Below are 60,948 nucleotides of genomic sequence, written 5' to 3' on the forward strand. Positions count from 1 at the left end.
CAGCGTCCGGTTCAATTTCAGTTGTAAATAAGTACATTTGGGGGAACTTACCTGTGCTTCTACTTTGATTCATGTAATAAAATATTTTCATTAAACATCTCAAACTGTCTGTCTGATGGTTTAATTATTATAAAACTCATTTATTTATGCAAGTAGGCTTAATAAAACCACTTTTAATTTTTACCAGACATGTGATTTAACTCTGTTATTCCACACGACATTTGTTTAGTTTTTGGCTTGCAGGAGGTTTCAAAGTTCACAAAATAGGCTCCAAAAAATCTAAATTTATAAAAGGAGAAACTGACTGACTGACAGACCAACGCACAGCCTAAACGGCTAAACGTAGGCACTTGAAATTTGGAAGGAACGTAGCTTATGTACCGTAGATGTGCACTAAGAAAGGAATTCCCGAAATACCCACGGGAACGGGAATTAGCGGGAAAAACGGGATCCACGCGTACGAAGTCGCGGGCGGCCGCTAGTAATTAAATAAATACTGAAAATATACAATTATGTTTATTACAAGACCCGTGTCACGATTGTCACGCAGCGCCCACTTCTTGTTTCTCATTAAAAAGTAATTGGCCGTGTGAGCCGACCCGTCCCTTAACTTTGCCAAATTTGATTTTAAACGCGTTATTTTCGACCGGAGATAACAAGGATATATTGTAATGGTCATTTGATTTGTTTCAAGATCACTCCGTGCTTGGGTCCACGAGGCTCAGGATTGTTTGATGCTGCTACGTTAATGACATCTGACAATTGCTAGCACGATCTCAGTAAAGTTACATTTTATACCCGTAGAAATACGATATTTTTAATACGATTGAAGATTACTTAGATTCAGAAGAAAAGGCACGAGGAAAATAATGAAGCATCAATTTAAATAAAACTTGTTAATCTAATGGGTACAAGAGCTATAATCACGAAGAAAAAGTTTCAGTAACTCTCTAACTACTACTCACCTAACGTTATAAAAACCTATAGGGAGGTATTGGTAGTTGGACAGCGCCTATAAAGTTAAATGAGCAAACCTAATGCCTGCCAGACTTAAATGCCTACTACTGCAGACCACGTACAACTTTTCCTTGACTTTCAGTCATCCTGTCAGTCGATCGATATTTATTTAATACAGGACTATTGCTTTTCGGATCTTTTTGTCTGGCTTTGTTAAAATAATGCCAGTAGATTGTAACTACTCATAAGCCTATTTGTTACCTATGCTTGACTAAGGAAAATAAAAATTTAGGAAAAAGCATACATAAGATTAAACAGTTCCTACAACCTAAATAGGTAATACTCATAAATAATAAAAATCGTAAATACTTAAGTACATAACAAAATCCCCACTAGTCCTTATTAATATTATAAATGCAGAGTTATTTTCATGTCAGTCTATTTCGCTTCCTCGCCTAAACTACTGAACCAATTTTAGTGAAATTACATAGTTTGAGTCCCGGGAAAGGAAAAAAAGGAAAATAAGTTTCATCCTGGTTTCTGAAACAGGGACGCGCGTGGTTTTTCCTTGACTGAAAAAATATCACGCGGGCGAAGTCGCGGACAAAAGCTCGTAGTTAATAAAAAATACGACTATCATGCAAAATTGTGTCACAAAAGATAACAATCTCCAAGCCTTAATCTTATGTAAGCGAACTACAATATTACAACTAAGTTCCCTCCTCAAGGCATGTTAGACTAAGAGCTAGTGAACGCCACACCTACGTCATACATACGTACGGTATAACGTTAGTAGAGTTACAGTCTATTGAATATACAGAAAAAGCCACCGTAAAAGTTAGACTTACGTTATACCATAAAGTCTGATTTTTATGAATAATATTTGGGCAATAATTAGAAGTATTTTCCCCAACAGCCAGACAGTTTTGACAGTTTCCAACTCCTTTCCAGATAGTTTTTTAGGGTAGCTCCCAAAGCCACGATGACCCAAACTTCATAATTCACCAACATCATATCCTATATTGGGAGCATACGCTGACAAACTTTCAGCTTTTTTATAATGACGTAGGTCTGGCGTTCACTAGCTCTTACTCTATGTGGCTGCTGCAAGCGGATTTGCAGCGGCTGGCATAAATTATACCAGCGCACTAAATCACCGCCAATCACTGCTGTCCAGAGATAAGATTACGCCAGATTAGGACGATGTGTTAATTCAATTGATATATTATTACACTAGTCTGGCGAACTTCGTACCGTCTATGTTCATCAGAAATAATGTAGGGTTCTAATGGTAAAATAAATTTTCAAGCCAATCCATTAGTTTTAGAGCCTTTTCGAAACAAAGAATAAAATATTTCCTTTTTCACTACGATTTACGTCATCGTTACGTGTAAATCGTTTGAAAAGGAGCTCGGCCTTGGCGCAACAAGTTTATTATGATGTTATAGTACTTATTTATAAAGAAACAATAAATTTTCTTTTTTCCTTTTATTCGTATTTCTTAAATATTAAAGATCCAATTTCGCTTATATGACCTGATTTGGTGGTTCCTGTATCAGACTACGCTTTCAGCAGCGGTTGCAAGTTTCAATTTCGCTAGGATACATTTTTATTTATTTATTTTTATCCTATTCTCTCGAGCATGGTTATAGGAAAGCGGAAAATAGTTGAAGGTATAATAAGCATGAGAATTCAATCTAAAAACGAAAAAGTTTATTTACTGGAGTAACATGATTAAAATTTACTAGCGACCCGCCCTGGTTTCACATCTATTGCTGAGTTTAAAAGATCTAGATATGTTTTGTATTACCTATGTAAAGGTTAAAGACATTGTGTAAAGTCTGAAATCGTTAAGTAGTACATAATAAAATAAACTCCTTTAGTCAGGGACTAACACCCGTATTCATAAACTCAAGGTCTCACAGTGCGAACCTATTCATAGACAATACCTGAGTGGCGGAGTGACGAACGTACCAATCATAGAGCTCTATTCAACGCTGTGCGTTCGACTTCGCAAAGCGTTGCTCTTTCATTTAAGCAAGATCGTTTGTGAATACAGGTTTAAGTAATTAGAGCAATATTTTTATCGATTCTAGCCAATTTCCATATCAGTGCGCTGACGTGAAGTATTAGCTTGGAACAGAAAATCGAGCTGTCTATGTGTCATTCTTTCGCCGGGGATACCGGGCACGTCGTTCGATATTTTGTTACAATGTCAAGCGAATTTGCGCTATATTTCACCGGGATGAAATGTACGAGCACAGTACCAGTGGTGGAGAATTGTAGAAGGTTCAAAGTATGAAACTCTAGCTATGTTAAAACCAGAATCACGTCAGGAAATTTGACGAGTATTTTGACGGCCACATGGCTTGGTGGTTGATGTACTGTTCTACATCGAAATACTTATTTGTTTACAGGTAAAAAATATGCTTTAGAGAAAGGTTTGACTCGTGGGAAAAACTAGCTCTACTACATTTGCACTAAGACTCATTAAAGTTTATCTTGTAACACAAATCATGGAATTGCAAAAATGCAGACTAAATCGACATATTGTAACTGCATTGTGAAAAAATTAAATAGGCATTGTTTGGTCAAGCTTTATGTAGGTACAATACTTATTTTTTATGAAAAAGATTTGGCAACTTTCCATTCCCAGGGGTAAATTTGATTTTTGAAAATTATAAATAACTTGAAAAAATCGAACTGCCTAAGGCGGGAATTGAACCCACGACCTTCCGCTTGCCGGGCGACTGCTCTTTATAATTTTATAATTAGTTTGAGATGCGACTCTTAACGCTAAAAATTAAGTAAGTAAAGATATTGCTTACGTTAGCCAAGGTTCTCGAATCACATAATCTAAACACAATCATATTTTGTTATTTACTATAAACAGGTTATCATTACCAGCGGCACTCGCCTCGGTGCCAAAGGCGGGATACGCTATGCACGTCATGCGTCAGGCTGACGTGCATAAAGTATTAACGCACGCACACGTCAGCCGCGTCAGTGTCAGATTACGTCTCATGTTACACGTTAGTAATCGCTGCTCTGCTGAGGGACTGTTTATGTTATTAATATTCAGTTCATCTGGTATTCCAATGTACCGTAAACTGTTGTGATATGGTTACGAGTCGAAATAATTTGTTATAGAAGTGATAGATAGTTACAACGTATTAACTACTTATCAACTTATAATCACGGATTAATTAAATTATGAATATTTGCGAATGAGAGTTATTTAATGTAATACAATTTAAATGGATTAATGGTTACTTATTTCCCAATATTACTCATGAATATTGTAAAACGAGTCTGACTATAGCAGTAGACTGAAAAAAGCTAAAAAGATTGTGCTTTGTAGAGTTTCTTGGGTCCTGTAGACCATTGGCTAAAATAAAGTGAAAATAGTGAACGAATTTTTATCTTTTTATTTCTTCTCAGCACTCGCTCACATTAGATATTTTGGTAAAGTTATTAAGTACTATGGTTGATTGATAAAGTTACATCAAAAATAACATACAGCAACATCAATTAGGTAAGGCAAAAAAAATACATAAATGAAGACTTTCAGTATAGAATAAGCCTTGAATGGAAAGAGTGGGTATCCTATTTTTGTACCTAAGATAGAAAGTTTCAATCACATTAAGTAGGTGACCTTTACGAACAACTTATACCATAAATACTTTAATATAATTTAGGCTATTTTGGCTTGAAGTGAGTGGGCTTTTCGTTGAATTACTTAAAGATTTTACGTGTGTATTTAAAAGATAAGTAACTGCCTACAATTTTCAGGTAAGACCCAATTATATTTCTTCTCAACCATTCAACAGTTATAAGTACCTAGTAGTAATATAAAATTAGTGTCCAACAAAAATGAAGAAGTGCCTTGAATGTTCCTAGCTCAAAAGATTAATAAAGTACCTAGTAATTAAATTTATGATGAGCTATAAATACGTTAACATTTATTTTATGACTGTATAGAATCAGACCCTCTATGGATTCGTTCTGCGATAGCAGGTTATAGGGTTTACATTTACAAAATTACTTACATGATATTTTATTTGCGGCCCTCGACCTCATGGTTGAACAAGACTTACTAAAATTATACTCAAAATAAAGCTAAGATTGGCTTGAGTCCGTCCTAATACAACGCATTATTTATTAACCGTAAATGTATAACCAACTAACTCTCAATTTATCGGGTTATCTCGTAAATAGGGGCGTCGAAAACACCTCATCTCGGGTGACACGGGCCTCGGCGTAAATAAATAAAAATCACTTAGCTCGCTCGCTTAGCGTCAGCTGCCGCCGTCAATTACACGTGGAGCAGTACCTGGGGCCTGGCAGGCTAAATAAAGCTTTGGATGTGGTATCCAAACATGGTACTTTTAGGCTGTTTACTTAGGCTTTTAACTTTGACAAACGTGAAAAATCTGTCCAACTCTATACAAAAAACACCGGTTAAGTTAGGTGGTGCAACTCACCCTTAGAATTTGGCGTTACTGGCGTTTGCTTAAAACCGACGAGATCTTTAGCGACTTTTAAAAGTACAAAGTACGCAATGTCCTTTCCATATAACGAAGAATTTATGAGAAACTATATTAAGGGTTAATAAGTAGATACTCGTACGCTACAACAGTCAAAAGATGACCAATGTTTCACATTTCATTATGTTAAAATTCAATGCCGAGGAAACAATGTGTATGAAAAATAATCGTTCCTGTAACCAACACATTTAAGCTGTTGTATAAAGTACCTAATTAAACTTAATTTCAATAATTTATACATATCAGAAAGCTACAAATTCTTGCGTCACAAATACCATGTCCAAAAATCCTAGCTCCTCATCACGTAACAGCATCAATATTCATGCAGCATCGCCTATCATGCACTCGGCGAGTCGACAGACTGTCTCACCTGCCGTTTATCGAAATGCTAAATAGGGACGTGACGTCAGCGCTCTCCACCCGCGGTGTGAACAAGCCTTATCTCGCATGAGCACTTGTAAGAACGTTTGGAATGCTAAATGGCGGGGTGATGTTTCTACTTTCTTTGTTATGTTAAATCCGACAGATGTTTTCGGCTTTGAAAACGTTTGTGAAGTCCCGTTTTATTTGCGAAACGTTCAAGTAAAACGTGTAAAAGAATATTTACCAATTGACATGCATTGAACTGGAAACTTACCTGAAAAAGAACAGAAACACAATATTAGATACAGGTATTTAAATTTACAAGACTTTCTTACACGTGTTGATTGTTAAAATGTAGTAAAATGGAAAGCGACTGTCAATAACAATCAATATCATGCTTTTGCTGTCCATCATTGTTCGATTATAAAATTAAAGCAACTTACGAGTAGGTAAGTAATCAATCAAACGGCTGAAATAACAAAGGATTTGTTACAATCACAAAATACTCCAAATTGACAGAACGATGGTACACGTGTAAAATTTCAAACAATAACTTTGATTGCTCTTGATTGATATCATAAACAGCTAAAATGTTTAGGTGTTTTGTAGTAGTTGTTAATAACAAAGGTTTGAAGCTAGATAATTACGTTCCCTGTCGGATACAGCGGCCCCTTGTCCCTTTGGAGGGCACATTTCCTATCACAACGCCTAGACACACGGCAGTGTTCCTGTTCTAGCTAACTTTGGAGATGAAAAGGGTCAGCCATACATACGTTAGCGCCTGTACCTAACTCAAAACATTATCGATTTTTGGTCTTTCCTGAAGTTAATTAGTTTTATAGAGTTCTGAAATTGTCATATTCTTGATACGATACTCGTCTCTCGTCACTTTTTGTTTATATTTTTAATCGCATAATTTCGAACCAGTCGTTCCTGAGATTAGCGCGTTCAAGCAATCAAATAAACTTTGCAGCTTTATTAAAGGTAAGTAATGTATAGAGATTCCAAAACTTAAAATCATGAAAATTAATGCCGTAAAATAGGTTTTAACACAGTGTCAATCAAAAGAAATGAAAACCCAATGAACGTTTTTATTTCCAATGTCCGCGGCAAGTCACGTTGACCGATCCGTCACACCGCGCGGCTGACACTCCTGCCTCGGACAACCTGACACGGCCGTCGGCCATCTCACGGCAAAAATAAAACATTTATGAAGTCTAAATGCTAATATTTGTTTTGGTAGATAGTGGAGTTTCGTAATGCATTTAAAACTGAATGAAATGGGACTCAAATGAGACGTTTATTACAGCTTGACCTTTCCGTTGTGTTGCTATAGAAATGGTCTCAAGGAGACTGGTGGCAGCGACAAGGACAATACAATGAAAACATCAAGTACCTAAGTACTCATTTGTATTAGATACTAATACATTTCAGCTCGACCTCTTGCACTCACTTCAAAGTAAAGTCCAACTTTTAAAGCGAACGGCTACAGTTACATGAATGTGTGTAGACAGATTATGATAATGATGATTGATGATGATGATACAAATCGATACATCAAATACTAGAGAGTGAATCCGTATAGCAACAAGCATGTTCATAACGAATCTAGACGTAATAAAGAATCCAAATATCCAATAATGTAGGTATGTGACGCGCGAGTTATTAACTTCCATATTTTGACGGCGCCCAAATTGAATATGCTTTCTCCACATACATTACGATTACTGTATTTATTATTCGTCGAAAAAATTACTCGGACTACTTTAACATGACTAAATTAGGTATGTATGTGTTAAATTAAGGATATACAGTGTGAGTCACGTTAAAGTGTACATATGAAAATAGATGAAACTAGACCTATTTTTATCGAGAAAAAAGGGGTCAAAAATTTTTTGAGATTTTTTTTTTATTTTTTATAGAATTTTTTTTCTTCAAATTACTTATTGTAAAGAAAACGTAATAACTTTTAAACTAAGCGGTATATCCTGATAAAATAAAAACAGTAATAATGCTAAATAACAGGCGATACTAAAAAAATACATAAAATACACAAAAAATGCCAAAAAATAATAAAAAATGATACTTTTTGAAAAAAATCTGCTTAAAAATTAGTGTTTCTTTGGTTATTTTATAAATTTCTCCAAAAAATGCCCCTATAACCGGTGGTTTTTATTGCTTTGTATTATTTTCTATCGTATTATCTTTGTAAAACCAAAAATCGCATGTCTCTATCCCTATCACAACATTTGCTATGATCGTTTGAACAAAGGCCTGTCACAACATTATTCTCCGCTACAGGTAGAGACAATTTTAATTTTAACTAAAATGCTTATTTTACTTCGAAATCTTTTGTTTTTATTTGAAATCTAACTTGTCTCTATCAAAATTACAAATCTAGAGCCATTTTCAGTTTCGTTGTTACCGAAGCGTTGAATGGCGCGCCCGGAGAGGCTTAGTTCAAACGATCATAGCAAATGTTGTGATAGGGATAGAGACATGCGATTCTTGGTTTTACAAAGATAATACGATAGAAAATAATACAAAGTAATAAAAACCACCTGTTATAGGGGCATTTTTTGGAGAAATTTATCAAATAACCAAAAAAACACGAATTTTTAAGCGGATTTTTTTCAAAAAGTATATTTTTTTTATTATTTGTTGGCCTTTTTTGTGTATTTTATGTATTTTTTAGTAATGCCTGTTATTTAGCATTATTACTGTTTTTATTTTATCAAGATATACCGCTTAGTTTAAAAGTTATTATGTTTTCTTTACAATAAGTGATTGTAAGAAAAAAAATTCTATAAAAAATTTAAAAAAAATTTCAAAAATTTTTTGACCTCTTTTTTGTCGATAAAAATAGGTCTAGTTTCATCTATTTTCATATGTACACTTTAACGTGACTCACACTGTATATAAACAGGTTCTGAATCAGGTGCTGGGATCAATGTAACTTAGTTAAGTAGTACCTACTAATACACAAAGTAAAGCTAGCTTGTTTGTATCTAAATTGGTTTAGTTGTAATTTAATCAAAACATTATGATTTAAAAGTTGCAAAAACATTGCCATGAAATACATTAAAAGTTCATATGTAGCTAATATCAATTGACAATTTGATGATAAACTGCAAAATACTGTGTTTTATAGGTAGATTGTGACTAAGTTCAATCAAAAACTAATAACAAGCTCCACTGCTCCAATACGAGTATATTTGACTATTTACAGTTATCATATTTGCATAGATGAATCCGAAGGCAATAATTATACCTTTTAATCTATTAGAATTATCCTCAAAGGCTTTCCAGCAAATGGCCGGTGCACATGCACACAGCACACACACAAACATAGCAATCTGCATTCGAGTCACGTGTTTGCATATTTTGCGCTAATGTTGCAATGCGATTTACTCACTATCCGCTTTGAGAATTTGCTACTAAATAGATACTACGACGTAGCAATGCCATAGTCGTAGTGCTACGGGGTAATTACTACGAGCTACGGTGCTACGAAAATCTACAGATTATACTGAATCATCTTGTTGAGAGAGAGTTTAGAGCACTTTGCTTGCGTTTGACTTGAAATCAATAGTGTCAGACATTTACCCTGATAGGGTTTCTATACCATGGAGCTTATCTGTGGTGTGATAGGTATTTCTTCCAGTCATAATTATGGTGAAAATGAATATGATTAATTTGCAGAATGTGGTACAATAGAATATTACATAATATGGTATAACAGGTTTTTCATAAGTTTGTTATATTTTAATAAATTTCCGATAAAAATAATACAAATATTTTTTGAATAATCCTTTTTTCGTACATACATATAGGTAGTACCTATTAGGTACCTACCCTTAGATTAATAAAGCCCTATAATACCGTAGACATTCGCGGTGGGAATTTAGTTGTCTATTTCAAAACCTAACCGCTTCTACAGTCAACAAGTCACTTTACTCGTACATTTGTTGTGTTTGTTCATATTATAACCGTGTACAGTGTACATATTAGATGGAACATGTAATCTTTTTGTTTGTCCTGTATAATGTCGGTCTCGAATCAGCCTGGAATTTAATAAAGTGCGCGATGTCTCATCCCGGCTTTTGGCATTTTGTATTGATTCGTCTGGGTTATTTAAACAAATACGAGTCTACACATGGGAATGACAATTTCAACACAAATCGATGGCTCCTACGTATACTGGCGTAAGTGAAAAAAGTAAATTTTACAGGAGAGCCATTTTAGTGGCCAGAACCATATTTTTGGGTCATATCTTCTGACCTACTAAAACGAATTTAATGAAATTTCACATTTAGCCTTAACATGTAATGCTTTTGCTACTGCTGTTATCAATTTTTATATTTTTCTTATATATTTTGAGATTTTACGCATTGCCCTTTTACGTCGGCATATTTCTATAATTTCATGTATATTGTTCAACGTAAAGAGACTTAAATGACAACGTAAATATAATATTTTAAGCGATTACTCTCTTTATTTATGCATGTAATTATGTTAATTGTTATCATGTGCTATATCAATAATAAATCAGTTAGAAAAAGTCGTTTAATGTACCGTTTTAAGTTTTAACGCAAATACGCCCATATACTGTGCTCGAGATTTAGTTAGGTCTTTTAAAATAATGTGTCATATTTTAAAAAAATATAAATAACTTGAAAAAATCGAATTGCCTAAGGCGGGAATTGAACCCACGATGCCTTAGGCAGTTCGATTTTTTCAAGTTATTTATAATTTTCAAATTAGTTTGAGATGCGACTCTTAACGCTAAAAATTAAATAACTATATAATGTGTCATAATTTATAAATAAAACAATTTGCTAAATATTTTCATGGCTTTATTTAAGATTTGGATTATAAAAAATATATGTTTATGTAAGCAACTACTCGTATAGATTGACGAATCGTATGATTGGGCTTTATACGTGGCGTAGTTTAGCACATACGCCTATTTGCCTAAAATTTTATTTTGTATCTAATGGAAAAAAATTTTTTTTTTCTTACTGATGTTATAGATTAGAGCAAAGTGAAATCATTGCTTAAATAATTGGAAAAAGGCGTAAGCGGCAGTTTCGCCCTTATACGTAGGAGCCATCGAAATGTGAGTGATGCGAGTTCTTAATACACCAGAAAATACGTGGTGTTCTTAGGATAGGTAGAGCTAATCCGCTCTCCCACAGATCGTATGCTAGCACAGGCAATGTACTCGTATTTTTTATTAATACGCAATACTAGCATGCAAATACTCCATGTAGGTATGTATTTGGAGTAAAGCCTGATAATATTGATAGGTATGGATCCCTACTAGGCAGACTTTTTTATCACCAACTATTCTCCAACTAGTAAAAAGAATATTGGTGACTAAAATAATGAAGAAAGATTCGCTTCATTAGTGAAAGTTATAATAATAAATGCTTTTGTTATAATTAATTTTGGAAGACCGATTGTAACCTTAAAAATATTTGAAAAGAATCTTGTCAAAAAAAGAAAAGTTAGTAGCAGACTGCCATAACTTGAATGAAGCTATAAACAATTAGGTCTTTATCCCAACTAACCGTTTCAATTAAAACATTTCAATTGAGAGTTTCAATAACCCTGCCCCTATTTGCGCGTTGAGACAAACAGTTCTGTAGGATTAAAATCGAGGTCCTTAAGACAGTAAGGGGGTCAAGATGTGCCAAAAGCCGCCAGCGTATTGAGGCCCCAAATTATGGATACAATCGCCCGATCCTCAAACGATTCCTGAGCTTCAGGGGAAGGGTGGAGGGTCAGGTTAGACTGGCGCCTCCGTGTAAATTGCAACAGAAGTATAATCTGGAGGAGATAGTCTGCGAAATGCAATTAGGAAGCGACGAGTGACGCTCCTGCACTGCCATGATACTACACTGACGGCGCGGGAGTGTGGACCGAGGGGAATTGAATAATAAATTATGCAGGGTTTAGGGCATAACAGTTTCTAAACTCGTCAAAGCGCCAAATCATACTAAGCTCGGGACAAATTATAAAACCATGCTTTAGTACTAAAATAAGGCCTTTATGGTTTTGATATTAAAGCGATGCTGATTACTTTAGAGATCGTATCAAACATAAAACATTTTCAACTCAGTAAAAACTTTTTGTAATAAAACAAAAATAATCGTAGTCAGACCAGAGAGTTAAAAATACAAGCGTGTAATACGATTAGTTTCATTTAGTTAAATTAGTTACGCGGTGAATGATCTCTCAAGTAAATATTTAAACTCAGAGTACTAAAAAAAGTCGATCAACCGCAATAAAAATGCCAACTTTATTCAACTGATCGAAATAAAACGAATGCATTGAATATGAATGATGACCTTTAAATGTTTCATTCGATCCGCTGCGATTCATTTACATTTCCAAACGAATGCAGTTTCGTTGTCCCGCACTGTACACTGACGAGCTTGTTCAAAAGCTTTTTAATTGTTCGACTTTCTAGCGCCTGTGAATAATATCCTTCGAACAATGGCTAGTGGGTTAAATATAGTTCTTAACGATTCGGTGCAGAGGTTATTTCAAATTAAACATTTAATCTGGGGGCACGGCAGTGCCCCCACCAAGTCGAGCAAAAAAGCGGCACGGCCGTACCATCCTTTTCTCGAAGCAATTCAGGCCATTTTCGACCGCCTGTAACTTCGTTGTGGATAAAACTAGAAGGCTGAATTTTCATTAGCTATGCAGACATTGTAAAGACACGGTACCTATATTTAAAATTTCATTCAATTTGAACCAGTAGTTTAAGAATTATAACGGGTCAAAGTTACTTAATTTTGTCACTCACTGACTGACTGACTGACTCACTGACTCACTCACTGACTCACCGATCATCAAAACTCTAAGGCACTTCTAGCAGACCTAGAAGCTTCAAATTTGGAATATAAGTAGTGTTTGGTGTATGAATCAAGGAAAAACTAAAATATTTGGGGGCACGGTAGTGCAACCGCCAAGTCGAGTAAAATTTTTCAATTTCGGTCCAGTTTTCTAGATACATAACTGCTGTCTACAAAATACAAAAAGAAATGAGATCCCATCAAAAACAATACTTGTCAAAAAAAACAAGTCTCGCCAACTCAGTTGTTCTACGGTAAAAAGTTGTGAGATCCATGTAATACCAAGTCCAGGCCAGGAAATCTTTAACGTTTTACATAAATTATTGACTTGGCCATCGCACTAAATAATTTTATTAACACGTGTTTTCATGCGATGGCCAAGTCAATATATTTATGTAAAACGTTAAAGATTTCCTGGCCTGGACTTGGTATTACATGGATATCACAACTTTTTACCGTAGAACAACTGAGTTGCGAGACTTGGTTTTTTTGACAAGTATTGTTTTTGATGGTTTATCAGTTATTTGATATTGGTCTTTTATCCACCTGGATGAAAATAACAGCAATAATAATTTCGTATCGTTTATCATACAGTGAACAAAATCAAGGAAATTTACTATACAAAGTTATCCAAACAGAAACTGTAAAAACGAACGGGATAAATAAAGGCTAGCCCCTTAACTTCTTGGAAGGACCAACAGTAAAATCGATGTAGCATAGAAAATTACTGGCCCGCACCATTTCTATTCAGAGCTTATGGTTGAAATGATGATTCCTACTAAAAATTCATCATCAATAATTGCCACGATTGAAACGCATTTCAGTTCAACACAATTACCCAGAAAAAAAACAAATTCAATAGCAATCACCGGCTTATAGCTATAGAAGCCTTTTAAAATGTTTTTTCAAAGGAATCGCTTAGCATTTCTTTGCAACGGTACAGTCAATTTGTTAAAAACATTCCCGTTGAATCCCCAACATAATTCACTCTTCCGGGAATTCTAGATTCGGAATAATGAGATCCAGATACACAGTGATTGGGAGCGATCGGCGGAATAGGGCACTTCACGTACAAATAATTCGGGAGTGGGTTGCTGCGTGTAGGCTGCGACCATTAAGCAATATAATACGGTCCATTTCTTATTTCGTGTGACCCTTTTCGCTTTGAAATACACGGATTTTTATCACATGGAGATAGGACACGAACGGATAACCTAAATCCTTTATCTGAAATCAGGTCACTAATCATATTACTTTGTATTAGGAGATCAATCAGGTCATGGACTAAGATTTCTGTTACGGATACAAAATTATGTAAAGAAATGTGGCACAGAGTTGATGGGCATTCCGGGATCAAATTACTTTGATGGCCTAATAAGAGCAATGACTAAGAATAGACCAAATGTGAAAGTCTTAAATAAGTAAATATTTTCCATTATTAGTTTTAGGAGACATTTTATTGCCATCAAAAACAGGACCTTCTCTACCAGTTTCTCACCGTTCAATCCTAAGAATCTAACCTTCAGTTGAAACTACGCAAACCTAAGACAAAGGCCATCTAAGGCCACACACTCCAGCACAATAGAGGCATAATTAACCCAATGGGGACGGCATTGGGACAAAGGGTCCCGAAGATGATTCCAGAATAATTTGCGGCATAATAGGGACCCGTCACGGAGCGAACTGACGGCCTTTTGTCCACTGTTTTTATACGGCGAGATTAATCGTTCGATTAACACGAGGAAAATCTTGGGCTAATTAAACTGAACTCAGGTTTTTATTGCCTTCTCACCATCGGAGACTTAGTGGAGAAAAACATTTCGTCGTGTCTTGTATCCATACTATTTTTTCTACCGACTTCAAAAAAGGAGGAGGTTCTCAATTCGACCCGTATGTTTTTTTTTTTTCTATGTTTGTTACGCGATAACTCCGCCAATTATGAACCGATTTGAACAAATCTTTTTTCGGCGTATAGGTAATACCTCAAGGGTGGTCCCATTTAAATTTCATAATAAAAAAACAACCCCCAAGGGTGGAAAATTGGGGATGAACTTTTTTATACGCAATATCTCCGCCGATTATAAACCAATTTGAACGATTATTTTTTTGTTGAATAGGGATTATCAAAAGGGTGGTTTCATGCGAATTTGAAGAAAATATTTCACCCCCAAGGGTGGAAAATTGGGGATGAACTTTTTTATACGCAATATCTCCGCCGATTATGAACCAATTTTTTTTGGTCTCAGTGTACTGCCTACCTTCAGTGGTAACATCAAGGTAATAATTAGTTAACTAAAAAGCAAGAAATAAGTAAAATTTTATAAAAAAAAATAAAACCGACTCCAAAAAACCTACACTAAAACGTAGAAAAATAATTACTAATTACCTACTTATTTATTAGGACGAATTATTAATATTTATGTAGGTATACCATGATTGATACTTCTGGAGTCGGTGCCAAGATTATGAAACATGTAAAGTTTGCCTGCACCGACTCCAAAAGTATCAATCATGGTATACCTACATAAATATTAATAATTCGTCCTAATAAATAAGTAGGTAATTAGTAATTATTTTTCTACGTTTTAGTGTAGGTTTTTTGGAGTCGGTTTTATTTTTTTAAGTTGAAGAGTTTGTTCACTTGAACGCGCTTATCTCAGGAACTACTGGTACGATTTAAAAAATATTTTTGTATTGGATAGCCCATTAATTGAGGAAGGCTACGTAGCATCACCCTACAGCATATAGTGGCGGAGCAGTAAAGGAAAATTTAAAATATTAGGTATTCAAACTATTTTCACACGTACGAATACAGGACACAGGTGGTAGGTAGTTGATATAACGATGACTATTATTGCAAGATGTCTTTAGCTTAACAAAAAGACAAACTGAACCTACTGCCATCTATCCAAGGTCAAAATCTAAACTTAATCATTTTAAGAAAGGATAAAAATTAATATAAAAGAAATAGCAAACTTTTCATCTCACTTAGCAACTTTCGTAATTTTCCTTTGTAGCTCTTACTCATAATTAAACTAACCAAAAGTTAGTGGCTCACCGTAAGGACTAAATTAATTACTAAGAGCTGAAGTTAGTGTATTTACAACGAGTTTCTTGTTGAGGTAATTTATGTAATAGGTTATTATAATTAAGTTTCATCTCTCACGCTTGGCTTTTCGAAGAAGATCTAAGCCCGAACTTAAAATATTAGGCTAGATGAAGTACGTAATGAAAAAAGTTTTCTTACACATTCTAATTTCTAAAGGTAGAAGAGTAAGATCAAGTAGGTACATAATAATTATGTTACACGTTTTTAATTAGATGTTTTAAGTCTTCGAGACGATGAAAATTGTAGTGTTTTGAGTATCTTGATAGTAAGTTAAAAGTAAAAGGTCACTGAATCACTCATTCATCACGAAATCGCAGAAACTATAAGTGCTAGGAGTCTCAATTTTTGCATGGGGGTTCCTTTTAGAACGTAGGTGCTCAATAAGACGGGATTTTGCAAAATTCAACCCCTAAGGGTGTACAGTGCCGGTTGGGGGTTTGTATGAAAGTCTTATGTTATTACGCGTACGAAGTCGCGGGCGGCCGCTAGTTTATATACAGGGTGTTTCTTGTAAGGTGTCAAGCCGAAGGCAGGTGATAGGTGAGAAATAGACCTATCGATCTCACCCCCATGTATGTTCTACGATTTTTCGTAGTTTAGAAGTTATCGTTAATTTTGTGATTTTTTAAAATTTTATGACCTAGTAGGCTTTAAATTTTTTTATCTTTTTTTTGGGTTAACTTTTCTCAGATTTCTTTTTTTTGACAGATTCCCTAGTAATTGCAGATGTTTGAAAAAAATAATCACCTTCCTATCTTTGATGCAAGATACAAAATTTTTGCTAGAAAAATAAAAAATATGCTTTTAGCAGAACATTCTAAAATTTTCAACTTAAAAGTTTGAATAAAAAAAGAACTTCCATAGGTCCAAAATAATTTTAAAACTGCGCAGTTTCTGAATTTTCATAATAACACAAAAAAACATTTTTTTTTTATCCACAACGAGGAAGCTCTTGGCCTGTATCTCACCTGATGGTAAGTGATGATCAGGCCGAAGGTGGAAGCGAGCTTCATCCGGAATCCTCAACCACGGAGGAACTGGCTATCTTACCTCTAACTGCCGGAACACAATAATGCTGTTAACATTGTTGTTATGGCGACAGACTTAGGTAAGATGGTGGTAGCTAGCCAGGCGGACTTAGAACAAGCCCTACCACCAACCAAACCGAACAGAAAAATCTGCCCCCACTGGGAATCGAACCCGGGACCTCTGCGTCTGAAGCAGGTGGTCTTACCACTAGACCACAGTGGTGATTGTTACTTTAAGATTGAATTTATACCTACCTATTAGAGTGTGAGAGAAAGGGAAAGAGTTTGTGTGTGTGTGTGTGTGTGTGTGTGTGTGTGTGTGTGTGTGTGTATGTGTGCGTGAGAGAGAGAGAGAGAGAGCAAAAAAGGGTGTAATGATTTAATTTAAATTAAATGTTCAAAATGTCCGCCGCTGACCTGAATGCACATTCGACAACGAAGCAAAACAATTATTCGTCAATTTACAAAAGTTTCTTGCATTCTTATATGGTTTTTTGCTTCAGTCAGCTTTGTCCGCAGTTCATCAATATTTTCATATTCTCTTTTGTATACCAGATGAAGAGCAAGAGCTTCCACGTTGTGGATAAAAAAAATCTTTTTAGTTATTGTCTCTAAATGTGTTCTACATAACGTAAACTTAGGGGATTGCAAATACTACTTAGTCCTAAGAAAGTCAAAAACATGTAACGGAATCTCCGACTTACCACTTTAGTGGAGCGATTACAGAAAATAATGGCCTATTAAGTACATGTTTTTTTGTGTTATTATGAAAGTTTAGAAAACTGCACAGTTTTTAAAATTATTTTGGACCTATGGAAATTCTTTTTTTTTTTCTCATACATTTCAGTTGAAAATTTTAGAATGTTCTGCTAAAAGCATATTTTTTATGTTTCTATCAAAAATTTTGTATCTTGCATCAAAGATAGGAAGGTGATTATTTTTTTCAAATATCTGCAACTAATAGAGAATCTGTCAAAAAAAAGAAATCTGAGAAAAGTCAACCCAAAAAAAAGATAAAAGAAAATTAAGCCACTGGGTCATAAAATTTGAAAAAATCACAATTATCGGATGTACCACGCGGAGTGAGTCAGGCCTGATGATACGCGGCTCGTGTGTATTTAAGATGCCGTCTTCACTTGAAAAACAAATACACACGAGGTCGTTGAAAACTTCGGGCGTGGGTGTGTGCTCAACAAATCCTCAACTAATCAGAATATTAATCCGTTGTGCTAGCAGCGGCAATTACACGCCGCTGGGTATGCGAGCCGCGTCGACGCGCTCAGACCCTAATCGGCGTGTGAGGCACGGCCGCGGTAGTGGTGGGATGGCAAGTATGTAACAAAGCACACGTAAAAAAAACTCAAAACTCATTTATTTCTGTAAATAGGCTATAAAAAAGCACTTTTACACGTCCCACTATTAACCCTACCACTGCTTCAGGACACTTAATGGGCCAGTGCTGAGAAGAAGCAGCGCAATAAACTCAGACACTATTGTCAGCGATGCGATGAGGCACACCGTTCCGACGTGCGGTGCGATGTCGGATCAATGTTGCTACGTCATCTTACATAGAAGTATCTGTGGCGAATTTATACGACCAAACGATTAGAGAGAATATGCCTTGATTCACAACCTCATAAAAACTACAAAGTTTAGAGTAAAAGTAAGATGGAATAAAATCCATCTTAGTCGGCCGAAGTAAGTAAAGAGAGAGGCATGTCGTGGTACTACAAAAGTTTAGTTTATGACTCTCAAGTCTGAATTGATTCTGAATAGAAATCACAGGGTTTCATGTATTAAAAATATTAGGAATATTTCTAAAGAAAATAGCAAGCAAACAAATCAGTTTGCGTATCACATAACCGACAAAGTTTCGATCACAAAATCCGAAGTTTTTAATATTGAAATGGACTAAAGTTCGGGATCCCTTATCGATGTTACTAGCTCGGAACATCACTACCTAAAGCCGAGTTGGCTGCGAGTTTCGCGTAAGCTATGACTTGAATCTCTTTCTGAATGTCATTCCGCGCACATGACGCTTACAAAATAATTTTGTTCTGACACTACAGATCACGCTGGCATAGTAAACTTTTATCCTATACAGGGTGGAAACGATAAGTGATCTCACTCGATTATTTCTAAACTATACAAGATTTCGAAAAACTGGTTACTGATCCTGAAAGTGCTTCACGAGCTCTTTCAAATGTTACTAATAATAGGTTACAGAATAAACTGGAACTATCCGAAAATTCAATGTTTCCAGCTTCCATACTGAATGTATGCCAACCACACAGTATTAAATAAATAATAAATAAATAAATATCCTTGGACATTTTACACTGCGCTTCGAGTCCCAAACTAAGCAAAGCTTGTACTATGGGTACTAGACAACGGATATAAACATACTTAAATACTTTTTTTTGTAAATACATACATATTATACATAGAAAACACCCAGTCCAATACAAACAAATATGTTGATGCACACAAATATTTGTACTGTGCGGGAATCGAACCCGCAACCTCCGGAATAGTAGTCCGTTTTGAACCACTACACCATACGGCCGACTATTAAATGTATTTTTTTAAATTTAATAATAAACTTAAAATAAACTCCTAATTTTCATTCTTATTTAAAATTATTTATGGAAAAAAATAGTTTTAGGCTTTACTTGCTATAATAATTATCAAGAAATGAGTGCCGTGACTGTGGTATTACTAAATGTATGGAAAATGGAAACATTAAATTTTTGGATAGATCCCGTTTATTCTGTAACCTATTGTTGATACTGTTGGATAGAGCTCGTGAAGCACTTTTAGGATCAGGAACCAGTTTTACGATATATTGTGTAGTTTTCAATAATTTGTGGCTTTACCAAATGTATGGAGGCTGGAAACATTGAATTTTCAGATAGATCCAGTTTATTATGGAACCTATTATTGGTACCGTTTGATAGAGCTCGTGAAGCACTTTCAGGATCAGTAATTAGTTTTTTGATATCTTGCATAGTTTAGAAATAATCGAGTGAGATCACTTATCGTTTCCACCCTGTATAGCTACTAACTTTCATTCGTATCTTGTAGGTATTTCAACATGATAATATTTCAAAAGTATGCTATTAGTTTGTTGGCATCATATTTTTATAAAATTTAAGAGTTTCACATCGCAATTATACACTGTTTATTAATGACTGTTTTCATAATATGGTACGGTCACCGCAATGTGCAAATAACAGAATGTACAATATTAAACCAATTGATATTGCAACACCAAAATGATATCAAATACATATTTGAAGAGTTTTGTATATTTATCAGAATCATTTTCAGAATGCCGTGGGGTCTCTGTAGGTCCTAGAGTTCGGGATCGGTTTGATTTTCAGTTAGGCCTCTTGGAAAATCTTTTTGTGTAATTTTACCCCGTTAGGCTAACCTAAAATAAACCTTTGTGTCATTACGGTTTTGATCTGAAAAGTACAAGACAATTTTAATTAGCCTAAACAGTATAATTTATTAATTTCTCATCAGAGCACTCGAGGTCATTGCCGGCAGCCGGCGCGGTCTTATTGCCGCCGATGCTACGGGACTAGCTAGAGGACTGAACGCTGCTTAATAGTTTTAATGGTTTTATAACTTGAAGCACTTTCAAACTTAGCCTCAGTCCTGTCCTCAATACGTGAGATTTCGTTACATCTAAAAAGAAAAGGAAAACGTCGCGTTAAGACCCGTGTCTTACTATTTTAGTAGACTACTTGTATGTTTATAAGTACTTGATTTTTCTAGGTATTTCAGATCTAAGGCCACGACCGACCCACGGCGACTTTTTGTAGCGATGCAGTAGCAATGCAGTAGCAATGCTGTCAATAAAAAGTCGCCGTGGGCGAGGGCTCTTAAAAACGTGGAAAAGTGGGTTTCTAAACGTAGGTAGCCAACCTACATCAGTATCAGTGCCTGCTACTATAGGCCAGTAGAATTAAACACAAAAATTGATTAAATCGGAAATAATTCCCACAAAAATTTTTTTTGCTTTAATGGCTTCATTGGTTGCCCATTAAGACTCTCCTTAGTTTTCGACTTCGACGGAGTTGTGCTTAAGTGGTGGGGGCCCCCGAAAGGGGCGTTTTTTCGGTTTTCCGGTTATACCGCGTAAAGGACTTACCCTATCGAAAAGTGGTCTTCATGACGGTTAAAGGGCACTTAATCCTGCATTGAATAAGACCAAATTCATATGTTTTGGACAAACCGTTCTCGCGCTAAAGTTCGGCAAAGTAGAAAATATACGTATAATTAATGACCCTCTCCACGTCCAATGGCTTGTTACCCACATGCTTCCAAGCCTTGTAAAGGGTCGCCTTAACCAGTGTAACCCTAACAAGGCTCACGAGTTTGATTCGCTTATCCTTGTTCGCCCCAGCCGTTCCTTAACTGCGGTTGCTGCACCTCTTCCTGGCACTCTCCCGAACGACTCTGTGTTACCTAATGTGGCTGCCCCTCTTCCTTGTATCCTCCTGTACGATTTCATTGCTTAGCCATATGCCTGGTCCAAGGTTCGACGCCACAAAATCAACTTCGTACGAGTGAAAATAGTTTAAATACTATTTCCCGTGCTTGCAATATTTTTCTTTACTGCTTCGCCTCTATTAGTCGTAGAGTGATTGTATATATCCTATAGCCTTCCTCAATGTATGAGCTATTCAACACAAAAATAATGATTTCAATCAAACTAGTAAGTCTTAAGATTAGCGCGTTCAAACAAACAAACAAAAAACTCTTCAGCGTTTTAATATGAACTTGTTGTTGTTGATTTTTGGCGTCGAACCTTAGACAAGGCATACGGCTAGGCAACGTAGTCATGCAGGAGGATACAAGGAAGAGGGGCAGCCACAGTAGGTAATACAGAGTCGTTCAGGTGAGTGCCAGGAAGAGGTGCAGCAACCGCAGTTAAGGAACGGCTGGGACGAACAATGATAGGCGCATCAAGCTCGTAAGCCTTGATAGGGTTACACTGGTTGAGGTGGCCCTTTTCAAGACTTGGAAGCCTGTGGGTAACAAACCATTGGACATGGAGAGGGTCATTAATTATACGTATATTTTCTACTTTGCCGAACTTTAGCGCGAGAACGGTTTGTCCAAAACATATGAATTTGGTCTTATTCAATGCAAGATTAAGTGCCCTTCAACCGTCATGTAGACCACTTTTTGATAGGGTAAGTCCTTTACGCGGTATAACCGGAAAACCGAAAAAATGCCCCTTTCGGGGGCCCCCACCACTTAAGCACAACTCCGTCGAAGTCGAAAACTTAGGAGAGTCTTAATGGACAACCAATGAAGCCATTAAAACAATAAAATCTTTTGTAGGAATTATTTCCGATTTAAAAGCTAATTCTACTGGACTACTAGCAGTGAATCAGACTGATAGGTTAAAAAAGTCAATATTTTATTACAAGGCTTCGCTTCGTTCGTTCTAAAAATGGAATTGAACCAATCTATCCGTTCTGTTGGTATCTGTCATCGCACTACTCGTACATTCAGCGATACAAACTGCGGCTGCCATTAATCATACTTTGACATGCATGCCAACTACGTAAAAGTTATAAAAAACTCATCCCTCACTAAACATAAAAGAAGACAGGGTTCCGCCGAATCTGTACAAAAGAAAATTATTCTAATAATTCTTTAAAAGTTGTCTGGAAATATTATTGTGGAAGATGATTTAAATTCTAGATTTTCTGATCTGATTTTCGTAAATTTTCCACCGTTTAGAAGCCGCACTGTGCTCAAATAATAGGTATTTTATATGGAATATCTTAACAACTTTGTATTTAGAAGTTTTTGAGGAAAGTTGTAATTTCGTTTGTTCTATTTTTCTTCGCTGATTTCTGTTTTTATACCGTAAGTAGTTGTAGTAGGCATAGACATAATCTGACGCCTCAGCGTTTCTTCAACCTCAATAATTCGGTAGTGATTCGGTAATAATTCGGTGTGATTCAGTAATAATTCGGTAGTGTTCGGTGTTAATGGTACACAGACAGGCCACTGACCCAGAAGCGTCGTGCGCTATCAATCAGCCGAATATGCTTACACGGGCTGTGTGGAGCACTCTTACACTTGATTTATAGTCCGCTAACGACGTCTTACAGTTTGATGGGAATTTGGAGGACTACAGCCAATGTGTATAAATATAAGACCGAATTCAATGCCCGATTTGGCAAATGCATTCAATTTAGAAATCTTTTAAGGTAGGAATTATTGTTGAATTCACTCACTTAGCACCTAGCGAAAGGTAAATAATTTTGCAATAATATCTGAATGAATCTGTGGAAAAAATAGTAAATTAAAGTCCTAACAGAATTCAATAGTGAGATAACATTTATTTGAGTGGTATTTATAAAGTAAGCTGGCATTAAGCATCGCTCTCTTATAGGAATAAAAATGGGGAACCTAATCACAACTACGTATCGATGTGGTCACCTGACTCAAAAATATTCTTGTAACTAAAAACCTGGGTGCATATCCACCGAAAACTTTCTGCATCTACAACACATTGCTTGTGACATTGCCTTCTACACAACATGTACAAAGAATAAGTACTTCACCAAATTCACCCGTATTACAAGTTACAGCAAATACCTTGTACCTTTGCCTTGCGAGCAAAGAAACGGGCAAGTGCTTGCGAGTTTATAATTTACTAGTCAACCCCGACCTCTATAAACAACATTAACAATGACTTGTGCTCTTTGCCAACTCGCTTTATCTCGGCTAATTTGCTGCAAAACAAGCAATAGCCGCCAACTCATAAAAAGCGGTCATTAAACGGAATAACTTTTAAAAGCACGACGACCTCTTGCAAGCAAAAAGCGCTTAGAGCCGACTCCACAAAAACATCCAGCACTCATTCCTGTGTTTGTTATTTAATAAAGGATTTACGCTTCGTTGAGTGCTGGGAACTGTCGCGGCACAATATTATAGGCTGAATATTTGATGTCAATACAAAAAGATAATAAAAATGTGTCCGTGTGACTCTTTTACCAAACGTGTTATGCTTTACATATGATATTTGTATAGGAACTTGTACAAATTACTGGGTATAGCTATGTTAGTTGCTGTTTGCTCAGAGGTAATAAAAATAAAGGTTTAAAGTATTTGAGCTCAATTTACGTTGTATTTGAACTACTAGAAGCATGTCAAATGTGCCTACTAATTTAAAACTGATCGTTGAGAAATTACTAGAGGGAAATCGTAACTGGTTTACGTTGTACTCGAATAAACCTACTTCACACTACTCTAAAAGCTTTTCATAAATCCAGTCGCGCGCGCGCATCCGTCGCGAGTGTGTGCGTGTTCTGTGCCGTAGATACAGATCGACACGCGTATTGAAAATGGCATTAACGGTTAAGTGTAACTCATGCAATATCGTGATAGACGAATTGTTANCCGTGCGTCTGCAGGTTGGCTTCCGTCCGTGGCGAGGGTCGATTTTAAGGTTGGTGAAGCTCAGATTACCTGTCTCTGTGTTGCGAGGACTGATCTACCTTTCATCAATTTTCTATTATAAAAAACCTATACAGTCCACTTTCAAATCAAATTCCCTGAACCAGCGTAATAAACGCAATTTTCAGTGCGACATACGCACACATAGAAATTGACGAAAACTTATTTGACATAAGTTACCTTCGAAGTAACAATGTATGAAAGCCATCACATATCACACAAGACAGCCGAAATCATATGTCACCTGGTGTTTACTTCGCAGGCGGTCGCAGAAGAGTGGGTGAGTCTGTTTTACAACGCGTTCTTCCCGCATATCTCGAAAGAGAACACTCCTGGGCATCTATTCATTTGCTGAAGAAAGCATTTCCTTAAGACTTTCGTCAACCACGTAATGACATCAGTAAGAATACACAAAAGCGTGCTTCAGGATTTTGTGGTTAATTTGAAGATCCTTTTATCTACAGATGAGTGGGTGAGTCTCTTTTACAACGCATTCTTCCCGCAGAACTTGAAAATAAACACTGCTGGGCTTTTGTTCAGCAGAGTGCTATATGGAAATTGACGAAAACCTATTCGACATAAGTTACCTTCAAGTAACAATGTATGAACGCTATCACATATCACACAAGACAGTCGATATCATATGTCACCTGGCGTTTACTGCGCAGGCGGTCGCAGAAGAGTGGGCGAGTCTGTTTTACAATGCGTTCTAGGGATATTGTTGAACAGCTCAACGATGCTGCTAAAATCGGGGCAGATCTATTTCATCAAGACTCTAATTGTCCAGATGATACTTTGCTCTTACATGCACAAACATTATGTTGAAAGAAGCTTTGAAAAGGCAGACAATATTGTTTGGCCAGAATTTCAGTGATAAGATTAAGTCTGCACAGTCTATTCAAAAGAACACTCCTGGGGATCTGTTCATTTGCTGAAGAGAGCATTTTCGGCTCGCCCGAGACGTTTCGTAAGACTTCCGTCAACCACTTAATGACATAAGTAAGAATACCCAAAAGCGTGCTTCAGGATTTTGTGGTAATTTGAAAATCTTATGAGATAGAGTCCACGGGTCGACCTGTCGTTGCCTCTCTGCTTGAAAAGTTTGCAAGACATTTTTATACGAACGCTGTCTTTTGCTTACGTTAGTAATGACTAACGGACTATCCGGGTTTAATCAAAGCACTCTAAAGGAAGTAATAGAGGGTCATAATTCAAAGTTCAGAGGGCCTTGTATGACTGCAATGGACAGAATTGGCCGGTATGTCGAGAGGGGGAGTACCAGCTCACGATGACAGACAGATTAATAGGCTGTTGCTTACGTTATTAACGACTAACGGACTATCCGGGTTTAATCAAAGCACTCTAAAGATACTATAGAGAGTCATTATTAGTATTTTATTAATTGTTAGCATACGTGCAAAATAAAATCTCAGTTATTGACGAGATTAGCTTGATAAAAATATGTGTCTCATCGTTTAACAGTGAGCAAATCAAACGTTCAAAATCGTTACTTTTTGAATCACTACCTACGGAAAAACGAAAAATATCACGTAAGAAACAAGGAAAGGAAAGTCGGGATATGGAAGACATTGTGTCTCTTTTCAAAGGAGAGGATCCTGAAGTAATACCAGTGTTTGTGGCCCGTGACCTAGAAAAGCTACCGCCAGTGACGTTTGACCACCTAGACGTCACGAAACTGCTAAAAGATCTACTGATAGTGCAAAAGGAAATCAATGATATTAAAATGTCGTATGTGACATTGGATCAGCTGGATGAAGCGAAAAAGGAGTTTAGAAAGTGTCAGGCTGCCTCCTGTTCCTCACTGTCACCTCCGCGCTATCGAAATTTGAATGTAAACACTCGACGGGGTGCTTATATGGATAGTGGACCTATGGGTTTCTCACATTTCGATATGACAGTAGCTAGTAACAACAACAATACTAACAGCAGCAATGTGTTGGATTCATCATCCCCTAAGGAGAACCGAAGCTTTTTGGCGTCACTAAAGTGTCAACAATCGAAAATGGATAAAAACATTCCAACTAGCGAACAAGCAGCGGGAGCGGTGATTAATGAGTCATCAGAGTGTGTGCGTACCGGCCGAGAAACCGGTTCGTTATCGCTATGTGAGCCGTTCGAGCGTCAGCTGTTTGAACCACCAAACGAAGCAGTTACTTTTAATAACAAACAGCCAGACATGGAGCGGTCGTTTGCAGAAGCGTTAAAAACCAATACAGAATGGAAGGTAGTTAAACGCAAGAAACCTAGAATAAACTATCGTTACCATGGTAAAGTGGGCATCTGCAACGTAAATCAAGGAAAATTTAGAGCGGCAGACACCAAAGTGCCAATCTTTATTTCGAGGGTACATAAGGAGACGACGGAGTTTGACATCACAGAGTATATTAGAAAAAAGACACACGAAGATGTGAAACTAGAAAAGATTATTTTGAATAAAGAGAAAAATTATAATGCATATAAATTCTACATATCGGAATTAAAGTTGCCGTTGTTTTTGGATGATAAGCTGTGGCCGCAGGGAATCATATTTAGGCGCTTTGTGCATTACAAAGAGAAGCTCGTTAAAGACGATAAAAACGCTAGCGGTCTTGTCAAACACTAATGAATAGTCAATCGATCAGGATGATTAGTTTTAACTGCAAAAATGCTAAGCGGTCTATAGAACATATAAAACAGATCTGTCAATCAGCTGCAATCATAGCATTACAAGAGACGTGGCTGACGCCAGACGATATTCCACTCCTAAACGACATCGACGCGGACTTCGGTGCGACGGGAACGTCGGCGGTCGACGTGACGGCGGGCATCCTGCGCGGGAGACCGCACGGGGGTGTCGCCCTGCTCTGGAATAAGCGTATGTTTCAAAACGTTTCTATAGTGCAATGTGAAAGTCCGCGAGTGTGTGCAATTAAGGTATCGAAAGGTTCAAAGTCTTTTTTAGTGTTCAGTGTTTATATGCCAGTTGACAAACAGGATAACTTAACGGATTTCACGGATTGTCTCAGTCTGGTGAGTGCTATTATAAGAAGTGAAAATACAGAAACGGTTTATATACTAGGTGACTTTAATGCACATCCTACTGAACTATTTTATAGTGAGCTCACTTCTTTTTGTAGTGAAGAGAATTGGTTTTGTGTGGATGTTGACAAATTGGGATTACTGTCTGATACTTACACTTTTATTAGTGAAGCGCACGGGTCAAGACGCTGGCTTGACCACTGTGTGGCCACTGAGTCAGCGCTTGAATCTATTGTAAATGTTTCTGTACAATACGACGTCTTGTGGTCTGATCATTATCCTTTAATAGTCGAATGTAACATGAATGTACTAAAGCCTAAATTCTCAAATCACAATTCGGTAATAAATAGGGTTCTGTGGGGGGAAAGAAAAACCGAGCAAATAGACTGCTATCGAAATGTTTGTAATGATGGTTTAAAGTTAGTCGATTTTCCTTGCGAATTCAGAGACTGCTGTGACCGTACATGTAACGATGTCAGTCACAGACTAGTAATTGACAAATTGTATAATGATATTGTAAGTGTCCTATGTGAGTCTGCTATTAATAGCTGTGCGGTCAAGCAGTGTCCTAAGAGAAAGAAAAGATCTGTAATTGGGTGGAATAGACACGTGGGCGAGGCTCACAGGGAGGCGCGATGTAAGTTTAAAATCTGGGTACTTTACGGGAAGCCTAAGGCCGGCTTTGTGTATGAAGAAATGAAAAATAGTCGTAATGTATTTCGGTCTCGGTTAAAGTGGTGTCAAAATCATAAAGACCAACTGAAGATGGACATCTGTTAAAGGTTAATATCATCACTGGCCCAGCATAATCTACACCACAACGTATGAAGGGGTATCCAGGTTCTACGCGAGCACTAGGTAAATTCCCCATAATAGGTGATAAAGTTTTACCTTTGTTTCTGGTGCAAATCACACATTCTGGTGCAAATCACACACAGACACGCGGCGCTAGTGTCGCACGAGTAACATCGAGTCCGTATAACTTTATTAATTAAAAATAGTTGCAGAACGTTTTTGCTGCTGTGATGGATTGAAATGGATTGTGCAGTGTTCAAATAAGTGCCATGAACGTTATCTAGGCGAAAACGTCATGAACCAGTGGTTTTTAAGTGCCTTCACTCCACTTACATCAACTCCCTACGAACACTGACTAGGGAGTCGCCAGGCAAACAGAAACCATCAAAAAGACTAAAGACAAAAATTAACGCAACTAATCGCAGTGAGTAACCATATAAACAGTTAAATTAGTGAATAATTTATATTTGCGATCGTTGCAAATTCAAACAGGCAAGTAAACAAAGAACAGCTGATGAATCACAGCAACATGACACTTGTGTGCTTATAAAACTGTTCTACTCGACGCTAGATGTCACTGCTTGCTAAGAACTCTCACCGCTAAACTACTGCCATCTGTTGGAAAAGTGAAGGAGTTGGGAAATCAAGAAACGGTCCAGCCGACGCTAGATGGCGTTACTTTCTATGCATTGGTGATAATTACAAACAGCACGTCCGGAAATCTAAGTCCGGTAATCTAGTTCTGCCACCAGCCGATAGATGCACTCAAGGAAGATCAACCAATAGGAATCGATCTAGGCACCTAATCTGTGCTGACATCTAGAGATACGATACCGAAACTGATCAGAACTGTTTGAGTGCTTATTGATTGACCATACTACAGCAATGTCGAAATCCACAAAAAACGTACTTGACACACGAAAGAGGGCGGCACTGGTTACATGCAATAAATGCAAACAAAAAGTCGACCCAAAAACTACCATAATCTGTACTTCATGCAAAAATAATTATGAATACGACTGCATCGGATATTCTGAAAAACTGTACAGGCTAAAGGATTTATTTATTTATTTATTTAAACTTTTATGCCAAAATAAATTTGAACTTAATGCACTAAAGGATTCGACTGCAAAAAAAAAACTGGCGGTGTAAAATATGCGAGCAAAAACAAAAAGTCCACTCAACATCAGGCATCACGGTTTCTCCTATTCCATCCACGAGTCGAAAACCGCATTCACCAAATAACAAAGGCCATGCAGCAAGGGAAGAAAGGAAAGAAATACCAAAAAAAGACACGACCTCAGTCATTGATAAGGAAATCCATAACATAAGTGGGAATTGTAATCTGAAAGTAAATGTGTCGACAAATAATTCCTTTGAGACTTTGTCAGATGAAGAATTTTTCGATCAAACACCGACCTCACCAATCAGCAGGCTAAACAGCAGCTGTCCGGATATTGGAAAAATTAATTTGGAAGGAAAAATATACGAACTCGAAAAACGTAACAGAGACCTACAGGAGCAACTACAAATAGCTGAAAGTGAAATAAATAACCTACACCTAGAAAATTCAGAACTGAAGAAAATACTATCCAAGCAGGAAAATAAGACGAAATACCTGGCTGATATTATAACTCACTCTAGTAGTAAAAAGAACATAACAATAAGGAATAAAAGTAAAAGAAAAAGTTTGAAAAGTACACAACTGGATTTTTGTAATGATGATAGTGTAACTTCAGAGTGTGAAAATAATTCGACGCCGGTGCCATCTACAAACAGAGAAGTGAATCTCATCATGCGATATATCGACCATTCCAGCGCGAGTTGCATGGTTGAAAACTCGCAAGCATCTCAACCGATAGATGTCTCTAGTGGAAATCCGCCAAACATAACAATGCCTAATATTAGTTATTCTGTGAGAAAGCCAAATATCTACATAATCGGAGACCAACAAGTAAAAGGCCTGGCGGAAGAAATAATAAAATCACGCTATAAAGGCTGGAATGATTGCTATAACATCACTGGTATAGTGAAACCATTTACATTAAGTTCGCAAATATTAAACACCTGTACATCAGTCTATGACTCAGTAACTAATGATGATATTTTGATTTTTTCTGTAGGCTGTAATGATAAAAATCCGTACTCAATTATGTCAAATGTATGTAATATATTAGGTAAATTTGAAAAGTGTAAAATATTTCTCCTGAGTATACAACAAAATTGTTATTTAAATGTAAATAGATTAAATTCTGAAATGAATGCATTAATTAGAAACTACACAAACTGCACATTTATCAAGAACATCGAACAAGAAGACATCTTAGCTTCTTATCATTTAAACCAAGACTTTCGTAATTTCTGGAAATCCACTAACAAATTGAATAGTAAGCCGGGCCTCCCTGTGAGTGTCGACGGTGTCAGCGAACCTAAACTTATAGCAGATATGTTTAAGGATCATTTCTGTATAAAGTCTCCGTTGGGGCCATCGCGGTCTGAGTGCGTTGAGGGCTCGAGTGGACAGGAGATGGTCACTAGGTTCACTGCAAAAGATATCAGAGATAAAATCAGGTCTATGACGAGGGGTAAGTCTCCTGGCCATGACGGCCTTAGTATCGAACACCTCCAGCACGCGGGTCCTCACTTGGCTAGGGTACTTGCGATGCTTTTCAATTTTTGTATAGGACATGCATACCTACCCGAGAGGTTGACTAGGACCGTGGTGGTGCCAATTGTGAAAAACAAAACGGGTGACATTGGTGATAAGGCGAACTATAGACCCATCTCGTTGGCGACTATTCTTGCTAAGGTGCTTGACAGTCTGCTCAATTCGCGGTTGGATAAATTTATTAAACTTCATGATAACCAATTTGGATTTAGGCCAGGACTCTCGACTGAATCGGCCATATTATGTTTAAAGCAGACTGTCAAGTACTATACGGACCGAAAAACACCAATAGTTGCCTGTTTTCTTGACTTATCGAAGGCATTCGACCTGGTCTGTTATGATATTTTGTGGCAAAAATTAGAAAATATCAATGTGCCTACAGAATTAAACAATATCTTCAAATTCTGGTATCAGAATCAGATTAACTTTGTAAAGTGGTCTAACACGCTTTCTGAACCGTATGGATTGGAATGTGGGGTGAGACAGGGGGGCCTGACCTCGCCTAAGCTTTTCAATCTGTACGTAAACGCGTTAATAGAGGAGCTCGGCAGCACTCGTGTCGGCTGTCATATTGATGGAGTTTGTCTAAATAATATCAGCTATGCGGACGACATGGTGTTGCTGAGCGCTTCAGTGTGTGGCCTAACGAAGTTGTTGGGCATTTGTGAGAGATATGCTCTCAATCATGGCCTAACATACAATGTAAAGAAAAGTGAATGCATGGTCTTTCAGGTCAGAGGAAAACCACCAATCACAGTACCATCTGTTAAGCTGAATGGAATGCCTATTAAGAGGGTAGATCAGTTTAAATACTTAGGGCATATAATTACTACTGATCTGAACGACAATGCTGACATCGAGAGGGAGCGCAGGGCGCTGTCGGTGAGAGCTAATATGATAGCCCGGAGGTTCGCGCGTTGTTCCACTGAAGTTAAGACTACCCTTTTTAGGGCTTACTGCTCATCTTTTTACACAAGCAGCCTCTGGATTAGTTACTCGCAAAAACAATACAGCGCTCTGCGCATTCAATATAATAACGCATTTAGAGCGCTGATGGGGCTGCCCCGATTCTGTAGCGCATCGGGGATGTTCGCGGAAGCGCGAGTAGATTGTTTTTATGCAACAATGCGCAAACGCTGCACATCCCTGGTGCGCAGGGTGGAGGCCAGCTCCAACAGCGTGCTGAGCATGTTTGCGTCGAGGTTTGACTGTCGGTACCTGAATCATTGCGCAATGATTCATGTGCTGGCAGACCGCTGATGCTTATTTTTAAATTTTAACTCAAACCAACTGTATCTCTTACTAACCATATAATTTTTAAGTACTTATTTACTAACACTATGATCTGTATGTGGTCGAAATAAATAAATTTATTATATTATTATTATTATTTAGAGTACAGAAGGCCTTGAATAGCTGCAATGGACGAGAATTGGCCGGTTTGTAGAGAAAATGAAAGCGTCCGCGTTAAAACCTAGTTTCAAATACAATTTCGCCTCATCAGAAGGGAAATACATGGAAATTGACGAAAACCTGTTTGACAAAAGTTACATTCAAATTCACAATGTATGAAAAGGGCACCCACCAAGGAAAACCAAAATAATATCCAAAAGCGTGCTTGAGTATTTTGTGGTTAATATGAAAATAGATGGCTACCACACGTAGACCGGCGGAGGCATTCATACAATGTAATACGACAGTTGGATACTTAGAAATTTTATCAGGAGTTGTCTTAAATCACATACGACACAATTTCCATATGGCCTTGTCTGTGTCACTATTTGTCTATAACTTTGATTCAGGGTTTCTAAGGGTGGGATGAACCATGTTACTTTAACTTTGACAAACGTCAAAAATCATTCAAACTCCATATAATATGCACCGGTTATAGTTTATACTGTCAAAATTAACTGGTGCAACTCGCCGTAGTCGTCTTGTAAAAACTCACAAGTACTATATTTAGGCTGTTATGGACAATAATAACCAGTTTGTTTTAATAGTCAGGCAAGATTATGTACCTTATATGTAGTTGGTAATTGATAAATTAAACAGTGTTCTATTGACCCATTTTTAAGGTCCCTATTTTTTTAGATGTAGTTGACCTATCATTCATTGAAGCTTGAATAAAGGAATGTAAATTGTATCTAGTTACCTATTGTCAAAGCATATCGTTAAAACTATTAAATGGGCATTATAAGTTGTATAGTCCGGTCGCCGAGCACGTAGAATTTCGTCCAATGACCCCAAGCTACCCATCCTAATCGCTCGCGGCCATCCGTCGCACAGTAGCGATAGCGATATAATTACGCGCGAGCGATAAGGATCATTGGACGAAATTCTACGTGCTCGGCGACCGGGCTGTAGCTAATGTTGTTTTTATCACTGCTTAGTTTTAAGTAAGTATAGTTGGCAATTGTTAAATCAAGCTGGGTTTTATGGACAGTAACGGTAAAACGCATTTTAAGGTCCCCCCATTTCTTTTTAGAGGTCTAGAGTTGCCCTATCCTCCCGCCTACTGCCTTGGGATACGTTGACTATAGAACCCAGGAATATGGGCGATGACCATCATAAAATTGATTTTGATTTAACGGCTGCCGAATTTACAAACTATTCACTCATACACCAACATTGATTAAGCCTGAAGAAAAACATGAAACTAAAGAGCCATCTTCAATAGAATTGGAAGAGTGGGAAGCATTCTTAAACTCTAATATTACTGAGGTTATGGATGGCGATGTGGAGTCTCTCACGCAGCTTAATATGGTGAGCATGGCGACGGGCGTGGTAGGCAGCGCCGCTAAAGGGACGAAGGGGGCTCGCGTGTGCGACGCCGTGGCCGCGCTATTGGCGCTACCCGCGCTAGTTCATACTCTGCCTAGGCATACGCTTTTGAACATTCAGGATGTATATCTAGAAGCGAAAGTGGTGTATAATTTTGTGGCAGCAATTAACACTTTGATGAGGAATAACAAAGATTCTGACGACGGTTCTCAAGAAAAGCTGCAAGGCGTCGGGCGCATGCTAGAAGTGTGTTCGTGGCTGTGCGTGCGTTCGTGCCGCGGCGTGCGCCAATTCGCGCTCGCGCTCGTCACCTACAATGCGCATCCCGTGATCACCGCGCTGCTGATGCAGTGTTCCAAGATCCCCCGGATCGTGTTAAACATCATTGGCATCCTCATAACCGTACTCCAGGACTTACCAGAACACGCTGACGTAGTCGAGAAAGTTTTATTCGACAACGAGAACTTCAACTTCTTAAGCCTTCTAGAAGAGTCCAGCGACGCCCTCCGAATGCGAGTCTGCATACTCATGAGTCTTCTGTGTACATTTTCCTGTACCGCTTTTCTGTGGCCATGGAATCTAAGTGGAGTAAGAAAGAAAGTGACAATCTGGAGGCTTTGCATAGCCATTGCAATGTCACACTGACCAGAGCAGCTAGGCTGGCCACTAAAGAGTTAAGTAACATGCCCTTTTGTGTGTGCTAAGTATTAAAATGGATCTTCTAATGTAGAGAGTAAGACTTACTTTTATTTTTGATGACTTGCTGATATGATTTTACATTGTATTTATTTAGACAATGTATGTCAATAGTATCACGTAATGTATGTTTTTTTACACGAGCAAGCGATATAATGAAGTATTTCAATATAATTATTTTATGAATCGTAAGACTTATTTTATATTATTCATTTATGAATATTTAGCATAGACTGATCAATAAAAATGGTTTATTTGGTGCTGTCTCATATTGTGATGATTCTCTTTTTGGATAAAATTTATATAAACTTCGAAAATTATTTTAAATGTCGACTAATTTGAAGAAATTATAAGAAAATATTTAACCTATTTAAAATTTGATTATACAATAAACTTGATTGAACTGCACTGCCTACTCAATATCTATGTTTTGCTCAAGGTCAGCTGGTAGAGAATGACTTATGGCATTAAGCTCGACTTTTTGTACGGAACATTCTTATGTGTGTGCAATAAAGTCTTTAAATAAATAAATAAAAAAATAAACTGTGTTTTGTGTAAACCTCGAGCTGGATCTTTCTGTTTTTGTAATAAAGACATGTCCCCGGTGTTTTTGGTACTTTACCGGGCATAATTATTTTGTTGTTTGTTTATGACTGTAATAAAATAGTACAATAAGAGTAGGTACGTGTGAATAAAATTGTTAATTTTGACTAATTAATGAAACTATGAATGTAATAATGCGCCATCCCTACTTAGTTACTACAGATATGAAAACAAAGAGTAAAACTTAGTATAGTTGATATTTATGTAGTATTTATTAGTGCTTACTTTTATTTCTTTATAAGTAGGTACCTTTTGTATTTAAGCACACAATATTCTAAAGAAGAGCGATGTCTCCAGTACGGCTAATACGAAAACCTTTTGAGTTCAAATCGTTTGCGTATTCGAATCGTTATCAAAAGATTTAGTACGAAAACTACGACCGCGCCCTTGTAAACGTGTCGTAAAGTGAACTTAGTATGAGAAAAGGTTGCACGAAACTTATTAGAGAATCAAAATTGTCACGTTATCATTTAATTTGAAGGTTGAGTATCGAGTTTTGTCGAACACGCAAACTATTCAAAGACGAAAGTTATTCATGCTAGAGGTACTGGCTTCTTTAGCGCAAAAGGAGACATCGATTACTATTAATTATAAGTAAACCTCTGGTAACGAAATAAAGATTTATTATAATATTTATGTTTTCTTTATTTTTACTCGAAGTCCCTATGGTCTTCGGTTTTAACCATAACTCACGGGCTCATGCCAAGTGAGTTACGTTTTATTATTATTATTATAAAATTATGTGCGATTGTTAATGATTGTAATAAAATAGTACAATACGCGTACTACGAGTGAAATGTAAAAAAAAATGTTATTTTTAATTATTAATGAAACTATTATGAATGTAATAAAACACGTGTGACCTGAAAGAACAATAAACGAATAATAATAAAATTCTGTAAATTTCTTATTTTACCAACCTATAGTTTAAAATTCCCTCAGGGAGCATTCAAGTATTATGTAACGCAATTTTCTCGTAAAACATTACGATGCGTTACAGGGACATTCTTACAAGACGTTACGTAACATTGTTTAAATTTTAATAAATATTTAGGGAATTAAAACTCCCAAATTTGCAACCCTTTTCGTTTACGTTTTACGGGGAATCCTTCGTTTGTATTATAGTCTGGTCGTCATTTTTCATTTGTTTGGCTCGACAAAGACGAAGTTGATGCAAGTGGCTTGACAATTTGACAATTCCAGAACCGTCTTCGTCTGCAGCACTCCGGGTGCCAGTGATGAAAGAATCTGAGTGACTAGCAAACCCACAGACAGAGGAGCGTTAATTTCAATCGAATTGTTTTTATAGTCCTACTTAGATACATTGTTAATATTTGATTATTTTTTAATTTTGTTAAGAATACGATTTTATTTCGAGTAAAATGTTTAATTTGAGTTGGGTTTATGTTTATAATTGCATTCCCAAAGGTTAAAATAAACATGTTATGTATTTTAGTTAAGAGTTTTTTTTTTTTTTTTTTTTCACACACACACACAAATACCTGTCAGCTGATTGCCTATATTGCGGCCATGTTGTTTTCTTAAATCGTGTATGTATTTATAATGCGTGTAAATGTGTGCGTAATGTACCGAGTACGTTTATTTTAAAGTTACGCCAAGTCCATGAGACATTGATATACGTCAGTGTTTTGCGAGCTGTCATTGCCCTTCGCGCACTGTCATCGGCGAGGCAAGGCGTTTACGTTACGGTGCCGATTGTGTGTGCGTTGCAGTATCGACTTTAGTTGACTGCCTTTATGAGCACTCGAACGACATAAAATAATATGATACATTTATGTAAGGGTATTTTAAGATCACAAAGTTGGCAACTCCGATAGTTGGACGAAAACCAGCGCAAAGACCCTATCCTGTTTGACATCTATAATAATTGACAATAGCTGGCTCGGCGAACTTCGGCAAACTAATGTGTGACGTGAAGTGCCAAATCGCGGAAAATGTCGGAAGAAATACATGAATTTGCATGAATTATCATGAATAATAATAACCACTTATTTACCTCTCAGTGTCTTCAGGCAACTTAAAAAAAGTACATTGTGTGTTTTTATTATTATTTATGCAGTTAAATACTGCACAGTATTTTTTTATTTTTTTCCATAATACAAGAGTACGCGTGCGTGTGTCAATGCTCGCTCGTATCTCGTATGTGACGCCTTGTCGAATCGCCTCCTGTAGGTGGGCTATCGTGCGTGTTTTGTTTTCGATGTGAACTCGCGGAGATGAACAGGCCTGGTAAAAGTTCCGGCATCTATGGCTTTCCATTGGGTAGCGCTAAAAGAATAAAAAAATGGTCGTAACTTTTTAATAACGATTCCCTTAGCGACGTTGCAGTAGTACCGATATTAATATATTTTATAACGAGTAACGTTATCGCACCAGTAACGGTACGCGTGCATTCTTATTTCAAAATTCAAATTAATTAAAGAAATAAAAAATCAAAAATAAGCTTTAATTAAAGTTTATTTCATAAAAATACAATTAAAAAAAAACAAAAATACAATTAAAAAAAAATGCACACAACTTTATCGACAAGATTACAAAGGTAGTCCTATCTCTTGAGCACTTGAGTCTGAAGTAGGTATACTAAACATAGTTTGTACATCCTAAGGAATTATCTACACGTTCGAAGTTAATATACCTTAACCGAATGATTTCTTATTCCGTAAGGAAAATAACAAAATAATAATGGAATAAAAAATCATCCGCTAAACTCGACAGAACCAATAAATGTCTTTAACCCTAGTAAAACTATACAGAATAATCTACTGCGGGTATTTCAAGAAAAATAAATCCCCTTATTACAAAAATAAAGGGGGACTGTGTTTACAACATTTGTTTCTATTGGCGCAGTCTTAATAATTAATAAATTGTTTACAATAAAAATATGATTTTCTCTAATTACGCTACACTACACAGCCATTAATTTTACTGTATACAGGGTGTTAGGTAAATGGGTATATGAGCCGACACTAGCCCATGTTAACATGGTCATATAAATGGTATGGTGAAGTCAGAAATTTGATATCATCATTTTAATTTTTTTAATGTTCATACAAAATAAATTTTATAAAATCCGATTTGTATGAAAATAAAAATAATTAAAATGAAAATATCAATTTTCTGACTTCACCATACCATTTATATGACCATGTTAACATGGGCTAGTGTCGGCTCATATACCCATTTACCTAACACCCTGTATATGTTTATAAGAAACTCTGGTCCAGATCTAACAACCAGTTTGAAAATTGTATCTAATACATTTATAAATTTGTCACATAAATCATTATAATTATGTTAGCCTGATATGTTATTCTGATGTAAAAACAATAACTAACACTGTAAAGTTTTATCAAAATCAGTTCAGTAGTTTTTGTGTGAAAGAACAGTAACAAGAACAGTAAATTCAAATTCAAATTATTTATTGCATGTCACATGGGTAAGGGTTGACAAGAGCATAATATTGTAGGTACATGTGACGCCCAGTGAAGGCGTTGCAAAAACTTAAAAATAACATTAAAATAGATAATTATTTGTCAAACTAAAATTAAATTAATTAAACATTAAAATTATAAAAGTATATTTAATTTTATAAGTAACAAACATACATCCTTACAAACTTTTGCATTTATGATATTAGTAAGATTTGTTTACAAAACAACTACGATTTTCTTTAACTCAAACGTAGGGTAAACCAGAGAGTGATTGCCCACTGGTAGTGATTGCCCGCTTTAAGAATAATATTGTCAGGTGCTGACTTTGAATCACTCTAGTTAGATTTGAATTGACTAAGTAGATGTCTCCGTGATCAATATACAGTAGATTTAAAATTTACAATAGGAAACACTAAAAAAAAACAGTTAGGGCGGATTTTGTCAAGACGGGTGAAAATGTTACTCAAACAAGTAAAGACTTTAACAATTTTACTAAGGAATTACTTGCTTAGAGGTTAATTATTTTTTCCAAGTTATTTAATATTCAACTAATGGTGTATAGTCATGATGAAATTATAAGTGTTTTCTTCATTATCAATGAAAATACCTGATAAAATTTGATTTCTAACCGTCATTTTAACGGTGGGTAATCACTGCACGTAAATCTGTATATTTTTAGTTATTGCCCACCATCATTTCAGTTATTGCCATATGTTAATGTATAGTTATTGCCCAGGGCAATTATTATTAGAGTGTTGCCACCATGCAGTAGCAGTGTTTAAGTTGCTCATTGCTAGACTTGTTTTGCAATTTACAGGCATAAATATTGAAATGGCTTTTAATGTTTCATTTTCAGTATGCCAAAGACTCCAAAAGTTCAATGTAGCATAGAAAATTTGCAAAAAGCGATCGAAGCTGTACAAGATGTATCCAACAATTTATCTACAAGATAAATTGCTAAAAAATATGGTTTGGCTTGAAAAAATTGATAAAAATTCAAACGCAAATNTTTGATATCAAAACTTTTTTTTTTTAATTTTCATACAAAATAAATTTTATAAAATCCGATTTATATGAAAATTAAAATAATTAAAATAAAGATATCAATTTTCTGACTTCACCATACCATTTATATGCCCATGTTAACATGGGCTAGTGTCGGCTTTGTTTACAAAACAACTACGATTTTCTTTAACTCAAACGTATGTAAAATTATAGTCTTTATAACAATGAAGCTTACACAATTACATTACTGAGGAAAAAATAACAAAAATCTTAAGTAAAAGAAAGTATAAATCTGAAATAATACTACTCGTATAATGAAATGTTAAGTAATTAGAATTTTAAACCTTGGTGAAGTGTGGTACAACTTTTAGGGGGTATTTAGTGCCCCAAGGCTAATGTGAGCCTGGTGTGGTTATGCGCCGCCACGGGTCGGCTATACAGTAATGGGTAGGGAAAGAAATGGATAGGATAGGGTAAAGATTTTTGGACGCCGGCCCGAGGTTTCAGTTATACCAATTACTGAAGGTAGTTGGCCAATACAGGCGGCAACCTCGTGAAGGATAGTCCACTGGCCTTGCTTAGGGGATTGTTACGACCTGCGCTACTCCCTAAGCCATTCGCCGAACCCGGCACCGGACTTCGGAGCGCTTCATCGCTCCCATCCGAGCGCACGTCGCACTAGAGCGGGCCGCGCCAGACCTGAAACAATATTACTCATAATTAATGAAATATTAAGTAATTACAAGTATAAATCAACAATGGGAGCGGTGAAGCGACTTCGCAGCCGCTTCATCGCTCCCATCCGAGCGCACTGGACCAACGCGAACCAGACCCTGAAAAAAAAAAACATTAACCATAACTAACATTTACTTTTTTCTTCAGCCCAGAAGACTTATACTTTTGAAGTGCCATGGCCTGCATAGCTGATTTTAAACGATTTGGCAGTTTCGACATAAAAGATCCGCGAAGAATTTTATTAATACTATTGCACCAATTATTAATTTGCACTCTACAAACAATAGTAATAAACTGGTCAAATAATTGAGTACGGTGCTGGGTGCAACCCATGGAGTCGATGAAAACGGAATTTGAAAAATGAGTGCGAATATTTTTTACTACGTCTGTGGGTCTAGACAAAGTGCAAATTATAATCGCAAACCAGTCGATAAGTGATCGAAAAGCCCCTTTTTTGTATGGAGTTTTGACGGATTCGATTTTCAATTCGATCAAAAAGTGCGTTTTGTCAAGGGGGGCTGGTCTGTGTGCAAAAAGATCCAAATAACTATTGATATGTTTCACTAAATCGCGAAAGATTTGTACAAATTTTGGAGTAGGATATTGAAGGCTTTTGCCTTTCAACAAACTACGCTCTCTGTGGGTACTTAATCCATGAGTGGATTAGAGAAATTTCTTTAGTCACTAATGTGTCATTGCAGGCCTGGCATTTAAAAATAGTTTTTAGTCTTCTAGCTACATAGCCGGCTGTAAAAGCTGACGAATGAACGTTCAGCTTTTCTGTGCGAACTTGCTGAAGCAATGGAATCGCTTCCCCTGGTTCAGCAAGTTCGTGGGGAGTCGAGACTGGAGTGCTCGTAGAGGGGCCGTCTGAAATAAGAACCCTTTCGGGTTCGGGAGTATTATTATCCATTAAAAAAAACCGTCGACAAGGGTTTCTCCTAAATCTGATTCACAATTAGTATTGCGAGACTGAGGGCCCAAAAGGTTTGTAATTAACAAAGATTTAAATGAAGTTTGAAAAATGTAGGGACTGGGACTGTTGCTTCTGTGATTTAAAGCTCTTATACGACCAAAAAAATTCTCGAGTGGATCTTGGTTTAAATTTCGAGGATAAAATAAATGCACCCCTTCCAGTTTAATTTCAAACCAAATTGAAATAAAACTTTTCAGGGTGATGATCCAATTCTTTAAGCTCGGTACATATTTTTTGTTGTTCGTATTAGGCTCAACAAAATAAATATTGTTTAAAGTTCGAATTGCCTCCTGCCAAAATTCGACATGTTTTGATACACCCTCAACCTCTTTTACCGGTCCCCGCATCTTGCCAGGAGCGGAGTTTCCGCGAGAGCCGTTGACGCTGTCAAACCTGTCGAAGAACAGCACAGCCTCCGACGTAGTCCCCATGGTACTGCTTGCTGGCGTCCCGTCCGCGTGGTTTCCTGTCAAACAATCACTGTACATAATTATAATACACATTATATAAAATTAAGATCGCACAAAACAATCTTATAAAACTGCCCATTATAATATTGAACATGATGTACCATTTCATTTTCACATTCTCTCGCAGATACTTTCCTTATTCAAACAGAAATAAAAACGTCTATAAAACTCCATAAGGATTCTGCACACCAAACCCACCGACACTGACTAGACCTGTACTATTACCTTGGACGAATAAACCACTGGACACGAAACCTACAAGATTTCTAAGGAAACACGATCAACCACTTTTTGCGGGGGGAGAGGTTTGACAATTGTCAAATAATGACATTTAGTGCTGGGAAAAGATCGTAAATTTTTATCGATAGTTATGTAAATGAATGAATGAATGAACCTAACGAGATAAATGAATTATGGATTGATTTATTATTGAAAGTTTCTTTAATTAAAAGACTATAATTAATTAGTAAAGTAACTTTTTGTATTTTCTTCTAAGGAATTTTTATTAGTTAAGTATAATACATGAGTCAAATGACTATTACTCCTAAACTAACTGATGTATCTTAACCGTTATAGTTTTCCTTGAAAGTTCATAAAATAAATTATTATTATGAATTTTCCCAGATTTTTCAAGCTAACGGTTTAGTTTTTAGAGGGGACTCGAAAAAAAATTGGCACTTTCAACTTTAATAATTTGCAAACAGATCTCTAAATGGAAAAATAGCCTTAGAAACCCCTAAGCAATTTTAAAAGACCTGTCCAACGATATCCCACACGATGAGGTAGAAGATAAAAAAAATTCACCCCCACTTTACATGTACCTACCCCTAGATGTAAAGCAACTAGCTACCGTAATTTTATTTTTCAAAATTTTATCTTACTGTTTTATCAGCGTGATTAATATACATACCTCCACAAAATTACAGCTCTCTAGTGCCAATAGTTTCCAAGCAAAACCTCGGACAGACAGACATAGCAAAACTCTAAGGGTTCCTTGTCAGGACTACGGAACCCTAAAAAAGGTAGCCCTTCAGGNAAATAATTGTCTCTGTCCGTGTCAACATTGTCACTATTAAATGAATTTGTTTTTTTAGATCAACCTCATGGATAGTATTTGCCATGCTTGTTGGCAACTTGCAAATGAAGCAACACGGCAAGGTTCTGAGTCACCAGGGACTGCATCCCATCCGTTGCAGACAGATGACTCTCCTGACTCACATGAACTACAGGAAGATAATCATGAGGAGGCGTGCCATCATAGGATATTGTTGCAACTGTATTGTGGATTTGAGGACAGTAGGGTGTTGCTCACATGTGATGAGTATCGTATGGTATTTAGCCTATGCTCATCACTTAGACAATATATCACCACCTGCACAAGTGTTAGATGGAATTCTTGTAAGAATAAACATTGAATAAATCAGTATATTGATTTTAACTTTTGTTTTTATTTAATAAACTTCTTGATAGCATTATTATGTTGACTTGAGTAAAAGTTCCCCATTAAAGCCTTGTCTATTTTATGAATGTGTATAAATAATATAATCTTTAGGTAAATAAAGAATATCTCTTGTTTAGGCGAGCACTCGCGATGCGTATTATCTAATGAGCATCAATCCAACAGAAAGTAACTGCCTTTAAAATCATCCTGAATAAAAGATAAAACGATAATATTATTTTGATCACTTTTCGTTGTTTTAAACATTATAGTTCCAAAATACTGGACTGTCCTGTCGATGACATTGACAGTGGGGCGCCACCGTCAATACCGGATCGCTGGTTCAGATTTTTGCCATGTTGGAAACCATATAGTTGAACGATGGTAGCGCCCCCCTGTCATTGAGTTTGGCGGGACAGTTCAGCGTGGGTCATCTATATTATTTTTTTCTGTCTGTCTGTATCAGTCAGATTATATATGTCAAAAAATGACAATTGACATTTAAAACGTTTTGTTCTCCATGTTTAAGCGTTCTGTTAACCTTCAAAGCGTTTTGTTAACCTTCTTCCGTATTATCATAACATTGAATTTATCTTTTTATTCTGAAGTTGTAGAAATATGGTATGATTACATTTTTTGTTGTATAAATCAAGACAAAGAAATTGGTAATATTTTCACTGTCGTACACTCCGTCTAAAGACGGTACCAACACTACATAGGTTTCTGCCAATCTTCTTTCGAGGGTAAAATAAATGCACTCCTTCCAGTTTAATTTCAAACCAAATTGATATAAAACTTTTCAGGGTGATGATCCAATTCTTTAAGCTCGGTACATATTTTTTGTTGTTCGTATTAGCACAGAATAATAAAAAGTACTACGTACAGAAGTTTTACTTCGCGAAGGTATTTAAAAAACTGTATGTCATTAACAATATGGTGTAATTTAGCCTGTCTCAAGAGTCAAGCACCATTTTGTTGACAAACGTCAGTGATCGGCACTTACGCCGAAGCTATAGGGCTGACTTCGGTAAAATGATGTGACGCGAGGTGCCAAACTGCGGAAAATGGCGGAGGAAATACATGATTTAGCATGAATTATCATGAATAATATTAACTACTTATTTACCTCTCAGTGTCTTGAGGCAACTTAAAGTAATTTATGGACGCCCCCTAATCATATTTTGTTTACATATCAAATTTTATTTATTTTACGAAAAAATAGCTACTATAATAGATTTAAAATGTACTTACGCGTGATAAGAAACATTTCTTGTGTGACCGGAATAATTTTTGCAATAAAGTACGGCGCATTTACCCATTTTTCGTGATATTTTTACTCTTCGAGAGCTCGCGTCATACTGACAAAGTGACAACCTGACAACATTTACCATGGCTAATTTAGCCTTGGTAAGTGCTAGCGGGGTAAAGACGAAAACGTCACTCGTTACGCGTCCAGTGGTTTATTCGTCCAAGACTATTACTTATTCTGTGCTAGAAGTCACAGTCAGTGTCGTTCGGCGACGCTTATACCATTTAGATATGTGCTGAGTCAGACTGACTGTGACAGTACTGACTGAAGCACCTAGATGGTACTCATGTTCTCGAATATATAAAAATGCTGGATGCGTGCGGTGCAAGACCACCGGTCTTTGTGGAATTCCTTGGGGGAGGCCTTTGTCCAGCAGTGGACGTCATTCGGCTGAAACGACGACGACGACGACTGTATTCGGATCCACAATACTCGAATACAGGTTTCGATTAGGTACTTACGGTATCATCATATTATCATCATCATAAATGTACATATTTGATATTGTCCCTTTCGGTAAGATCCTTAAAAATATTATGGAGCGTTTGTCAAACCTACCTTTGGAGCTGTATCTCAGCATTGCAGCAGTTTTTTCACTCAATACTTGTATAAGGGAATCAGAAGCAGAGAAACAAATATTGCAGATTCAATATCCGAACTTTATTATTTTCTAATAAGTATTTTACACAGTCGGGCAGAGTTTCCTCTTAACTAGTGTCTCGTACAAGAATGTGTCTCTAAATGCACGAACCTCCTCGTATATCACCTTTCCCCTCCCAACTTACTGAGACTTGTTCTACAACTTGACGAGTCAGTACAACAACCGTATTTTATAAACTTCCGTTTCCTAATTTAAATATTATTTTTATACAAATCAAATAAATCTCTATGCAATTATACTTAAGTAAAAATAATAATAATATACTATTAATAAATATAATAATTTTCTTACACTTGAGTCAACTTGTGCAGCATCCGGATGTCTCCAACCTAAAAATGTAAGAATTTATGTAATGACCAACTTTAGTGTAGGAGTACATGATAACATAAATGAAAGCAGATACAAATTATCTTGAAAATCACCTGTTATTATGTATATGTTACAGGAAATGTATGAATTCTAGGAATTGTATACTATTCCTAGGAAATGTATACAATTCAGAAGCTATTTAGGAAATGTATAAAATATTGTTCCAGAGATTTTTTAATACGCACATATCCTAGGAAATCTATACTTTTCCTGGGAATTTTATAGAATTCCAATATTGTATTAGGAAATGTATAAAACTAAGCGGCACTAGCGCGGTCGCGTGATCGGGTGCCCCTCGTTACGCCTAAAATTTCATTTAGCCAAACCACATTGGCCGATAGGTACTTTTAACTCACAATATTATTGTTTAGCCTGACAGATGTTTTCGCACTATGGCTTTGGCCGAAAAAAATATTTGCTTAAAATTTATTGGCATACCTTTCTTTCGGCATCACGCATATTACGCGGAAATATTGGAAATCCCTAATTTTAACATCTCTTTTATTAAACTATTATTGGCATGAAGGTTTTAGTACTCCTGTAGCTGGATAAAAAAGTCTCGGTTAGGTTAGGTTAAACTTGCGACCTTACAAATAATTAAAATAATTTTGTATAAAAAAATTTTAGGTTTAAAATTTGTGTGCCATAGACAACTAGGCGTACAAAAAATTTGGCGATTCGATAGAGACCCCGCGTAATCGGATGATGCAATATCCTCCCCCTCGCACGGCATGTCCACGCGTATTCATTGAAATCTTAATTACATTTCCGATTGCTGTTTAGGAAATGTGTAATTTTCCTAGGAAATGTGTCTAATATAATTTACATCACACATTTCCGGGTGATTTTAGGACTTATACACAATTCCTAGGAATTGTATACAATGACGGATTTCATACATTTCCTGTAACATATACATTAAATTGCTGATCATTTAAAAATAACTTTGTGGTTTAATATTGACTACTCATTACCTCGCAGTCCGCCTTGTAGATTTCAATAATATCATTCCATTTGGCCAGTTGTCCTCGAAACATCAAGTCTTTATTTAAAAAGTTGTTTCGGATTTCTTTAATTAGGTGAGGAGGGTAAAAAATAATGTGCAATGTGTGCCCATTAATTTTGACTTGGTTATCTAAAAAAAAGTCGTTCATTATTAATTATGTCTATGAAAAAGGTTATATTAAAATTATCCCTGACCTTGACTAACATTATTAAATTTTGTCTTAAGCAGACGAAAATAGACACGGGCGAATAGTCCAATCAACGAGGCGTTTATAACCCGAATAATTCGTCCGTCAATGAAACTTGGCACATGGTGAAAGTAGGTAATATAGATCATAGATATGCAAAAATCCAACAAAATTTTTTTTGGGAAGTTATGTTTTTTGACCTAAACATGAAAATCGTTAATAACTCTCTGTGTAAAAATTCTCAGCTTGATATTCTTTCTGTATACGTACCTATGTGCTACTTAGAATATGTATGTAAAAGAATCCAACACTTTTTCGATTTCAGAGATACCTGAAATNTCCCTTTCGGTAAGAACCTTAAAAATATTATGGAGCCTTTGTCAAACCTACCTTTGGAGCTGTATCTTAGCATTGCAGCAGTTTTTTCACTCAATACTTTGCAGTTCTTCACCTTCATCTTCTTGATCTTCTCTGGAATCACGTGCTCGTCGGTCAACTTGTGCAGCATCCGGATGTCTCCAACCTAAAAATGTAAGAATTTACGTAATGACCAACTTTAGTGTAGGTACATGATAACATAAATGAAAGCAGATACAAATTATCTTGAAAATCACCTGTTATTATGTATACATTAAATTGCTGATCATTTAAAAATAACTTTGTGGTTTAATATCAACTACTCATTACCTCGCAGTCCGCCTTGTAGATTTCAATAATATCATTCCATTTGGCCAGTTGTCCTCGAAATATCAAGTCTTTATTTAAAAAGTTGTTTCGGATTCCTTTAATTAGGTGAGGAGGGTCAAAAATGATGTGCAATGTGTGCCCATTAATTTTGACTTGGTTATCTAAAAAAAAGTCGTTCATTATTAATTATGTCTATGAAAAAGGTTATATTAAAATTATCCCTGACCTTGACTAACATTATTTAATTTTGTCTTAAGCAGAGGAAAATAGACATGGGCGAAATTAAATTATACAACTTGCCTAACAGCCTCTGCTGTTCCTGTTCTCTCCTTACGTCATCTTTAAAAAGATTCAGGCACGCTTGAAAGGTGGAGCCCTGGTCGCATACAGGGCTTTAGGCCTCAAGCCAATGTCAATGATGGCATCAATGACCTCCTGAAAGCAAATATTTATAATAGGCAAATAAATAGAAATTAATAAATATCATTTGGACATTTTACACTATAGCCTCTAATCCCATACTAAGCAAAGCTTCCTATTATGGGTACTAGACAACGGATATAAACATACTTAAATACTTTTTTGTTAATATAATTATATGTTACGGTAAATGAGATTGAAAATTATTAATAATCGCCGGTTATTATGAATAATATTACCGACAGTCGAGGTAAAAGTAATAAATGAATTACATTATTTTTTCAGTGATTATTTAATAATGTAACCTCAGTAGTAACAAATATCATATAAGAGAACAACGGCTCGTGTATAGCCACACATTTGAACGTTTTGACATCACATATTAATATAATTTGGATAATGAGTTTAAGTGAGATTAATGAGTTTGCCATAATGCCCATAACATATTGTTTTGATTTAAAGTGAAAAATAGTTTAAGGTGCGGCGGCGGTGGCCCTTGGGCTACCCCAAAGCCGCCTATTTAGTTTTATACACACAAATGATATCATATTAATCACATTTACTAAATCATGAGGTAATTATTCATAATAACCGGCGATTATTCATAATTTTCACATTTATCACATTTACCGTACGTGTAACATATTATTATACACTATTCGCTGGGTGCGAAGTACTAGGTGGGGGGGACATAATCTATCGCAGCGCTCATGGTGGTCAAAAGTAGAAATAATGTTAGCTCTGTCATCAGATGTATCTGTCAATGGCAAAGCGATTCTACATAATACATTTTAATATCATTAATTAATCGCATGAAAAGGGTCCTACTGGGAACTTAAATAAAAGAGTGGACTGTATTTCGATAGGGCTGTTTTAATAGCCGTTTACAATTTGGAAATAACTAAACTATACAACGTGGTAGTACAAAAATGAGTCACAGTAGTTGTTGTGCACAGATGTTTGCCTTATGATGAGAGCGTGAATTATTGAACTCTGCCCTTGTTTTGTTCTTAATTCTTCTACATCTCGGACTTGTCCAGCCAATACCAACAACTTTCCTTTAAATACGGTTTGTGGTTGGAATTTGATATTGTAACTCTCACAAACCCGGTCTTCAAAACGATACTCATTTCGATCTGAAAACGATATTTAATTTATTACTAGCGATACAGAAACATTTAAATATATTTTTTTTCGCGCGGCCATCGACCAAACTTTGTTTTTTGATTACAAAATAGTGTAATAAACCAAACTTACTATGGCATGTATACCTCTAAACTCAGTCTGAACTGAGTTACGAGCATTAGAAGTTTGATGATTTCACATACAAGCTTTGCTTTTTGCGCGCAAGTTTTGTAAGAAATTGCAACAAAATATTGCGCTATTTTTTTATTGCGCTGATTCTGCTCCATACTGATGTCTGGAGCCTTTAATGGATGGTATTGTTTGTTTACATTATACAATGTCACTATTTTGTTGCAATTTCTTACAAAACTTGCGCGCAAAAAGCAAATCTAGTATGTAAAATCATCAAACTTCTAATGCTCGTCACTCAGTTCAGACTGAGTTTAGAGGTATACATGTCATAGTAAGTTTGCTTTATTACACTATTTTGTAATCAAAAAACTAGGTTTGATCGATGGCCGCGCTAAAAAAAAAGACGCCAATTTCCGGCATTGTCTTTTCTTTAAAGTAAGAGCAGGAGTGGTGCCTTCACACGAGTAATAGGCAAAAGATTGTCGCCATGATGCGACCACTCCACGGACCATGAATACCAATGCATGGTCGCATAATCTTTTCTTTGACTCGCCAAAATTTACAAAGCCGTCGACCCTATCCTCTGACTCCACAAATGTTAATTGTGGAGTCAACGCCACCTCATCGACGACTACCTACTGAGCACAATCTCTTTTTGTCATCCCAAGAAGAGATGTGTTTTTTCAGTTGCTGGAGCAAATTTACATTCAATCCAGGCTGAAACTTTATAGTCTGCGCAAATGTATTTAAAGTTCTACGGCTGGGTAAAATAAATATGTGGCGCAACAGCTCATAGGCTTTCGGGCTCCTTTTTAAAAATACCAAAAAATACCAATGAGTCCACCTTTTGTTGAGGTGTATATAGGGTTGCCAGGCGTCCGGCTTTTTAGGGACTTGTCCGGCCAAATATTGCCTTGTCCGGCTTGTCCGGCTTTTTATTTGGTTGCCGCGCCAAGCAAAAGTCGAGCCACAGAATCATATGAAGCGCACGCATCAGGATGTTGGAGTCCGGCTTTTGTGATTTTGGACCTGGCAACCCTAGGTGTATACCGCCTCTGTTTTATTGGTTTATTTGCAAGCTCGACCTGTAATCGATAAAATTAATAACGGTAATTATAATACATACACACGACAGTTTATGACGTGAAGAGTGAAATGATAGACCTTCCTTACTTACACTTACTAATGAGGACAACGTAAAGCTCTTACAGCCGGTGTTAGGAAGTAGTAATCAAACTATATAAGGAGAGAGCTGATCTCCCCTGCCCTTTTGTCCCTATGTCTGAGAGTCCTCCACCTGGACATGAGCTCCCCTGGCTTACCTGGAAGTCTTTAAATAGACTTCGGACGCAGGTCGGCCGTAGTAAGGACAATCTGGCCAGGTGGGGATTCTTGGATGGCTTGTACATGGAGTGCAGGTGCGGTTTTATTCCCCAGTCGATGAAGCGCCTGATGTCATGCCCTGAGTGCCCAAGCAACTGCACTCAGGAGGATTTGATGAGTGCTACTGACAACGCCACTCTTGTGGCGGAGTTTTGGGCTGACACTGTGTAGGTCTGTTGTCGACACGATAAGAAGAAGAAGAAGGGCGTGTTCTATTTTTCAATGTGTAAGTTTAATGTTGTATCAATATACCCACAAAATTTCATAAAGCTCAGATTGTGGCTCCTTAAAAAATTGCAAAAATGTTTATATTATTATGGAAAAATAATTTTCGTAAATTCTCCATACAAAACGGCAATTTCATACTTTAATAACACACCTTATAGTATAACCCAGCTGATTTACTTACTTGCATCATCAAGAATAACTTTGCTTGAGGGGTTAAATTTTTAATTAATTGTTTAAAGCAATCCTTATTGCTCAAATTTGTGGCCCTTTCTAAATTTTCTTCGAAAGATCGCAATAGCCGCCGGTTGGAATTAATTATGTTTCGACATTTGTGGTACATTTGTCTACATTTCGGTGTTAGATTTCTGATGTTTTTAACAATTCTGTCCCTTGATACTCCTGGTATTGTGTCTGTAAAAATATAATTTATAATGTAATTTAAAAAAAAAACGTTTTATAGAATAAACAGATGCTTGCAGATCCCTTCTACACTCGACGTCAAATAAATCGCACATCCCGCGACAAGCATTTTCAATCCCCACTTCCCACCAATATTGGTACCATTTAAAAGCCTAGTTCTAACCTTAATTTCATTAAAGGAAAGGTTTTTACCCCAAAATGTGTCTTTAGAAGGATCCAGAAGTCACTTCTTCAAAAAATAGGTAGTTACGCTACAGCCAACTTTTATGGCTATAAAACTGTTAAGTTGGGTTTAATTGCTATCCATCTGTTAAAGAGGACACGTGAAATCATTATTTGGTTTTATAACCATAAAAATAGGTCTAATTGATCCCATAGGTGGGCCCAAAGTGAGGTATTTTTTCAAGTCACATTTATGGTATATGTTATTCATTTATTAAGTAATTAAATGTGTTTTTCTTTAAGGATATTTATTGGGCTTTCAAATAACACCAATATTGTTAGGGCACCATGATTGTGTCAGAAGAAAATCGTTAAAGTTTGCGTCGCGGAAGGTGCGGTTTATTTGATGTTGAGTATAGTTCGGATCTCGTACTATAAGTATTGTGTGGTGGAGGTGTGCTGGATGTAACTGGACTCGATGGCCTGTGAACAGCTTGGGGGGATACATTTGCATCAACTTGACGCGTTGATGCCCCTAAAATAAAAGAGAACATGTTGAAATTTATAAACTACTAGCTTTTTCCCGCGGCTTCACCCGCGGGAAACTCAGTATTTCAGTAACAGATCGTCATAAATTTTAGCCTTAGTTATTCTGGGTTATAAATAAATAAATAAATCTTTGGACAATTTCACACAGCGCCAGCTAGCCCCAAAGTAAGCAACTTAATGCTTGTGTTATGGGTGCTAGCTTAACGGATATACTACTTATATACTTTTTTTAATTTTAAATACATACATATTATACATAGTCACACCCAGACCCGTCACAGAAATTAAAATTCAGCGGTTATAAACAATAACACTGTAAAGTTTCATCAAAATCCGTTCAGTAGTTTTTCGTGAAAGAGTAAAAAACATATTAACATCCTCCGTTTTATCGACTTAGAGGTGGAGTTTTGTAAAATCCTATCTTAGCGGACGTCTACACCCTATAAGGAACCTACCTGTTATTGTTTTTGGATAGTCTAAATTACCATGATATTATTGTTTCTAAAATAGTTTTTCTGTTACCGTAATCATATCAAAATAATTAGGTAAGTATATGATTGAAATACATAATAATTTAGTGAAGTAAAGAAGTAAAATGTTCGGATTGAGAAAGGTTATTAAATTTGAAAGGACAATGACCAAAAATGTATGGAGTGTGGTCCAAATGTCCACCACTAACGAGACCTATGTAGTAAAATAGTCTACTAAATACTGATTCATTATAACCAAACCGCAATCAAAAATATGCTGTCAGTAAAAAGTTATGACTGAATGAAAAGTCATGTTTTTTACCTTTTCATCCAAAAAATGTTCTTGATATCATTCTATCCATCGCACATTTTGGATTAATCTATGCATGTTATGTCATGTCGCTTAGTGTGCCGTGTTAGATTATCGCTAAAAGAAAAAAAAATAAGCTCAGAAGAAGGACAAAAATATTGGAATTATGGTCGGGTGGTCGCTTCTCCGCCCCTATTGGTTGTAGGGTGATGTTATACACCACTACTTTTTTATCACCGGAAAAATTTTAACAGGTTATGTAGAAATGTGTGAAAATTATAAAGTAAAAAAAAAATTTTCATTTTTATAAAGTTAATTTTTTTATTAAATTTTCTTTAGTCCCTATTTTACGCGTCACAGCTGGGCCACTCCGCTGCTCGTTCATTCAGTAGAGTAGTCGTACGCGCTCGCACATTGATCTGTCTGTCTCGCTCACGCCTTGACCACGCTTCCAGTGTTATTATTACTAATTTAGACCATTTTAATGCAACATTTCAAGTAATTTTGAGTTCTAATAAGTGTTTCATTACACTTACGTACTTCTTTACGTGGTATTCTGACTGTTAACACTAATTGTAAGTTAATAATACAATGAAATACCTACCTACTGTGAATACGTTACGAATACACACCAATGTGTCGTTACGAGGCTACTACGACTTTAAAAGAAATATGTAATTCAAAGATCTGCCAAAACAGCGGCTTTCAATGTTATCATCACAGAATAATAATAATGTATTACTTAGCTACCTATCCTAGGCTATTTTTATTGCAACATTTCAAGTAGGTAATTAGAATGTAATTGAACGCAGGGCAAAGGACGAAAACAGTAATTTAGTAATTACGTAATACGTCACGTTGTATTTCTGTGAGTTTTTAACACTAGTTAATAATAATACCTACTGTGTAACTCCAATTGAGATCGCGCGTCGTTCGTAGTTCGTGAATTTAAGATCCGCCATAACAGCTGAGTGGTGCGAACAGTTTTAGATGGTGGTTTTAGTAGGCGCTTAGGTAAAATAATAAAAATAATTCAACTTTCCCTTCATACTTACCCGGGCTTAGGATCGGCCTTAGGACCGGCAAAATTCAATGCTTTGATAAGCACCCTGCATCGTGCTGAAGTGTGGCTGTCCCGGTACAGTCGCAAAACTGCACTACACAATTTCTCCGGCCAAGAATAATAATGCACGTATGATTAACACGTATTCACGTGAGGTGAATTGGTAAGACAACGTAATAATTGCACGACACTATTGACTTGATTGATACAATGTTAACAAGACAGTTCACGACCGATCAAGAGCTCGCGCGCGCGCAACTGACCGACCGCGGCCGGCGCCCCGGCGGCCGGGCGAGCGAGAGGGCGGCGCGGGGCCGCGGGCACCCGCCCGATAATGGCCGCACAACAAACGTACACCGCCGCCTTTAGGAAGCGTCGGGCCGGCAACGTCGCATCTCTCTCCATAGTAATGGGCGGCCTTGCGTTGAGCGTAAATAGTGCTAGCGACGCGTGTGTCCAAATATTACCAATTTTGGGATGATATTTTGAGTAGCTTTATTTAACTTTTTTTTTTGCATAAATAGGATTAGTATCAATAAATCATTACCCAGAATTTTTTTTTCGGTGATAAAAATTTAGTGGTGTATAACCTAAAACCATCTTTGATAAATGGGCTATCCATAACAAAAATATTTTTTCAAATCGGACCAGTAGTTCCGAAGATTAGCGCGTAAACTACTACAATTTTTCATACGGTTACTGACAGCTTATTTTTTTTTCGTCCCATATTGAAAGTTAATCTCTATTTAATGGACTATAAGCCAATATAGGTCTCATTAGTGGTGGACATTTGGACCACTTTTGGTCATTGTCCAATTATATTAATAAAATAGATATTATTTATTATACCTTCAGAAGCAGCAATAATTTCCACATTTAACAGATGTGGCTCTGATTGTACATGGCAGGATACAGGTTCTGAATCTGAAATAAATTTCAATACAACATATTAAAATTTAATGTAAATACCATTTATTTTAATTTTATTTTATTATGATGCCATAATTATTTTAAATTAATTTTAAAAATACAGTTTTATGATAGAATAATGCAACCTTTAGTAAATTGAAGCGCATTGCCAAAATCCTGTAAAACTAAATTGATTGACACATTTCAAAAGTAATTGAAAAGATAATTAACCCTAACAACTAAGAAAACGTTTCTTTTTTGGAACAACATTCAAAATAATACTGCGTATTAAAACATTACAAAAGAAAAAATAATATATTATTATGAATCATTCAGTTTAAATGATAATTTAACTTATAAAGTATGTTCGAAGAATATTGTAACTTCTAAATCTAGCTACTTTACCAAGCACTATATCTACTTACTACGAGAACACTAACTAAAACTATCTACTTACCGGCTAAGTGCGAGTCGGACTCGCGAACCGAGGGTTCCGTACAAACCTGTAGGTATATATAACTTTGATTTTGTTACAGCTTAATAGGTACCTGAGTATTTGATATGAAATTCAATTTAATAACTCTACATGTTCATGAGGAAAGGAGTAGTGACGACACACATTTTACCACTTGGAAGTGTCTCTCGCGCAAACTATTCAGTTTTTTGAAGTCTATATAGATACCCCACACATAGGTAAGATGAAAAAAAAATTTTCAGTTTCAGTTCTAAGTACGGGGACCCCGAAAATGTATTGTTTTTTTTTTATTTTTATGTGAAAATCTTATGGCGGTTCACAAAATACATCTACTTACAGTTTTAACAGTATAGCTCTTATAGTTTTCGAAAAAAGTGGCTGTGACATACGGACGAATCTATAAGGGTTCGGTTTTTTGCCATTTGGCTATGGAACCCTAAACATTGTCAAGTTGTGCCAAGTTAATATTACAATACACATTGATAATGAAATACTAGAAGGTCCACACTCACATAATTATTATCATAAATATAATATTTTGTTGCAAAAGATCTCATAAATACCTTCATAAAATTTAATTATTTATTTATTTATTTATTGATAAAGGTACACCAACAGCAATACACATTTGAGACATTCACAGTATACAACACATATTGGGGTTTTAGTTTAAATAATTATGTTTGCCAATTACAGGTATACACAGCAATTTCCAAAACATTGCAGCTTATTAAATATATTATTTGTGTATACAAAACACTAAAAAATTCACAATTAACGAGTCAAGCAATTATCATTACTATTCTACATTTCAAATATTTTGTTTCTACTAGTTAGCTAGCTAGCTACTTAGCTAGGTGAAATTTTACCCATTTGCTCTGAAGCAACTTTTATTTTGTGGTTCAGACTATAACTATGATCATGGTTGATTGCAACCAGATTTCTGATAATATCATCCTCTGTAAAGGTTTAATTTTAATATGTATGCTTTTAAAGTATGTATTATAAATTATTTATTATTAAAACAAGTCCATGGTTTAATGCAATAACTCATCTGCCAATTACTGAACTCAATAGTATTACTAGTGATTCTGGGGAACATGAAACTTTAATTTAAAAACTTATGAGGTTGTATATTTCTTTGTTTGGTGTTATAGCCCGACCAGGAACATAAAAACCCTCGCCATGTTGCGGAAAACTAATGGTACTAATTTCTTTTAATGGCAACAGTAACTGAAAACTTCATTGACATGTCACCTTGCATGTCAGTCTATTGCTGTCAAAGTGTAAACAAACTTTATTTTAAATGTGCGCAATTGATTTTGTGAATTAAATTGCTAAAATCTTTTTCTAGTCGTGAAAGAAAAGTGGTTCACAATGTGTTAAAGTATTTGTCGAAGAGAAATACTAAGGGTTCGGCCAATATTTTCATTGAATAATGTTTCCGACAAAGGTTGTCAAATTGACTGACATGTTTATCGTATAGTACAGTCCACTATGAAAATTAGCTGTGGTTTGTTTCAACTACCTATTTTAAAAAAAAAATGACACTTTCTAAGTGTTGATTTTTATGGAATTGGGAAAGAAGTACCGAGTTTGATGCGTTCATGAGCAGACATTGCAGTTGAATTTTCAAGTTCTGAATTTGATTATTCATGTTTAATAAATCCTACTAGCTCGATTGATGGTTTCATTTAATTTATTTAAACCAGGTTACCTATAATAATATTTTTTCGTTAATTTATGAAAATATCAAATTAGCCCGTAATCCTGAATCCTGATACATAAAGTTAGCCAATTAATTTAACACAGGTACGACTGTATTCAGTGTTGCACTATCAAATGCAATTGTCGCGCCTCTATGCCAGGGTTTTTATGTTCTTGGTCAGGCTATACTTTCAAAGGCCTGGAAACTGAACTTTACAAAATTTAATTAAATATTACTTAGTAATTATTTGCATCTGAGTTGAACATACCTACAGTCTTAGCATTATCTGGCATCAGCATTGAGTTGGACTGATCTTTATCAGTAGCTAGAAAGAAAAAAGAAACAACTATTGAAATATCCTGCATTGAGAACTAGAAAGATTTTAAAATAAATGTTTACTGAATGTTTTTTTATTTTATTTTTATTTTATTCAATAAGTACACATACAGGTTACAGTCATTTACATATCAAAATACATAAACAAAATGAACAGTGTCTAGACTCCAACCTACAAGTAGCGTACATTTAAGTAACGATGATTTTATTTACGTTGCACAATTAATAAACACATCCAAAATGCTCAAAAGACACAACCCTATAAACTGTGTTAAAAAAAGGAAAAGTTATCAATTATTTTTTGTATTATTATCAATATTTATATTTAAAACTGTGTCAATGCTTCTGCGAAACGAGTGTAATTTTTGTTGAAATATATCAAATTCCGGATTCTCTAACGCCATGTCATTATAAAGTCTGCGCATCCTAACCAGGGGATTGTAAAAAGAGGTGTTATTTAAATAATTATTGTAAGTTAGAGTTATAAATGTACGTATTTTATGTAGGGTGCCTTTTCCAAAGAATAGATTTTAAAGATAATTTGTATTAATAACTGCAACACAATATTAATACTATAATGAAAATATCAAATCAATTTATTAATGAAATGTAACATAATGTCTTTTTATTTTAGATTAATTATACTACAAGGTTGAATAAATAAATTATTAGAAATCAACTTATAGTCCAGTCAATGAATGCTTTAACGACGGTGTAGAGAGAAATCCCTGGAACACAATTTCTGACCTCGGGACTTTATTTAGACTAGTTAGGAGATGAATATAGTAAAAGTCCCCGCCCTTAGCCCTTGAGCCGGCGGGGAGAGGGGGGTTTAAAGGTACCACTTTTCGGTTTTACGCTTAATCCTCGGAAACTATGCGTCCTAGTGACATGGCTACTATGAACCAAAAAAAGCTTATTCAATTTGCTACAAGTGAGACAGTCAAGTTTTTCTATATCTTGTATAGTTTTCGCGGCATCTGCTCTAGAAGGTCTGTAATATTGGAAATTTTAATTTTGTCTTACATGTTCCCATCAGGAGAAAATCGACTAAATCAACATTAAGCAAATATTATAGACATGCGGGAGCATGCTAAGCCTAGTTCCAGGGAGGGGACTGCATCTTGCGTATATTTAGACGAACTAATTGGAGCCACTTTTGACTCCTCATCACTCAAAAAGCACTGTGCATTAACACTTCAAATTAGGCTCATGTGTTGAGACTTGCAAGATAAACATCAGCTTCAAATTTCATAAATATACCTCAAACGGTTATTCAGGTATTGACCTTCAAAAATCGATATTTAGGACACTAAAATCTATCACCAGTGAAATGTTAAAATTTACTGGTTTTTTTTTTGTTCCTTTGTATTTACACAACTACCTATCTGGATGCTAAATTTGAACCTTCAAGATCATCTGGAAGTGGTTAGAATTTGGTCTTATAGGTCAGCCATGTAGATTTTTAGATTTCAATACCTAAAGTACCGTTTGAGGTATATTTATGAAATTTGAAGCTGATGTTTATCTTGCAAGTCTCAACACACGAGCCAAATTTGAAGTGTTAATGCACAGTACTTTTTGAGTGATGAGGAGTCAAAAGTGGCTCCAATTGGTTCGTCTAAATATACGCACAATGCAGTCCCCTCCCTGGAACTAGGCTTAACATGCTCCCGCATGTCTAGAATATTAGCTCAATGTTGATTTAGTCGATTTTCTCCTGATGGAAACATGTAAGACAAAAATAAAATTTCCAATATTACAGACCTTCTAGAGCAGATGCCGCGAAAACTATACAAGATATAGAAAAACTTGACTATCTCACCTGTAGCAAATTGAATAAGCTTTTTTTGGTTCATAGTAGTTATGTCACTAGGATGCATAGTTTCCGAGGATTAAGCGAAAAACCGAAAAGTGGAACCTTTAAACCCCCCTCTCCCCGCCGGCTCAAGGGCTAAGGGCGGGGACTTTTACTATGTTCACCTCCTAACTAGTCTAAATAAAGTCCCGAAGTCAAAAATTGTGTTCCATGGATTTCCATCTATAATGCTTTATTGAGTGGACTATTACTGGATGATTTGATCAACAACAGCTTGGAAGGGCGCCGAGATGGTATTTCCTCGTGGGTAAATAAAGTAGGACATCCATTCATGACCCTTATATTGTTTCGGATATATTTATCCTCAAAATGTAGTTGGCAGACCTGAAACAAAAAACAGTTCTATGGAAATTGCTGCAAACTTTTCAGCAATTTGGAAAATTGTATATCAATCTTAAATTACTTAATTTACTATTCTGTCTAATGGCTTCAATGGTGCGAATTTGAAGCACACTGGTTTTGCCAATGTCGAGTGTTTAGAGAGACACGGTGTACAGTGGAATTTGAAGTTTGCCCGGTGTTAATTAAATTAAATTACTTGCCTTTCTTTGACGAATTTGCTTCCATGTCATGGTTCCTAATGCGGGATTTGCAGGCAGGAGGTACTGCATCCATAAGGCCTCAGCCTCGAACTTAGCGGGCAGCGGCGCGGGAGCGGCGGCAGGGCGGGAGCGGCAGGATCTTATGCGTAAAATCAAATAGACCGGTTCTCGAAAACAGCGGCGCGGCAGCGGCGCCGGAGCGGGCAACGAGCGGGCAGCGGCGAGGGAGCGGGCAACGAGCGGGCAGCGCACTCCTTCTTTTGCCCACAATAAATCGAGCGTAAGGAATAAATTTGAATCGAAATAAAATTGTCGCCGTTGTTCAGACATTTCGTTCGCGAATAAAAAACAAATATCTCAACAACACAAGCCCGAACACAACACTTCGCCGCTAAAGCGCCGCGCGAGCTGCCCGCTGGTTTCGAGAACGGGTCTGCGTTGCCCGCCTCGCTCCCGCGCCGCCGCCGCCGCCGCCCCGCTGCCCGCTAAGTTCGAGGCTGAGGCCTAAAGCCTGCAACGCTTCATCTCGCGGCAGCGAAAACAGCCTCGCAGTGGCCTTGGTGGACGAGCAGCCGATCACGATGCACTTGTTGATAGGCATATCTGAAACAGAACTTATAAAAAAACTTAAATACGGTGAAATGAACACGAAGAAAAACAGAAGTAGCAATGACAATTGCTTTTTTGATGATATTTTCGGAAATTTCGAAACAACACGCATACTTAGGTGATTGATTGTTTTCTCGTGCGATTTTGAGTAGTTAGTGTGTGAACGTGTGATAGTGAGTGTGGTAATAGTGAGTGAGTGTTAGGGATATGCCTAAGCGAAGCGCTGGTAGGGCAAAAAAAGAATGAGACATGTATAGGCTCCTTAAGAGCATTTGACGATTTGCAAGAACTAATTTAATTAGTCTAAACAAATAAAAATAATTTTGATTTTGATTTTTTGATTTAACCATACGTACAGTGCTCGTGAGTAGATACGTAAACATGGTTTATGTTACGGGAGGGCACGTGGAAACGCATCTGAAGTCGCATCGGTAAGTACCTAGCTCTAAACTTAAATGACATTCCTTTCTAATGTAGGTAGTGAATAATCTGATAATTTTGTGTAGAAAATACTCCCGCCGTCGCGGTAGGTAGTGGCGGAAAGCGCTCCAATACACTCACACACACATAGGAAACAGCAAACTAATTTAAAACGAACTTTAACTTTAGTTAGTCAAAGAAAAATACCTATTTACACTACCTACTTTACGTGGCTTCCTTCAGTAGACTATCCGACATGATAAGCGAGCGATCCGCGTAGCTCGATGGGTGCCACAGTACAGTTGATGTTGCACGGAAAATATTCGCTAAAAATTCCACTTAGATCACCTAAATAAATATGGCGAGTATTGAAATCAACACCCTGTATAGGTACTAAAGAAAATTAGGATAGGGTTAGGGGAAATAGTTGTATTATTAATTCAGGTACCTATTAAATTAATACTAGCACTTACTTTGACCAAAGTTCTTGATGTTGATCACTCACAATTACAAAACGTTAAACTTACGTTGATCACTAAATACCTAACATTTAGTTGGGAAATGTTATTT

At 36.4% G+C, this 60,948-nt stretch overlaps 3 protein-coding genes across 3 annotated transcripts; 1 reads left to right on the forward strand and 2 right to left on the reverse strand.

The window, feature by feature from the left end:
- The first annotated feature begins 25,918 nt into the window (after positions 1–25,918).
- LOC114355983 (uncharacterized) lies at positions 25,919–26,984 on the forward strand. Its single transcript, XM_028309052.1, has one exon. It carries the CDS (start codon positions 25,941–25,943, stop codon positions 26,982–26,984), a length of 1,044 nt encoding a protein of 347 aa, XP_028164853.1. The 5' UTR covers positions 25,919–25,940.
- A 13,675-nt stretch (positions 26,985–40,659) lies between these two features.
- Positions 40,660–47,631, reverse strand: LOC114356002 (uncharacterized). The gene is made up of 4 exons (XM_028309076.1): positions 47,539–47,631; positions 47,239–47,399; positions 46,942–47,074; positions 40,660–41,577 (listed from the first exon to the last, which is right to left on the reverse strand). The coding sequence occupies exons 3-4, from the start codon at positions 47,057–47,059 to the stop codon at positions 41,048–41,050; spliced, it is 648 nt and encodes a 215-aa protein (XP_028164877.1). The 5' UTR covers positions 47,060–47,074; positions 47,239–47,399; positions 47,539–47,631; the 3' UTR covers positions 40,660–41,047.
- A 2,804-nt stretch (positions 47,632–50,435) lies between these two features.
- Positions 50,436–59,950, reverse strand: LOC114355984 (uncharacterized). Its single transcript, XM_028309053.1, has 5 exons — positions 59,854–59,950; positions 56,861–56,917; positions 54,350–54,424; positions 51,542–51,643; positions 50,436–50,937 (listed from the first exon to the last, which is right to left on the reverse strand). The coding sequence occupies exons 1-5, from the start codon at positions 59,948–59,950 to the stop codon at positions 50,666–50,668; spliced, it is 603 nt and encodes a 200-aa protein (XP_028164854.1). The 3' UTR covers positions 50,436–50,665.
- Between the last annotated feature and the right edge of the window lie 998 nt (positions 59,951–60,948).

The sequence above is a fragment of the Ostrinia furnacalis genome, unplaced genomic scaffold, assembly GCF_004193835.3.
Source record: "Ostrinia furnacalis isolate ACB-3 unplaced genomic scaffold, ASM419383v2 OfSCF2600, whole genome shotgun sequence".
NCBI classification, from domain to species: Eukaryota; Metazoa; Arthropoda; class Insecta; order Lepidoptera; family Crambidae; genus Ostrinia; species Ostrinia furnacalis.

Bases quoted from the DNA above. Each gene is read 5' to 3' on its own strand.
- LOC114356002 (XM_028309076.1), bottom strand. From the start codon at position 47,059: ATGCTGCACAAGTTGACCGACGAGCACGTGATTCCAGAGAAGATCAAG. The intron at 41,578-46,941 runs GTAGGTTTGACA...ATTGTTTGACAG, and splicing joins GCTAAGATACAGCTCCAAAG to GAAACCACGCGGACGGGACG.
- LOC114355983 (XM_028309052.1), top strand. From the start codon at position 25,941: ATGGAAGACATTGTGTCTCTTTTCAAAGGAGAGGATCCTGAAGTAATA.
- LOC114355984 (XM_028309053.1), bottom strand. From the start codon at position 59,950: ATGCCTATCAACAAGTGCATCGTGATCGGCTGCTCGTCCACCAAGGCC. The intron at 51,644-54,349 runs GTATAATAAATA...CTTTTATTTTAG, and splicing joins AATTATTGCTGCTTCTGAAG to GGGCATCAACGCGTCAAGTT. The intron at 50,938-51,541 runs GTACGAGATCCG...ATATTTTTACAG, and splicing joins TCCACCACACAATACTTATA to ACACAATACCAGGAGTATCA.